The following is a 71,492-nucleotide window of genomic DNA, read 5'->3' on the forward strand; positions in this document are numbered from 1 at the left end:
TGCAGCTGATGCTAACAGCCGAGCTCCAAGGGACTTGTGTGCACTGCCATTAGTGCTTCCAAAAGGCCCCATGAATGGGTTCTGCAGCTAGACAGGCAGGAAGGGAGAAGGTCCCTCCAGACGCTCACACACTCCTGGGAAGACTTGCTTCTCACTCTCAGCACTGCTACAAGAGCCTGGCCTGAGCAGTAACGTGCAGAACAAGTCTGTTATCCTGGTGCAGATGGGGGCTAGGGGCCTGCCTCCCTCCCTCTACAGTCTATTCAGCCAGTGCTGGGCTTCCTCTACTTCCGTTCTGCCCTTCAGGGGCCATCTCTTCCTGGAGGGAGAGGTGCATTTGGTCGCGAGTTTCTTTTTCCATACTAATGGCTTATTGGCCACTCAACAGGGAAGAGCTCACTCTGTTCAGAGGGGAATTTGCTCCCTGGCATCACTCGCAACCCCTCAGCAGAAGCGTACATTCCCCCATGGGCCGCCAGCATGCCCTGTTAGTTTTCACTCCTCTGTCACCTGCAAATGGGCATCAACAGCAGCTCTTTCTACCCCTTTATTTTTAAAATCACTTGTGTTTTCCCAGACAGGCCGAGCCAGCAGGACCATGAGGAGCTATCCCTGCTGGCAGGATCATGTTTTTACTGGCTGATTAAAGCCACAATTTCCAGCTACTTGGAACTTTAAATAAGCAAGAACCTTAGAGATCTCTCACGCTCATTGGTCAAATCATCCCAGCAGAATAAGCAGCAGCTTTCCGACCGGTTTGCTCAGCCACACAAATAATTTTCTTTTGGTGAATCAGTGCTTAGCCTTGTGTGGGGGATCAGGAAGCATCTGTAAAGTGACCATATTCGGGTGTGGTGTCCGAGATTTCTATCCACCTAAGAGAGAATGGACAGCGTCAGAGCTCTGCCTGCACAAAGCAAGGGCTTTAAAATCTCAAGGGAACAGAGAGGAAATGGCCCTGCCAGAAAAACTCCCTGGGGCCAGTGGTTAATGCACTTCTCCTGTAAACCCACCCTGGCCTCCCAGCACTGACAAGGTCAAAAGCAACCTCACTCTCTTGCTTTAACTAGCGGGGCAATTGAAGGCAGACAAGCTGTTGAGGGTGCCCAAGCTCTTCCCTACAGCAGCTGCTGGAGGAAGGGGTGAAAGAGCAATATTGCGCCAAAGCTCCCAGCTCCCCGCCTCGCACCGCCACCGGCGCTCTGTGGATTGGTGCTGAGCTCTGGGGCAGCACAGGGCTCAGGAAGATATAAAGCAAGAAAAATAAACTATCATGTTTTAATGGAATGACAGCTAGTGGCTAGAGCCAGCGCAGTGCAGGCAGGCACCACATGAGCATTGCATATGTAGCTGTGACAATGTGCCTCAATCCGGAGCTGGCACAGCCCCTGCCGTTCCACTCCCAGGCCCCACATTCAGCTCTTGAAATGCAACTCCGTTCTGAGCCGCTTCCGCCCCCACCATCCACACTCACATGGAGTGCAGGGTGTGTGTTAGGGGGGGGCTGCAATGTGGACACATAGTGAGTAGGAAGAATCCCACTGAAATCAATTTACTTGTGAATCAAGAGAGAACTTGGCAGAGGTTTCCCCAGTTGAGAAACTTAGACATCTGCCTCCGGTGGCACCAAACTTCTTCCAATTAGCAGCATTTAGAACAAGCCTTGTAAAGGCCTATCACAAGCCAGTGTCCTGCAAGGGACCCCACCAGCAACTACAGAGCCACATACAAAGGTTTTTAGACTGACGTATAAGACCAGGATCTGAGTTACCCAATAAGAGCAGCTGGAACGAGCAGAATGATTGCCCCAAAGAGAAAGGGGAATCCCTTCATGAAGTGCAGGCTTGCAGGGTAGAGAGAGTTGAACACTCCTGTGGCCACAAGTGAGCAGAGACCTTCCACGCAGGCAACAGAGGCAAAAAGAGCACCTGGAAGGACACCAAGGTCAGAGCTTAGCAATGAGGCTCCTCTTTTGGCCCCCTTAGACTGAACACACCTGACCATCTTCGTGCATTTCAATCTGGATCTTAGTAAAATATTTTCACTCAGATCAGGAGGTGGCCCTTTTTCTCTGCAGTGCAGGTGCCAAGGGCTGGGAGCAGAGACAGGCATGATGGGCCAAGTTCAGCCCGAGTGTAAGTAGGATAACTCCACTGCCCTCCATGAGTTGCACTCACCACAGGGCTGAATTTGGACGCTGCATCAGACGGACTGGAAATCCCACGAGGCAGAAACTAGCTAAATGTAAGTGCCCAGCACATTTTATCATTCAATAAATATTAAACGCAGCAGAGATACTGCAGGTTTCGTTTTATAACCTTGGAATCCAATTTACACTAGCTTCACTCTAAGAGGGGCCCACGTTAGCCGCTTGGAGGAACCAGGACTTTCATTTAATCACTGAGAAGCCATTTCTGGGCTGCAAGTGACTGCACTAAGCCCCTCCTCCCCTCTCCTGACTCTGCAGTGGCATTTCCAGCCAGGTCCATGTACAGGAGGCAAAGAGGCCCGGCTCTCCCCAGCATTATGGAGAAGGGTAACCCTACATCCTGTGGTCACATCCTTTAGTAGTGCTGAGTTCTTCCAATTGTTGCCAGTCACACAGGCCAAAGCCATACCGGGGGTTACTAGTGTTTCCAGAGTTTATTTTTCAACCCAGTCTAACTCCTGTTCCCGTGAAAGGTTTTGAGACCAGGGGGAGGTCATCAGTGACCCAGCCCCAAACTTTAATGTGATGCTTTTCACTTTGACTACATCTTCCTCTACACATTCTAGTCCCAAGTAGGTTCACCGTATTGCCTAGAAAAACTGCCCACAATGACTGTCCTGCGCAGGGCCTGAGGATGTGTGCATGTGCCAGGGGGGGAGGGGTCAGAAGAATGCAGAGATTCCCTGACCTGGTCCTTTTGGTGCCTCCTGCCGGGAGAGGCTGAGGCACACTCCTTGGGTTGTTTGGTTTTTAATGTGTCGCGCAGACATCACTAGGTTGGATGTTTCAGGGCCTGCTGTGGGTTATCCTGGTTGATCACTTACCCTGATCCTTCTCATCCACCAGTTTGGACAGCTTTGCCCGGATCACTGGAGTGGCTGCCATTGAAAGAAACAGGATGCCATAACCTGTGAGTGAGAAATAAGACACACCCAGGAGGTTTTCTGATCTGTGGAATAACATTGGTAGCTTAAAACAAAACCAACCCCACAAATAACGCACCTGTGGCTGCCAGGGAGACTGCCATCCTCCTGCCCATTAGCCCATGCGCACCCTTCAGCCCGCCTCCTTCTATGGCCCCTTTGAGGGTAGCTTAAGATACCTTGTTTGTGTGGCTTTTGGTTGGTCTACAACTGTCTGTAGTGACCCCCTCTAGCTGCAGCACCACCACCTGGTGGTGACAGTAAATACAAGGTGTGACAAGCTGGTGATCTCAGCAATTTTGGTATGTGGATACTTTGGGGACGTCTACTCTGCCTTTCTGTTTTTCCAAGAGGCTGCCATCCTCTCCTCACTCCTCTGGCAATTTTTAAGCTATCTGGATTTAGGGATTCAGCATCACCTGTGAACATCAGTGGTGTTGTAGAAGCAAGTGAAATCACAACCAGGCCCGAGATGTTGGAGAGCAATCCTAACTCCGCTACCCAGGTGTCTTCAAGGCACAGCTGCAGTGCCCGCAGCCCTGCCAGGCTGCTCAGGTAAGTCAGGTAACTAGCCGCTGAGCCATAGCCAATCAGATCAGAGCCCCAGCAGAGAGGGGAGCTGAGTTCGTATAGGACAAAGACGTCCCTGGCTCCAAAGTGGATGGTGACAATGAGAAAGAACGTCAGAGAGTAGAGAGCGAGCTTCTGGTACCCTGGGGCTGCATACAGCTTGTACACAGACATATAGTGACTGAGGGTGAACAGCTTGGCTGGTTTCCTCTCCTTCACCGATTCCTGGAGACAAAGAGCAGCATAGAAGGCAGTGGCAAGACTGACAGCAAACACGAGCCAGAAGGGATTGATGTAGCCCTGAGCTTTGCGCCACTGCCCTCCGATGATGCTGGCCAGCATGCCTGCCACGCCCAGGCACGCCTCCAGGATGGCGACGCGGAACGTACGGGAATGCTGGTCACTGATGTCAGCCACGTAGGCAAAGCAGCTGGCCAGGATCAGGTTGTAGTCCCCCATGAGGCCGCACAGGATGCGCCCAAGCAGGAAGTAGCCAACATGTAGCCTCAGGTACATGACAAGAAGATAGATGGCAGCCTGCAAGGCCATGCCCACGGCGGGCAGGATGAGTGCTGGACGCCGACCCACGCTGTCACTCCATGGTCCAAAGAGAGTCACCGAGAAGAGACCCACAAAGAAGCCTGCCAGGTTGATGTAGAGGTTCCAATGGGAGGCCAGGGTCTCCACTTCCTGAGACAGAAGGACAGACACAGGTAGGTGAGGCCCCGGATGGCACAATATCTGTCCATCAAGGTCTATGTTGGCACCCATCGCCTTGGGGTCTGACCCCGGCCTGCAGACACCTCCTCTTGCGAAAATATGGCCCAGCTCCTTCCAGCTGTGCCTGGCTGGGCACAGAGGGTGGGGGGCAGCCACGTCAAACCAGCACCCCTAGTTCCAGCACCTCTGGGGCCCGCCCGCTCCCGGGCACCCACCCCCCGCCCCGCCTCGCCTCGCCTCGCCCACCTGCTGCCGGGGGTCCCCCGCGCCGCTCGCGTTGCCGCAGCCGGGCGAGCCGCTGGCCGCGGATCCGTTGTAGCCGAGCTCGGCCCCGAGCCGGTCCCACAGGTACTGGGTGCAGAGCGGGGCCTGCAGGCCCAGCGCCACAGTGCCCAGGAAGAGAACCGGCTCCACCGTGGGGGCGGCCCGGGGGCAGCGCGGCCGCCCCCCGCCAGCGGGGCCCGGGCTGTCGGCCATAGCGGGGGCCGGCGGAGCGCCGCGCGCCGCCCGCAGAGGCAGGAGGCGGAGGGGAGGCAGGCCCCGCCCGGAGGGGACGGCAGAGGGCCGGGGCCAGGGCTGCCAGACGCCTCCCCGCCAGGGCCCCCACGTCCGGCGGCCGGGGCCGCCTCCGCTGGCAGCATCCATGGGGAGAGCGCGGGGCTGCCCCGCGGGCTGGGGACAGAGAGCCCCAGGCGATGCGCTTAGCCCTTCCCCGCACTGAACCCCCGTGCCCAGGCTCAACCCCTCTTGCCCTTGCCCGTCTCCATTTAACCCCGGCCCCTCGGCTCTGCCCTTCCGCTCCGTGTCCACGGGATCCGGGAGCACAGCTTCCACTTGAGTTAATTCCCTTCGTCTCCTTCTCCTCTCCCCACCCTTCTGGGAGCGAGGGCAGTTCAATGAATGGGAGCCAGGGGTCATTTCCTCCAGTTTTTCCCCTTTACTGCTCTTCACCTGCTCAAACCTCCCTCAGCTTTGGAAAAGTTACAAAGTAGCCAAAGGGGAAAAAAGGGAAAGTGAAACTAACACCCCCCTAAACCGTAGACATTCATTCTATTGAATTCACTGACAGGAGAAGGGGGGGGGGAATAGATGTCAGCATTTCTGGTTTTGACAAAGGAACACACAAGTTTTGCTGAAAAGAAAAGCTTTGCAAAAGTCTTGAGTTTCGAAAAAGGCTGTTTTTAAAATGGGGGGGGGGGAATTGTAAAGAATAAATTGCACTCAGCTCCTATTATCTGATATGACTGAGCTCTTCCAGTCAAGGCACGATTCCAGTTCCATAGGGGTAGAGTCTGCAGAGCAGGGGTGAAAATTCAAAAGCACCTAAGAGAGAAACACCCAGGTCCAGACCCATAAAGGTATTCCAGTAGAAGTTAGGGCCTAAATATCATTGGGGATCTGGGCCCCTCCGATTTTGGAATCTGAGGGGGAAGGGGAATGTTTAAGGCCATCAAATCAAGGAACTGTTCCTGGTAGGAAAGGTAAGCACACGTACAAGTGTTCTGAGGATCAGGGCCTAATTTACATGACATTACACATGTTGGAATTGGCACGGTGTCTTTTTGGGCAACAAATACTTAAACTTATGCCATGAAACTTCCTCTGTATTTTCTCCTTCCTATTAGTTCATAAGCTAGTTTTGAAGAACACAGGTTCAAAATCAAAAACAAAAGCCTGTTATAGATTTTCTTACAAATTGAGGGCCTAAACTAGTGATCAACACAAGAAATCCAAGTGACTTCAGTGTGTTTCTGACCATTTGCGGGATTGGGCCCTGTCTGGTGATGAACTAATTAATCTTGAATGAGTTCATGAATCAACAAGAAGTGAATTTGCATGTTTTAGGGATGAAAAAGTTAAGTTTTTATCTTGGCCAGGTTTATGATTAAATGATTAATCTTCAACAAGCTGATGATGAAATGTTTTACAATGAATGTGTTTGTTACAGGCTAGCTGTCAGGTTAATGACCATGACAATAAAAAAAATCTGTTTCAGCAATTTTACCACAAATGATATAACTGTGTTTGCTTATGAAGACTTGCTGTACTTCATGTACTTCTTGGTGGCAAAAATAATTTATGTTGCAAAGCTAAGGAGATGGAACTTTAAGCATTCACATTTTTCTATTTCTTATAAACAGAATCACTGAACTTACTGTTGTGTTACTACTTACTTATAACATAGCATTCAACGACAAAGAGTCCTGTGGCACCTTATAGACTAACAGACGTATTGGAGCATAAGCTTTCGTGGGTGAATACCCACTTCGTCATACGCATGCTGACGTCAGACGCATTCATATCCTGTATGAACTGTTGCCAGTCATGCGTCAGACACATTGTCAGACACTGATTCTCAAACAATGGAAGTGAATATTATACAATTTTTTCTACAATCTTGCTGAAATCTTGGATTCATGTGTATTATCTTGTAGTTGTGTGTCCCACTGTATCCCAGACAGTGTCCATGAGTGGTGATTACAAGATATGCAGTCATTAAGGCAGGGCTTCTGCAGCTGTGTTACACTTCAAGTGCAAGTTCATGAATCAATGACTGATTTCCAGAGCTTGTTTCTCTCCTTGGCCTGCTGCGCATTGTATAGTCCACCTTTACTTTACTGTAGTTACAAGTTAAGATTCATTGCTAAGGAATGTTATACAAAGCTGTAATCACGTGTCCGTTATTGAGCTCAGTAAAGCAACCAGGCATATACCCTGGAAGGAAATTTACATTAGTGCAGACAATATCTATTTGCAGGTACTTTATAAAACAGATAAATTGACATGGATATTTATGTCACTATATAGACACAAGAGGAACAATGAAATCAATGCAAAGAGCCTTTACCTGTGTTACATCTGCTTATTGTGTATTCCACCAAGAATTCCTGTTGCGTGCTCTGACATTACAAGAGATTACTCTAGCATCATTTTAAGGTGTGAAATGTTCCTTTGGGTCCCTCTTAACCTCATCACCCAAGAAAACAAAAGTTAACACAGAGTTTTCTGCACAATAAGTACAACAATGGCACTTACCCTTTTCAGAATCTGAGTTGCAGGAGTCCCTCTGAAGGCAGTGAGGTTCTTGTGTTTGATTTTCCCCAGTGTCTTTGCACATTGGATTTTGGGTTTCATGACATTATTTGTAGCTGTTTTGCTGGTGCCAGAACTGTACTAATGCTTCAGGCCTTACTTTAGGAAAGTCTGTGCTTATGTCTATCCCTATTCAGGACAGTACTGAAGCATGTTCAGTGGGACTTAAGCACATACTTAAATTTTGGCATGTGCTTCAGTGCTGTCCCGAATAGGGGTGCTTTCTGGAATCAGGAACTCAAATTGGTCCTCCATTTCAGATGTTGCTTTTGTGGCATGGACCTCAATATCCAGTATCTTGAGCTGGCTTTTTAAGGAGGACACATCTGCTTTTGGCCACATTTCTGTGTCACTGTGTTTCATCAATTATATTGTGAACAAATAGAAAAGCTTTCCTCTGTTAGCATCATTTTCAGAGACAGTCAACATTTCAACTTGATAGACCCCAAAATGCCATTCAAGAGCAAGTGTCCACAGTGAGGTGGAAAGAATCTGAGACTGAAGTCTTTTAAGATCCCAGACACGCCAGCCTTGTGATTTACACAGAGCACTGACCACGTTTATATTCTGTATGAACTGTTGCCAGTCATGTGGCCTTTCTGAAGCATTCTTGCAGTGGTGGCAAAGACATTTGCAGAAGATTGCACACTGAATCCGGCACCTGGAAACTGTGGGGTTTAAATGAACGGCTTCACAAGAACTCCAAGTTTCCCTGAATCTGTTTTGCGTAAGGACTTGTCTACATTAAATAATATTATTGTGTTTCCTTTGAATGTGATTGTGAAGAGTCAACTTAGTGACAAGTTGCTGGCCATGATTCGTCGTGGTGTGTGCTGATGAGCCTCTCCTGGCCAGCACCGTGCCAGATAACTCAAGTCTTGACAACCTTCTTCAGACATGATTGAACGTTATAACGTAGACATGTTAGTCTCAGTAATATTGTTCCTAAAGGGCTCCCTGAGGGCATCATCTTCTTCCACTGTTGGTGATACCATAGTAGGGACCAGCCTGCTATCAACAGTTCCATCCATTTCTTAGGCCTGGTCTACACTAGGAGGTTATGTCGAATTTAGCAGCGTTAAATCGAATTAACCCTGCACCCGTCCACACAACGAAGCTATTTAGTTCGACATAGAGGTCTCTTAAATTCGATTTCTGTACTCCTCCCCGACAAGGGGAGTAGCGCTAAATTCGACATGGCCATGTCGAATTAGGGTAGGTGTGGATGGAATTCGATGCTAATAGCTCCGGGAGCTATCCCACAGTGCACCACTCTGTTGACGCTCTGGACAGCAGTCCGAGCTCGGATGCTCTGACCAGCCACACAGGAAAAGCCCCGGGAAAATTTGAATTCCTTTTCCTGTCTAGCCAGTTTGAATCTCATTTCCTGTTTGGACATTGTGGTGAGCTCATCAGCACTGGCAACGATGCAGAGCTCTCCAGCAGAAGTGACCATGCAATCTCAGAATAGAAAGAGGGCCCCAGCATGGACTGATCGGGAAGTCTTGGATCTGATCGCTGTGTGGGGCGATGAGTCCGTGCTTTCGGAGCTGCGATCGAAAAGACGGAATGCAAAGAGCTACGAGAAGATCTCAAAAGCCATGACAGAGAGAGGATACAGCCGGGATGCAACGCAGTGCCGCGTGAAAATCAAGGAGCTGAGACAAGGGTACCAGAAGACCAAAGAGTCAAACGGACGCTCCAGATCCCAGTCCCAGACATGCCGTTTCTACGAGGCACTGCATTCCATCCTAGGTGCGGCCGCCACCGCTACCCCACCACTGACCGTGGACTCTGAGGATGGGATATTGTCAACGGCCGCTTCCTCGGAGATGTTAGCAGACGGGGAAGATGAGGAAGGAGATGAGGGAGGAGGACGAGGCAGTCGACAGCGCTTACAACGCTGATTTCCCCGACAGCCAGGATCTCTTCATCACCCTCACAGAGATCCCTTACCAACCCTCCCCAGGCGTTAACCCGGAACCTGAATCAGGGGAAGGATCAGTCGGTAAGTGTTTTAAACATGTAAACATTTATTTTGAACAGAACAGGAATATTAACAATGGGTTTTTCATGATTAGTTTGCCCTAGGCGCTTAACATTTTAGTCCTTGCCAGTGCAGCTACTGGAAAATAAGGTCTATATGTCCGGGGATAGAGCTGAAATCCTCATGGGACATCTCCACGAAGCTCTCCTGGAGGTAATTGGAAAGCCTTTGCATGAGGTTCCTGGGGAGAGCGGCCTTATTGTGTCCTCCGTGGTAGGAAACTTTTCCGCGCCAGGCTATCATCAAGTACTCTGGGATCATTGCCTTGCAGAGCATGGCGGCATACGGCCCTGGTTTTTGCTGGCTTTCACGCAGCATGCGGTCTTTTTCTGTTTCAGAAATCCTCAGCAGTGATGTCGCTCATGGTGACCTGCTTTGCATTAGGGGAATGTTAGTATTGGGACTGCTTGCCTGTTCCTTTACATAACTGTAACCGGCGGTTTACAGCCACGCGGTGGAGACAGGAGAGGGGCAGCATACAGGGATCTTTCCCGGGGACAGCCGCGAGGGGGTGCGACAGGGGCAGAGTTCATGCTTGCCGGATTGCCGGCAGCAGGAACTGGCCAACGCTAGGAGCATTGCTTTGAACATGAAAGGAGGGCACTGCTATAATTTAAGTTTTAGCAGCCAAAAGTCTACAGCTTACCATGTCAGCCTGCTACCCGAATTCCGCTGTCCTGCCCCGCTTGTCTGATCTCCACTGCAAGACCCCAGGCACTGAATGCGAAGGCCGAAAATTCGACCTTGTCCTGAGTGCACATATGATAGGTGCTGTGCATGGTCTTGTTCACAGAGAAAGACTATGTTCATTGTTCACAAAAATTTATCGTTGTGAGGAATTCACTCCCTTTTTCCCATCCCACAGCTGCGACTGTCTCCCGACCTACCCCGGCATCCCCCTCCCAGAGGCTGGCGCAGATTAGGCGGAGAAAGAAAAGGACATGGGACGACATGTTCTCAGAACTTATGGGCTGCTCCCGAGCCGAGGTGGCCCAGCAGACCCAGTGGAGGGAGAACATGTTGCAATACCAGCGATCACACAGCGAACGGGAGGAGAGGTGGCGGCAGGAAGACCAGCAGGCGACTCAAACGCTGATTGGACTAATGAGGGAGCAAACGGACACGCTCCGGCGCCTTGTGGATGTTCTGCAGGACCGGAGGCAGGAGGACAGAGCCCCGCTGCAGTCTATCTCTAACCGCCCTCCCCCGCCACAAAGTCCCATACCCCCCTCACCCAAAGTCCCAAGAAGGAGGGGCGGCGGGGGCCGTGAAAACTGTCACTCCACCCCTGCAGACTGCTCAAGTACCAGACGGCTCTCATTCCCAAAGTTTTGATAAGTCCTTTCCTTCACTCCAAAAGCACCTCCTCCAAGCCCCCGTCCCAGTGTCATCCCCTAACTGTGTAGTTGCTAATAAAAAATTCGTTTCTGTTAATTACTGTTTCCGTCATGTTCTTTTAGAGGAGAGTGTGTTTGAAGGGGGGAAAGGGGGTTGGTAATTGGAGAGGACAGTCACCTTTACCAGGGTACAGACACGGGGGCAGGTTCAGCAGAAGGTCACACACACATTGCAGTCACTAGGCACCCTGGTCAGTCTGGGAGGTGGTTTTCATGTTCTGTGTGTGTGTGGGGGGGCTATGTGACTTTGTGGCGGGGGAGGGCGGTTAGAGATCTTATGCAGCGGTCCTTAGCCTGGATCACAGAGCCATGCAGCAGGGGATCTGTAACCGTCCTCCCCTGCCACAAAGTCACATAGCCCCCACACACAGAGTCCCGAAAAGTAATAAAGAAAACGGTGTTCATTAACAAAGTTCCATTTATTTTATTTTTAAACGTGTGTTGGACGGGGGTGAACGGGGTATGTAACTGGAGAGGATAGTCAACATTAACTGGGTAAAGAAACGGGGGCAGGTTCAGCTTCTCTTTAAACAAACTTAATAGTCACCGGTTACCCTGCTCACTGAGGAACCTAGCTTTCAAAGCCTCCCGGATGCACAGCGCGTCCCGCTGGGCTCTTCTAATCGCACGGCTGTCTGGCTGGGCATAATCAGCAGCCAGGCTATTTGCCTCAACCTCCCACCCTGCCATAAATGTCTCCCCCTTGCTCTCACACAGATTGTGGAGCACACAGCAAGCTGCAATAACAATGGGGATATTGGTTTCGCTGAGATCAGAGCGAGTCATTAAGCTTCTCCATCTCCCCTTGAGACGTCCAAAAGCACACTCCACCACCATTCTGCACTTGCTCAGACGGTAGTTGAAGAGTTCTTTTTCAGTGTCCAGGGTGCCTGTATAGGGCTTCATGAGCCAGGGCATTAGGGGGTAGGCTGGGTCCCCGAGGATCACTATAGGCATCTCCACATCCCCAACAATTATTTTGTGGTCCGGGAAGTAAATACCTTCCTGCAGCCGTCTAAACAGACCAGAGTTCCTGAAAACACGAGCGTCATGAACCTTGCCCGGCCATCCAACGTTGATGTTTGTAAAACGTCCCCTATGGTCCACCAGTGCTTGCAGCACCATTGAAAAGTAGCCCTTTCAGTTAATGTACTGGCTGGCCTGGTGGTCCGGTCCCAGGATAGTGATGTGAGTTCCATCTATAGCCCCACCGCAGTTTGGGAATCCCATCGCGGCGAAGCCCTCTATGATCACCTGCACGTTTCCAAGGGTCACTACCTTTGACAGCAGTAGCTCAACGATTGCGTTGGCTACTTGCATCACAGCAACCCCCACGGTAGATTTGCCCACGCCAAAGTGGTTCGCGACTGACCGGTAGCTGTCTGGCGTTGCAAGCTTCCAGAGGGCTATGGCCACTCGCTTCTGGACAGTCAGGGCTGCTCGCATCCGGGTGTTCTTGCGCTTCAGGGCAGGGGACAGCAACTCACAAAGTTCCAGGAAAGTTCCCTTCCGCATCCGAAAGTTTAGCAGCCACTGTGATTCATCCCAGACCTGCAGCACTATGCGGTCCCACCAGTCCGTGCTTGTTTCCCTTGATGTTCCACAGCATCAACATGACCCATTGCCACCATGATGTTCACGGCGCGGGGTCCCGTGCTTTCTGAGAGGTCTGTGCCCCTCTCAGACTTAATGTCCTCACCGCGCTGCCGTAGCCTCCTCGCCCGATTTCTCAGCATCTGCCTCTGGAAAAGGTGGATGATAAGGTGCGAGGGGTTGACAACGGCCATAACTGCAGCGATGGTCGCAGCGGGCTCCATGCTCGCAGTGCTGTGGCGTCCGCGCTGTCACTCACCAGAAAAGTGCGTGAACTGATTTCCCGCTGGCGCTTTCCGGGAGGGAGGGCGGGAGTGACGGTTGGATGACGACAGTTACCCAAAACCACCCTCGACACATTTTTTGCCCCAGCAGGCATTGGGGGCTCGACCCAGAATTCCAATGGGCAGCGGGGACTGCGGGAACTGTGGGATAGCTGCCCACAGTGCACTGCTTCCAATGTCGACGCTTGCCCCGTTAGTGTGGACTCACAAAGTCGAATTACTGTCCTTAGTGTGGATACACACGTTCGACTTTGTAATATCGGTTCCACAAATTCGATTTAAGTAAAATCGAACTACTCTCGTAGTGTAGACATACCCTTAGTGAGATCAATGTGAAGTCTGTCTACACAAGGCCTTAGTCCGCACTAGCTGGGCTGTTAATTCTAGTGCATGCTAGCGCGTTGTGCCCTAACTGGCCTGTGTGGTCCCTGCTGAAGTTCCCTAGTGCACATTAATATACTCCCGATTCAAACAGTGCTGTGTTAATGTGCATCAATAAACGTAGTGCACGCCAGCAGGATCCACCTGGGTCAGTGAGTGTGCGACATGCTAGTGCACATTGGAATGTACGTCCCAGCCAGTGCAGACTAAGGCATTGTGTAGAAAAGCTCCTAGTGCATCTCCTTTTTTGTGAATTTGGCCCCAATCCTGAACGTCTAATTCCAGGCCAACCCCTCAGGGGGAGGTTATGCATGAGTGAGGAGTTCAGAACTGGGTTCTTGTGAGGTGACATCACCTGACCAGAGTAGGGGCAGCATACTCCGCTGGTGTAAGCTGGTGCCACTCTAAAAGTAAGTGGAACTGTGCCAGTTTACACCAGCAGCAAATTGGGCTCATTTTGTGGTTTAATTACTGTAGAAACTTTACAGCTTAATTACCTGATGCAATAATTACACCATAAAAGGAGTCCAATTCTCTTCCTAGGGTCTGAGGTCAGAAGGCTGGGATCTCTGCAGTCTCCCTCTGTAGCCCCATGCCTTGTTTACAGCACACAGAACTGCTATGTGGGGGATCTGGGCTCCCTGCAGACCTCTGCACTCCCACTCATCAACTGCAGGGCATTGTGGCCGTGCCAAGAATGGCCCTGATGGAGATGGTGGGCCTGTAGGACCTAGTGCTCCTGCTCCCAGAGCACTAGGGCTGGAATTCCATCCCTGATAGGGTGAGGGCTTCTGGTCATTTGAATTTTGCCCTGGTAGTTTTTGCTGTCACAAAAAAGCCTGGATGGAATCCCAGCTGCCTTAGTGTTTGAGGGAGAGGCCATACTTTCCTGAACTCCAGCTGGACTATTACATACATGGATATGCTCCCTAATCATTTGAAGTATTTTATTAAAACAAAATTCTGAGCTGACTGTGGAAGGATTCTCACCTTCTATAGGATTCTCCCATTCAGGAACTAACATTTTATTATGAAAGATAGGAACGTTAGTGGTCTTTGTCAATTCAGATTGGCTGCTAGCAGAAAAGTGAGCACATATGTTTTGCAGTAGGATATTTGAATGTGCTCATGACCACCCTTCCCTTTGTAGTGACGTGAGACTGATTGGGCCACAAGGGGTTAATTCTCTGCTGAATTTATCAAGCATCAGAAAGATTTCCCTTAGAAAGTTCCTGGTCTGTCCTTCCTTCTCTGCCCCCTCCCTCCTTTGTTCTCTTTTCTCTTTCACTCTGATCACGGTTCTAAAAACAACTCCCTACCTGCCAAGGTCAATGTTTAATGTTTCAGAGCCTTTATATAGTTCCCATGAACAGACCTGTGCATCTTTCAGCACTGGGCTAGTTCAGCACCATGACTACTGTGTGGAAAGTGATTGTGGCCCACAGGAATTACCTGATTGCTTTGCTAGTACCTCTTCTGCTTCTTCCTCTCCCGCTGGTCGTTCCTACCAAGGTAAGAACTCTTAACTGCACTAAGAGACTCAGAGTTATTTGGAAAGCAGTGCTTCTTTTACATTACAAAACCAAGCGGGAACCACAGGTCCGTTCCCTGATTAACTTCCATTGTGTCTGAGCTGGACAGTTACCTTTCTAGCTAAGTCCCCTTAGACCACTAATGGGGCACCTGGAATACTACAGCAAGGAGAGCCTCACTGGACAGACTTGTAGGTCTATCATGAAAATGTGTCACTGAATTACCGTAAAAATGTAACTTGCTTCAGATGATGGCCCTGATTCAGCAAAGCATTTTTGCACATGCTTAAAGTCCATAACTATGTGCCTAACCTTAAGCACATGCTTAAATGCCTCCTGAGTTGAGGCTTATATGCTCAACTTTTAACTTCCCTCCTGATTTTCTCAAAAAAATCCTTTTCTGCTACTTTTCTAGTGTTGTCTTGAGACAGAGGAAACAATGTCAGGATTATTTGTTTTATAAGTCAACAGGACAAGGCATTTCTGAGCTATGGGACAAAAATAAGGTGTGTTTCACTTTTTTAAAAGTTTTGAAATTTTTTTCCTTTTGGAAAAAAGTTTTTAAAGAATGATTTGGTTTAGAATCTTCAAAAGTCTTGGGGGACACTTAGCGTTTATGATTACTTCTGACAAAGGTAAATTCAAATGTTGGAATTAGTCACTATAGACTTTTAAATTCTGATCATGCCAAGATATTCCATTGGACTTTAAAAACTCTGCCAAAAGTCTGTTAGAGTTTAGAAGTTCTGCTAGCAGAGTGCAGCCCCCACACAGTATGTACACACTGTCAAACGAGCTGCACTGGTTCAGAGACTACAAACTCTGCTGGCAGGATTTGATTTGGATACTCCTTTGTCTTGTGTTTCAGTCACACCTATGTGGTGCAGGGATGGTATTATCCCCATTTTACAGATAGCGAGCTGAGGCACACAGATTAAGGTTAAAAATTCCACTAATTTTGGGTGCCCAATTTGAGACACCAAGGACCTGATATTTTTGAGAGTACTTAGCATTATATTGACTTTACATGTTTAAAGCACAGCTCCTATTGACTTCCGTTGCAACTGTGAGTTTTCAGCATTGCTGCAAATGAGACCCCAGGCTATCAAGTTGGGCCCCCAGAAAATGAGAAACATACAGTTACTGACCCTCTGTGAAAAGTTTGGTTTCAGTGATTTGCCCAGCATCACACTGGGATTCTGTGGCAGAGGCAGAGATAGAATCCAGTTCTCAAGGGTGGCATTTAACTGCCTAACCATGAAATAATCCTTTGTCTCATTCACTACACGCCTTCGAACTTCTGCAACAAAAGAGGCAGGGTCCTAGAAACATACTCCTCCACTACACAGCCCTGATTCACCTCCAGAGCACAATCTGTCCTACACACTAAATGAGTTAGGGATCCTGTGGAAAAATCGCATGTGATCATGTAATTAGACTTCATCATAATGCATACACATCAGGGGGCTGAATTAAGGTTGCATATGATAACTTCCTAACTGTTGAGTGCTTCACTTTGTAAACTTAACATTTATTCAGATTTTTGAGTAATTTCCTGGGTTTTTAAAAAAGCAAATTGAAAAAAACCCCATAAATTCCATCATGTGGCATCATATTGGCACCCACATGAGTTATCAGCAGGGTTGGAACCTTTAGATCCATGGCACAGATCTCTGCAACTGAAGCAAACAAAGTAACTGACAGCAACAGCAGCAGTAGGTTGTCATCCTCTCTGCGGACCAGCACAGAGGGAGATGAGACATACACGTTGCCAGTGGGTTTCACGGATTTGCTGGCAGCAGAGGAATGATGAGACTCAGGAATCTTGGTTCCATTCGGATTTTCAAGGGACAGCACAAGGCACAGCCCTGAGACAAATGCCAAGTTTCAGCTTCCTGCTCCAAAGCGGGGGGAGCTGGGGCGGGGGGGAAGGGGAAGCGCTAGAGCTGTTCAAAAATGGTCTCAAGAATTTTTAACATGGACAAAAAATGTATTTTCCCCGAGCCTTGTTCTCAGAAATGGCTGACTCATGTTGGCTGAATTTTTACATAAAACTTCAACCTGAGGCAGACAGCTGGCATGTAAAATTTCAGCCCAAATGGTTAAAGTTTGGCAAAGTTATGAGCAACTGAAAACAGGGTCTTATAATGGGATGTGGTGCACAATCTTAATAGTAGCAGGTGCCAGCAGTCCTGCCTATAATCATATATTTAAATACTTTCTTTAAAAAGCTAAAGAAATTCATAGACAAAACACTGTGTATACAGTTTGGCTCTAATTTAATACCGTTGCATGGAAATAACATTATTAGATGTTGCAATGATAAAAATAAAGTAAATGCTTGGAAGTGTAGAAACTCAAAGGTCCGGATATGGAAGCACCCTTAACTCTAACTCTGTCAACACCATTCCTCTCCCTGTCCATCAGCACTCTCTTTCCTCAGCCACCAACCTCCTCCATATTTCCAATATGGACCATAAGCTATCAACTCCATCTGGTAAAATACAATAATGATATAAAGAACCAGAGCTCTTCAGTTATCTGAACATTGGCGTTATGAGATTCTAACCACAGCTCACCAGAAATCCCAGCAACCACTATACTGTAGATACAGCTTTCCACCAGCACCTCCAGCACATATGGGGCACTGCTCCCAAACACAGACACAGAAATAGTTCCGCTGCCTGTTAACAGCAAGAAACACCAACCTTACACTTCAGATACTGCCACATACAGTCTAGAAACAACAGTGGATACTGCGCACACCCCCAACCCCCAACGAAGGCAGTGGGAGCTGCAAGCGCTCAGCCTCCGTTAGGGTCAAAGGCCAAGAGGCAGGGCCCTGTGTATTCCACAATTTTGTGACCAGGGAATTCACCCCTGGCTGCAGAATCTCAGCTTATGGGAGAGACTTTCAGTGCACAAATGGGTATTAAGTGCTTGATTCCCATTGACTTTCAATGGCAGTTGGGTGCCTACCTTCTTTTTGTGCCTTTGAAAATGTCCTCTGATGTTTATTGCCCTTATGGTGGCAGAGATAACCTTAAAATGTGAACAGATTGCAAACTGATGCAATGTTGCCTGCCTGAGTCTGCAGACATCCTGAAACAATATATCTGAGCAGTGTAACCTGTCCCATTCATCTCAGTCAAGGCCAGGGGGACTCTAATTCCATGGGTATAAAACTCTAAATTTTGATGCAGGCAGGCATCTGGCATTTTGTTTTCTGTTTCCCTACCCCACTGAGACCTGTCCTCCAGCATTCCCCAAAGGGACATGTTCCCTGCACCGTTGCATAGAATCAGGAAGCAGGGCGTCAAGGAGCCAGACCTGAAGTTCAGATTGCAGTGAGGTGGGGGCAGCCAGAAACATAGACTGGCCAGCCTGGAGAAAGGTGCAACAGAAGAGACCCAGTAAGCTGCTGCAGCTGGCTACAAGCTCCCCTCCTTTCCTGGCACACATGATGGGAAGAAGTTCCTTAGCCAGACCACCTAGGCATCATGAAGGGAACCAAAGCCCAGGGAGTGGAGCTGGGCTGGAAAGCAGAGTGACAAACCTGTCCTTGAAAAATAATTTCTGCCAAAAACAATCATTCACAATTTTTACACAAAGAGTATTTTCAACAATGAGCCATAGTTATGTGTGAGTAGGGGAGGTTGTGATGAGGGAAATGGGAATGAAAGGTATTTCATGGCAATAGACTAGATTAACATTGCTTCAGAATTTGGTCCCCTAATGCCACAGAGTACAAGGGGCCCTGCCTATAGCCAAGCATTTCAAAAGTGATGATAGATTCATAGAGTTTAATGCCAGAAGGAACCATTAGATCATCTAATGACCTCCTGTATATCACAGGCCATTAAATTTAATCTAGTTACCGCTGTACTGAGATCAATGACTTGTGTTTGACTAAAACATATCTTACAGAAATGTATCTAGTCTTGATTTGAAGGTATCAAGAGAGGGAGAATCTACCGTTTACTTGAGTAGCTTGTTCCAATGGTTAATCACCCTCAACTGTTAAAAATGTGTGCCTTATTTCTAATTGGAATTTGTCTGGCTTCAGCTTCCAGCCACTGGTACTTGTTCTGCCTTTCTCTGCTAGATTGAAGAGCCCTTTAGTATCTGGTAGTTTCTCCCCATGAAAGTATTTATGAACTGTAATCCAGACACCTCTCAATCTTTGTTTTGATCAACTAAACAGCTTGATCTCTTTAAGTCTCTTCCCGTGTAAGGCATTTTCTCCAGCCCTCAAATAATTTTTGTGGCTCTTTTCTGCACCCTCTCCGATTAAAGTTTTTGGATGTCCAACCTGAGACACCTCAATGGAGCCTGATTTTCTGAAGACAGGCACTCAGCTCTCTCTGAAAATCATGCCCCTTTAACATCTCACCCAAAATCACTTGTCACGTTCGCAAATTTTGGTCAAAGAGCCAGTCTGCATCTTTTACTCTCCAAAATATGGACTCAGTGGAATATCCCAATACATGTAATCCTCTGACATGATTCAGGTGCCTCTGCAGAGAACAGGTGGTCAGGATACAGGGTCAGAGTTCAGGACGTGAGGAACCTTAACTTTCAACTATTTATATATAATTGTAGTATTTTAATAATGCTTTATTTTTCTTATTAGTATTACAGTAATAGCTATTTACAACCTCAACTAACTGAATCATGGTTTTGTCAGCAAGTATTCTGTAGGTCTGATTTCTCAGTCATTTGCATGCCAAGATTTTTGATTGTTATTATTTGCATTGCAGTAGCCCCCAGAGGCCCAGTTGGGGTCTGGGCCCCGTTGTGTTAGGCACTGTATAAATACAGACAAAGCAGTGCTCCCTGCAGTCTGGGGGATCCCTGCTCTGGGACAGTATAAGACACAAAGATGTAAAAGTATAATGGAAAGAAGACACATAATACATGACTACGTAAACGTTTTTCTAACAGTGTAAAGAGAAGTAGCAAAAAAAAGTAGTTACTGAAATTAAATGGGACTTAACTCAGATAACTGCTTATGTGGCTGGGGAGTGGGATCCAGAACTTTTCACTACTAAGTCACGGCTTCAAACCCAGCCAAAGTTGGTAGTGCCTGGTAGTTACCATTTTATCAGGTCTCTTGTGGAAAGATTTGGTGGATCTCAATTCAGTGTCACAAAGGGCACCAACTGCCATCTATCTGGTGTTCAGCAGAGGCCAAGGACTGACTAGGCCATGGAGAGAGACAGAATATTTCTGACGCTCCAAGTCTAAACATGGCCTTTACAGGTTAAGATTGGGCACACTGCTGGGCCATATGGAAGAAGCTTGCACTCTTACGTTGGCCCAGCAGTGCATCTTCAGTGTACAGGGCTGTCAAGCTGACACCTTACACTAAAAGGAAAAAAAAAAAAAAAAAAAAAAACAAGGGGAAGGGGCAGGACACATAATGCCACACTGAGATGTCTGATCCCTCACAATTAACCAGCATACCTTCTCTAGTAATTAACTTGCTCCATTGGGAGATATGGATGGGGCCCTGAGATAAACTGTTGCGTGAACAAGGGTAAAACAAACAGAATTATAAAGGCTTTGTCTAAAGCCAAAGGAAGGAGAAATTGACAAAGATAAAAAGACAAATAATCAACACCTCACAGAAACCCAGCCACCGAGTGGAGCCTGATGCCTGGAGCTTCACTAGTCCATCTAATCTGATAACCAGCTTTGACTTCGAAGGAGGGTGTAAACTTTCACCTCTCTCTGTCTGTCTCTCACACACATCTCAAAGGATTATATCCTGAATGCCAGCCTGGTGGTCACGGGGTCCCCTGGAGCATGAAAAGGATTTGGAGCAGTAGCAGGATGTGCAAGATCTAGAGAGGAGGGTGTGTGAATGGAGAAAGAAGTATCTCTGTCCCTGGGGATAACTGATGACCCTACTGGTTGCCAATAGCACTGATATCCCTTTTCCAGGCCTCCAGACAGTTTATATTTTTCATTTTTATAAATTCCAATGGAGTAGGATGTGGGGGACTGTTCTGAGGAGAGAGTCTAAACCAAGGCCCATAATCACTGAATTCTTCACTGTCTCTGGGTCGGAGCCGTACAATGTGAAATATTATTAGCCCCCCCCCCATACGCCCCCTTTCCTGTCGCTGTGTTCCTGACCAGCTTTATTGGAGGTGACCCTGTGCAGGTGGAATGTGCCAGCATCCCAGGACTTGCCAGGGATTCTCACGGACAGCTTTGCCAAGAGAACCCAGTGGCTTCTCACGGGAACACTAAATGGGAGAGATGGATTAATCAACATTGGGAAACTCCAATTAATGTTCGGCTTGATGGAATATTTAACTAGGGAACTGCACAGTGGTTGCCACTGAATATGGGGGGCCAAAATCCATCCTTTCCTCTCCTCAGAAATCCATCTCTCCCCCCCCATTCCTACTGCTGAAACCCTTATCCAGGACCTGGTAATCTCTACCTAAAGTACTGCAACTTTCTACTCTCCGGCCTACTCATTCTCACCTTTCATCCTTCCATGTCACAAGCTCTCCATCTCTTTCCATGCCATAGTCATGCTTGCGTCTTGCTTTCCTGGGTCTTCATGGGTCTGTCCGTGCCTGCTTCTCAGCTCTGGTCTAGTGCTATTCATCCACTTGGTCCCTGTGCTCAGACCAGTCCGTCCCACTCCCTTTAGAGCATTCGCCAGAAGATCGCTGTGCTGTCTCCCACACTGCCAGATAGGTTTGAAATTATCTCCTTGATTCCAGATTCCACAGAACTCTTTCCCCCTTCAAATCCCTCTGCAAACTTCCTGCTAGTCACGCTTTCCAGCATTGACCCACACTTCTGTGCCAGTCGCAGAATGAGGGAGATGTAAGCCACCTCCCCTCAGTCCCCAGCACAAGGCCTGAGTCACCATTGTGTTACCACCTGAGGAACTACACCGAAATAAATGTAGGCATGTTGTCATAAAAACTGGAGTAACGCACTGGTAAATCAGACCCCTCGTCTGGAGAGGGCACCCTGCAGCCCATGGTCTCTTCCTCTCTGTGTTATCCCACCCCCAGGAAAGAACCCCCATGCAACGTGCTATTTCAGATCACCCCGAAGTCTTGTCATGAAGTCAATATGTTTAATTCAGAAGCTGGAATTGTTCAGAGCACAAGTAAGCCAAAATCCCCTGGAGAAAGGGTAGGGTACAAACATTGGGATTGTTTCACCGTGGGGAAGGAAGAAGCTTTTGGATAATTTTGTGGATTGCAAAGGGCATTTTACAACAATACAAAATAAAAAAAAGCAATCCCAGTGATTAGGAACGGAAGTTGAACTGTGATTATAGTTTGTCAAGTAGCCTGTGCAAAGGCTGTGGCTAGTTGTGAAAAATCAAATGAAAAGTAAATATATAATGATTTACAATGATAGAAATCAAGGCTGCGGAAACCAATCAAAGTTCATCTGGGCCACTGCATGAAACACGCCGGGAGAAAAGTGAACTGGACCAATGACTAACTGAGTTGTTCAATCATTCAAAGACAGAAGTAAATCAGGGAGAAGTTGCTACCATCAGCAAAATCAAGGAGTCTGTTAAGAACTGCCGGCCTCTTATCTGGGCAGGGTTCAAAGCCATAGAAAAAGAAATCAGTCAGTGTATAAGTTTTGCCTTTCCCTATAAAGGCTCTTCCACAAGGTCACTGTATATGCTGCCCCCTTATTTCTATCCCAGATCTCTGACAAGGTCACTGAATGCTTTGCCCTTTTCTCCATGACAGGAGGCAGATAACTGAGATCTGTTCCCCTTCTCTACCTGTGGCACAGTTGGGAGAAAGAGGCTAGAAGCAGGCCTCTGACTGAATGCCTAGTAAGAGCGTATGAATAAGCTTGTGGGCTAGTGTCTCAGTCAGCTGTGCAGTGTGCTCTGATTGTGTGCGTTCTCTTTCAGGAAGCCCAATGTGGTTATGTTATCATCCTGATGGCGCTGTTCTGGTGTATGGAAGTCCTGCCATTGGGTGTTACTGCCCTCTTTCCTGTCGTGCTATTCCCGCTCATGAACATAATGGATTCGACTAAAGTAAGAGATCTGGCTCTTACCTATATGTGTGTCCATCAATCTCTCTGTCTCGGTGTGTCTGGGTGTCTCTCATCTGGTCAGTCCACAGGGACAGGATGGTTCCAACATGCAGTGTTGAGGAGGAGGAAACTGCATGACTGGCACCCAGAGAGAAGGCTCACAGAACAAAGAATATCTCTGACCACCTGGAATGAATGCTGGGTCCAGCTCCGGAAGTGAAACCAAAGGAAAATTATTAGTAGTATTGGATGCATGTAGCCTGCATAACCGTGTCTCTGACCCTCCTTCAGCAAACGTTCTCTCTCTGACTGTTTTCTGTTTCAGGTCTGTATGGAGTATCTGAAGGACACCAACATGCTCTTCATTGGGGGGCTGATGGTGGCCATTGCTGTTGAACACTGGAACCTACACAAGCGCATCGCCCTGCGGGTCTTGTTAATCGTTGGGGTCAGACCAGCCCTGTGAGTGAGAACCTCAGAAGTGTGTGTGAGGGGGAAGAAGGGGGGTCAGTGAGAAAATCAGATTCCACCCAGGGAAGGAGTTTGGAAATCTTTTCGTTCCTGATTCAGGAAAGCACCAAAGTACATGCCAACGTCCATCATTTAAGAGCTTTCTTGATCCAGGTCCTTCGTTTGCATTTGGTTCTCATCTCATTTCAGCCCAAGGGGTATGTGGGGCTTGGGAGTCTCCTGGGTGAAGAGTGATACGAGTAATGAACTCCTGTATTCTCCGATATGTACTGCAGCCAGCTCTCTTTCCTTCCCCTTTCTATATCTTGGCTGGAAGGACTGACTTAATAGGAAATATTTAACATTATGCAGCTAAATGACAGTGAGAAAGGGAACATCATAACCAGAACCATAGAAAAGCACTGTGTTAATGATTACAATCCTGGAGTGGGGACTGGAGTCTCTGTATTTAAAGAGATTAGAAAACCAGGGGCAATTTGGTTTTGAAATGATAATTGTAAGGCAAAATTACAGAGGTCTATAAAATATACAGAGAAAGCTATATGATCCTATCTACTTTGTCCCATACCACAAGAACAAGGGAACATTTGAGGACATTATAAGACAATAGGATAAAAATAAATAAAACCCAAAACACCTTTGTGCACCATTTGTAATCAGCTTGTGTATCTCATTGCTGTAAAATAACGTAGTAAGATCCAAAGGAGGACTAGACTTTTATATGAATCAGAACGGAATCTGCAGTGATAAGAGGTGGGATAAATTACAAAGATTATTGATCCTCAAGCTTAAGGATGTTAACTGATCACTATCTGGGCTCAAAAATAAATTATCTCCCAGGCGACAGGGTTATACAATTAGCTGTTCCCCCAGGTCACTATCACCCCAATTTCAGATCTGCTCAGCTGGGCAAACTTCATCTCATCTTGTGTTAAGGGCCCTCTGCTCATGCATGGCCTTGGTACCATTCTGTAATGATGATCGGCGTAGGATGTACTGTACATCACAAGCCAAAGCTCTGTGCTGCTCTTCTCCCCTAGTGCTAATGGCAGGCACTGTACTTCGTTTCCTAGCAAAGAGAGCTCTCTGTCTAAGGAGATCCACCCCTGGAAATGCTCACCCTGGCCGTGCCCTGTACCCCAGTCCAGGACACATTAGCTAGTCAACAACTAATTAAAGCATTTCCCCAGAGGAACAGGAGCTGACAGGACAGTCTTTATATCACAATAAAACCTATACAGAATTCCAGCCACAGCATGGAATGGTCTTCAGTGTAGTCACTAATGGATCCTGTCAAACACACTGTTGCAATATGTATCTTTTTCTCCTGGAAACCTCTCCTCTCTTTTCGCTCCCTCTTCTTCCCTGACTTTCATCCTCCCTCCTCGCCTGAGAAGAATCCTGGGCTAGTGGTGAATTTACATGCAAACAAAATCCAGGCCATTAAGTGATTGAGAGAATTGAAGATAATTTTGTCCTCCTTTGTGTCTGTGGTGTGGGAGAGAAATGGAGTAATGGAGCACTTTGAGGAAAGACTTTGCGCCCTTGACTTCTGAAGTGAGCTTCACATCAATCCTCTTCATTGCAGGCTAATTATGGGCTTCATGTCTGTGACTGCATTCCTGTCCATGTGGATTAGCAATACTGCCACCACTGCCATGATGATACCAATAGCCCAAGCTGTACTGCAGCAGCTGCACAAGTCAGAGCAGGAGACCAGTCCAGTGGGGCATGTGGCTGAGAGCATCAACAAAGCCTTCGAGCTCCAGGAGGTGCCAGATAAAGCAGATGCCTCTCAAGAGACCCAAAAACAAGGTGCGTAGCTGTAGGTGTTTTCTCCTTTAGGAGTAATGGTGGATATGCAGGTGCCTTCTCCATCTCCACATTAGGTGCTTCTGGCCTCAACATTCATCTCTGCTTCTAAATTTTAACTTCATAAGGGAGGAAGATGTCTGTGGCATCCAGACTATATCAGAGAAGATTTCTGATATGAGAGAACTCTTTAATCTAGAAAAAAAAAGGTATAACAAGACCCAGTTGATGGAAGCTGAAGTCAGAAAAATTCAAACTGGAAATAAGGTGCAAATGTAAAGTGAGGGTAATTAATCACTGGAGTAACTTTCATAGGGAGGTATCAAATTCTCCATCACTTGGATTCCCTAAATCAAGTTGGTCATCTTTCTAAAAATATACTGCACCTCAATCACAAATTATTGGGCTTGATACATGGATGGCAGTGTGCAGTTCTCTGGCCTGTTTCATTAAGGAGGTCAGGTTGGAAGATCACAATGGTCTCCTACTGGCCTTAAAATCTCTGAATTTGTGAACAGGCAGCTCCCTTTCTTTATCAGCCTTCCTCTTCTTTCCTGACGCCTTGATTCTACTCAAGTGTCCTTGAATTTGAATCACAAGCTTTTCTTAATCAGGTCCTGATGTGGGATGAGCTGCCTGTTCTCCAGTTGCCTGTGTTCCTGAATGTGTTTTCTTCTCCCACTCCCTTCCCCAAGTTCAGACATTGCTGATTCCAGTTACTAGTGTAGCCACGTGGTGTTACCAAACATCCACATTTTGTGTATTATTCCAATGTTCTCAAAAAAACCTTTTCCTGGGATTTTGTATCAATGCAAACATTAAATGGGACTGAGGCTCAGGGAACTGCCAAAGTCTGCCCTGAAATGACCATGTCTCGATGCCATTCCTCACCTTGGGATAGCCTGTTGTTCCTAAACTGGGAATACTGTGTTGTGCAGGCACAACAACCTTCCCCATTCCTGTCTAGCCCAGCTTGTGCAACTCTTCTCCTGTTCCTGCCTCTGCACCCAGATAACGGACATGTGCTCACAGTGGAGGAAGAGGAGAAACTGAAAGATGTGAAGCAGCTGGAAGAGGAGAAGCACCTGACATTTTGCAAGGGAATGAGCCTCTCTGTTTGTTATGCGGCCAGTATTGGAGGGATCGCAACCTTGACTGGTACTACCCCCAACCTGGTGATGAAGGGACAGATGGATGAGTGAGTACAGAGGGGTTTGGGACTGCACCCCCAGAATTGCTGTCTGTTAGTAGTAACCTTGGGCTGGGGCTAAGCTGCAGCCAAAGCAGAGAAGGAAAAAGTAAATTTGACACCGTTCTGAGGAAGGGAGAACCCGGACAAGCTCATTTTTGGTCTGGCCCCACAGCCCCCTCTCCTCTCTGGGCCACAGATTATGAGGCAGAAATGAGTGCAGTTGTTGTAGTGACATCTGTTTATACTTCCAGGCTCTTTCCTGGCAATAACAATGTGGTGAACTTCGCTTCCTGGTTCATGTTTGCTTTCCCTACCATGATACTGTTGCTGGCTCTTTCCTGGATTTGGCTCCAGATAATGTTCTTGGGATTTGAGTAAGTATTTTATGCTCATTGAAACAAATATAAATTGATGCTTCTGCCATTGATCCTGTCACAGTTTCAGAGTAACTACACCTGTATTCCCTGCTCTGTGATCTGCTCCAGGAGTTCCCAGTCACGTTTCAGGTCTCCAGCCATCTCCTGTTTCTGGGTAGGAATCCTTGTCCAACTCCCTTCTGACCAGGGGTTTTAAGGCTGCACACTCCCTGATCTATACTGTGATATCCTTAGCAAGCCAGTCTGCCTAAAGGTCAGCGCCTGGGCTTTGCTTTCTCTTCAAGTCTATGACCAGTTACAAGTTACCGCTCAGCTCCTTCTAAGCAAGCATAGTTATTCTGAATGTAAAAGCATTACAGAGAATGCATATAAATAAAGTAAAAGAAACTACTTGCATGGTAAAAAGCTTACCAGAGGTCACTCCCAACTTCAACATAGGGGTCATTGCCTCAAACCCCATAGCAGGATTTTCCCTGTGTTTACATGTTCAGAACAGTCTTTAGATCCAGAACCAGCACCCAGACTGAGCAGATCAGCTGTTTCTTTATACAGCTGGGGCCTTTGATCTCCAATCTCCAGGAACTGGTAATCACCCAGCAGTCACCCTCTCCTTTGGACATAGCTTCAAAAGGAGGGTTTTGCATAATCAGAGAATTTGTATTATCCACTCCCCAAGGATTCCCCAGGAAATCCACTTACCACTTACCCATACAGGTAAGAACTGCAGAGAAATAGTCAAACAAAAAAGAGTCCCATTCAATTCCATCACATGAAGGCAAACAACTAAATAGTGACACATTTTAAGTGCTTGTATACAAATGCTAGTAATCTAAATACTAAGATGGATGAACTTGAGGGCCTGGTATTAAATGAGGATATTGATATAACAGGCATCACAGAAACTTGGTGGAACGATGACAATCAATGGGAGACGGTAATACCAAGGTACAAAATATGCTCACACTCATGGGGGAGTGGCCCTACATGTGAAAGAAAATATAGAGTCAAATATAGTAAAAATCTTAAATGGACCAAACTGTACCATAGAATCTCTATGGAGAGAAATTCCCTGCTTGAATAATAAGCATATAGCATAATGCCACTATATAAATCCTTGGTACGCCCACACCTTGGTACACCTGGTTGCCCCACTTCGAAAAAGATATATTAGAATTGAAAAAGGTACAAAGAAGAGCAACAAAAACGAATCAGGATATGGAATAGATTCTGTATGAGGAGAGAGTAAAAAGATTGGGACTGTTCAGCTTAGAAAAACAACAACTAAGGGGGGGATACGACAGAGGCCTATAAAATCACAACTGGTATGGAGGAAGTGAATAGGGAAGAGTTATTTACTCCTTCTCATAACACAAGAATCAGGGGCCACTGAATGAAATTAATAAGCAGCAGGTGTAAAACAAACACAAGGAAGTATTCCTTCACACAAAGCACAGTCACCCTCTGGAACTTGTTCCCAGGAGATGTTGTGAAGGCCAAAAGTATAACTGGGTTAAAAAAAGAACTAGATAAGTTAATGGAGGCTAGGCCCATCAATCCCTTTTCGCCAGGCTGGGCAGGGACACAACCCATGCTCTGGGTGTCCCTAAAGCTTTGACTGCCAGAAGCTGCAACTGGATGACAGGGGAGGGATCACTTGATAACTGCCCAGTTCTGCTCATTCCTTCTGAGACATCTAGCACCAGCCACAGTCAGAAGACAGAATACTGGGCTAGATGGACCATCTCTGACCCGTATACCATTCTTATGAAGTCAGGGCACCTAACCCCTCCTATCCATTGTGCTGCTGTGGCTACATTTCTGTTTTTAGTGCACTAGTCTGATCAGAGCTAGCCTGGGAATGTCTTCCCAAACTGGAAATTACACCTCCATCCCAAAGTGTAGCAATACCTTTTGTCTCTCCCATCTTAACCCCCTTCTCCCAACACCTTTGAGCCCACTTGCCTCTCCAGCTACTGCCCTTTTTCCCTGTCATCTCTAAGCTCATTGAATGCACTGTTTACAATCACTATCTTGAGTTCCTCTCCTCCAATTCCATCCTAGACCCTCTCCAATCTGGCTTCTGCCTCTTCCACTCCACCGAAACCACTCTTGGCAAAGTCTCTCATGACCTGTTCCCAGCCTGCCTGTCATTCAGGCGCATGACCTTGGCATCATCTTCAATAACTAGATCTTCACATCCAGACTATGTCTAAATCTTGCTGATTCTTTCTGCGTGACATCTCTAAGATGCAACTGTTCCTATCCATCCACGCAGCTAATACTCTTAGCATCTCGCATCTCCATTACCGGAACAACCTGCTCTCTCATCTTGACAAATGCAGTCTTGCCCTGCTCCTATCCATTCAGAATGCTGCTGCAAAGATCACTTTCCTAGCTGGTTGCTATAAGCACGTCATCCCTCTTCTTGAATCCTTCCACTGGCTCCCCTCTTCTCTGTCGCATCGTACAAAAGCTGCTTGTTTTCACTTCACAGACCCCACCTATCATCTTTTATTCACTACTGAAATGTCAACTCCTGCCTCCAGTGGGCCTGTGATGTCAGCCTCCATTGCCCACTTGTTAAATGTTCAAACAAGGCCCTTGGTGCTTTCTCCCAGGCTGCTCCTCACACTGGTGAGGATCTGTCCATATTCATCCTCAAAGCTTCCTCATTCTCCATCTTCAAATCCCTCCTCAAAACTCTCCTTTGCCTCAATGCCTGCAAAAAACTTGACACCAGTTAACCTGATGGTGCACTGAGACCACAGCTGCCCATTTTCTCATTGTTTCCTTGTTCCCGCCATCTCTCTCTCTCTCTGTCCATCTAGTGTCTTTTGTCTCACATTTAGCCTGTACGCTCTTTGGCACAGGGACTGGCTTTTTATTCTGTGCCTGTGCAGCACCTAGCACAATGGGGTCCTGGTCCCTGACGAGGGCTCCCAGGCGCTATGGTCATACAAATCAATAATAGTGGTTTGGGCACTCCGAGAAATGCAGACTTTGGATGCCAATTCAGTATGTTCTTTTAAATGCTGCAGATACCCAGGGAATTGCTATGACATCTGCTTCTCTGTTTTATTCTAGCTTTCGGAAGAATTTTGGTTGCGGAGCTAATGCGTCTATCAAGGCAAAGCAGAAAATGGCTTACAGGATTATCAAGGATGAGCACAAGAAGCTGGGCCCCATGAGATTTTCAGAGATAGCTGTCACAGTCCTCTTCTTATTATTGGTGGTGCTTTGGTTTACCAGAGACCCTGGGTTCATGCCAGGCTGGGCAACTAATGTCTTCAACAAGAATGGCAAAAGGTATCATTGCTTTTCCTGTCCCCCCAAACAGCAGCCAAACACTGAACAGTAGAGATCCAGTATGGGCATGCAGGAGAGTATCCTACCTTCTCACCTGCTCAAACCACATTGGCTCTCTGTTCCCATCTGGATAAATCCTGCATAGTCTGTGGCCTAGCCTTTCGGCAGTACCATGCCAAATCCAGATGTAAAATCTTGCCCCAGATTGTGCTGCCCTAGCTCCTTCAATACCCCCACCAAACGTACTAGACTCATTTCTGGATCAATCTCTTGCAGTTATGTGACTGATGCGACAGTTGTCATCTTCATTTCACTTCTGATGTTCCTAATCCCTTCAGAGATCCCCACCTATCTATGTCATAATAGGGCTCAGCAAGCGCCACAACAAGGTAAGAACTAGCTCAGTACATCAGAAAATCACAATAGGACACAGGAAGTTTCCCTGCATCTTGGATTTACAAGGGGAATTTCAAACACTCAACAATTCCAAGGAGCCAAAGGACAGTGCTGGGGAAGTATCTTCAGAGCTGTTTGTGGTTTCCTGCAGGACTGAAATTATATGCTTTTCACTGTGCATTTCGCTGATCACAGAATGATTCCGTTTCTGGTGCATCCCATGAAGTGGGTTCTCGCCCACGAACGCTTATGCCCAAATCAATGTGTTAGTCTCTAAGGTGCCACAAGGACGCCTCGTTCTTTTTGCCCAGCAAAGGGCATTATATGCATGAATCATCACTGCTGAAGCTGGAGAGTCAAGGAGGAGACATAAGATTTCCTGGGGGGATATTTAGCAGCTCTGAGGATAAGTTCCCACACATCTAGTCCGTTCTTCCACCTTCTGGGGGTGAGGGCGAGTTCCCTATGACTTACTAGTGTTTTCTCTAGTCTAGTTTAAAAAGTTTGAAGTGATGAAGCTTCCGTCACTTCCTTTAGGAGACAATCCCATAGTCTAGTAGACCCCATCCCGTGTTGCTCCAGCTCTCCACTCCCAGGAGGAAATGCAAGAAGTGGGGAGTCTCACAGGCATCAGACACTAGTCGTGTTGCCGTGTTTTAGCACAAACTCTCAGCTACACTAGGCGCATGGAGCTGAGGGAAGGGCTATATTGTGGGCACTGTTGCTGTTTGTCAGGGGAGCAAGGTGCACCAGAGCAACTAAAGGAACAGCTGGACCAATGCCACAAAGCTGCTGCAGCTTACACTTCCCCCTGGTCCTTGGGAGTGGAGTGCAGAGATGCTCCCCTGGATGTGCTCTCCATCCCTGTGGCTCACAGCTTGGTTCTGGATTTTAGATAGCACAAGGCAGATTCCAGTGCTCCCTGCTCTCTTGGACTGGAAGACGGTTAATCAGAAGATGCCCTGGAACATTGTGATTTTGCTGGGAGGTGGCTTTGCCCTGGCCAAAGGCAGTGAGGTAACTTCATCTGTCTGCTTACCGGAAACATTTATCTAACTGGACAAGGTTTTATTTTGCCCTTTATTTTTGTTTGCACCCTGTGGAACACCAGAGGGCACTCTAGTAGCACCAAATGCCCATTCTCTCAGCTGGAGACCAGCATTAAGAACACGTCTTGTGCTCGCTCCTGAGTTTCTACTGCTGCTGTGCACAGGTGACACAGCCACTACCCAGGGAGGCAGAACAACTAACTGTGATTCTGAGCAGGGGACTCATGCGGGAAGGGCCAAACACATCAAATAATGCAAGTCAATGATGATTTATTGGCATGACAAGCTGCCCAAGTGTTGCCCAAGTGTGAGGAGGCACAGGCAGGCAAGATCTGCCGTGATGGGATTCCAAACGATTTCAGGTTCTTTACTGTTCAGTGCTGGATCTGTGCAATGCAGCATTGCCACCTAGTAGCCAGCTGGGCTAAAGGCCGCCTGATGCAGACACCTCCCATTAAACAGAAATTGTGCAGCAGGTGTGACTTGCATCCCCATATACATTTGTTAGCAAGCGTGGCTGTGAAATGGAATAGAAAAGAACAGAAGGAAGATGGTAGAACGTAGTGCAGAGTCAGAAGACTTTTCCACTGTGATTCGGAGAACATGAGTAGCAATATATGCAACTGATGGGCCAACCATGGACAACTTGTTCCTCTCTCACCTCAGATTTGGAAACCAAATGTTGGAAATTGATGTAGAACAGTGAGATACTGAATTGAATTGAATGTAAGAAAGCACCATGTCTAACAAATAGTCATTTGTTTTGTGGTAACAACGAGAAGCCCCAGTCAGGGATTAGGATCCTATTTTGCTAGGCATTGCACACACCGATAACAAAAAGATGTTCATATAACACAAGAAACAATGGGTGGCTACACCAAACAGATGGTGCGGTGAAGCACATGGAAACAGCGAGAGGATTATGATTAGTGTAGTAAAGCAATGGTCGCAGTACACCAACAGCCTGGTTATTGTTGAGTTTTGTAGGCATTGCAGCAGGGGTGAAGTTTAAGGAGAGGTTTGGAGGAGGATAATGTAGTACTGTGCAGATGTTAATGGGGAACTACCCTCATACATCAGAAGTGGCATAGGAGAAACTGTTTATGGAACAATCTGATGAATAGGAAATAAAGACTTGCACCACTGGTGGTCCAGAAGAGGTGGTTGATGGCTCCATGCTGTGTAAGAGATAATAAATAAAGCAGGGATAGGCCACGAAGGAAGTTACAGGCGAAGACAAGTTGTTTGTGTTTGATGTGGTGGGAAAGAGGGAGCCAGTGGAAGGCTGCAAAGAGTGAGAGGATGTGGTCAGAGTGACAAGGCAGGAAGATCATCTTAGTGGAAGTGCTTTTAATGGATTTGGAGGAGCTGGAGGGGCAAGGTGGCATTTGTCAAGACCAGAAAGGAGGAGGTCATAGTAGTCAAGATGTGAGATGAGACTGTGTGAAAATTTTAGCTGTGTGGACAGAGGAAAGGCTGGATCACAGAGACGTTATTCAGGAAGAATCAGCAAGATATAGACATGGTCAGGGTGTGTGAGTTTACAGAGAGAGCTAAGTCAAAACTGATGTCCAGCTTACAGGCCTGAGTAACAGGGCGGATGCTGGTATTGTCTACAGTCACTGAGAAAGGAAGGAGGAGGGGTCAGAAGGAGTAAGAACTCAGTTTTGACTATGTTGCATTGAAGTTGGCAGCTGGACACCAACAAGGGCCTGTCAGAAAGAGGGGCTGAGATTGTTATTTGGACAGGAGACAGGTCCAAGGAGTGATCACGTACAACTAATGCCCTCACAGTGTAATGGGAAATAACCCCTTTATACCAATAAGGGACAATACAGTATTCTTTCCCTCTCAGTGGCGTTAGGATGAAAAAAGTGTGCGTGTCTTATTCATTCCCTTGAGTTCTGTTGCCTGTGAATAAAGACTAGCTGCTTTTCTCCAGAGAGCAGTCTTTGAGTGAGACAGTGGGATTGGCAGGGGAAATATGTTTACTGAGTGTAGCCCGTTATGGCACTTGCCCAAGGACATGTCCACTGTGCTGACCGACCTCTCTCCATCCCTCTCTTTCAGGAATCTGGTTTGTCTGTATGGTTAGGTAGCAAACTGACCCCTTTGCAGAATATCCCATCTCCCGCTATTGCTTTGCTGTTATGTCTCCTGATTGCCACTTTCACCGAATGCACCAGTAATGTGGCTACCACCACCCTCTTCCTTCCTATACTGGCTTCCATGGTAAGTGCCACCTTTTCAGATTGCTTCTGCAGGAAAAGTAAAAGAACCTTCAATCATGTTCCAAGTAAAAACCTACTCAGTTACTCAAAAACTCTAACAGAGCCAACCACGGGCTCATGCCCTTGATCACATGATAAGGTTTAGGATATAGATTTATTACATATATTCTAAAATAATGTGTGCAGGTGAAAATAACAGGACTGATAGGCCAGGCAACTGCAGTCCTTTTATTCACAGCGAAGGCAATGGCAGTGTTAACTTTCCCATACCACCACATCAGTGTGCCTCATCGTGACCTTCAGGGTCACCTCTAGGGGTGACAGCATAGATCAGTCTCCATAATCCATTCAAACCTTTGCAGCTCCACTGAGAGTGGCTATAAGGAGACCATTAGTGCCAGCTGTGGGGGTAGTTTTAGGATGTGAAAATCTGGCCCCAGCAGGAACTGGAGTAAGAATCACCAGACTTATTTTGCATAAGACACTGAACAGTATGACCTGTAATTCTTTACTGAAGAGAGCCAAATTCCCCCTTACCCAACCACTGCCCCTCAGAGCTTGGGGGCTCTTCTTTCAAGTGGTACATTTACTTAGCTCTTGACGTAGGACTTTGATGACTTTTTCCCTTTGTTTACGGAGTCTGGACTGGACAGTGATAATTGTGATTAACAATTTATATTACAGTAGTAGCGGGATCAGGGCCCCAGTGTGCTGGTCGCTAGGAGCTCCTGCTTCCTGAGCACCGCGGGAGTGACTGGAAGCTTCTGAAGCAGGACGGAAAGTGTCCCGGAGTGTCTGGGAAAGGGAAGGGTGGGGCATGTGTCACGGCTAAACACAGCCAGATTCTTCTGGCCCAGACTCCCTATGAACTTTGCTGGTATTAAAACTGTCTCCGTTCTTCTCACCTCCTGCACAGGCTCAAGCCATCTGCCTCAATCCGCTCTACGTCATGCTGCCATGCACACTCTCCGCATCATTGGCATTCATGCTCCCAGTGGCTACTCCTCCCAATGCCATTGCCTTCTCCTATGGACAGCTCAAGGTTATTGACATGGTGAGCAGCAGGGCACCCCTCCGATTTTCACTTACACTGTTTTTTACCTTTCTCCTTTTTTGTCTTAGTTTTTCCTTGACAAGGTATTACAGAGCGGATTGTCCCCTGCTAAAATCAAATGGAATAAAGAGCCTAGACCTGTGCATTAACACAGGTCACTGGGCCCATGAAGTACACTCCGAGCCATATGAACAAGAGCTGCTGTTGAGCTCTTAGAAAACAGTCAGAGACACTGCATGGAAAGAGTTTCGTAGGGTGCTCCAACAGCACCCGGGAATTGATGGGAAATGGACGTGTGTAGCTGTGCAGATAAACTAAATACAAACTGTGGTAATGGCAGAAGGGTTCCTATCATACTGCTCTTCTGCACAATCTTCTGCATAGCTTAGGCAAAGCCTCAGAGGTTTGTCTCTGCCAGTTATTCAGTGCATTCCACCATGGCTGGACTTGCCTTTCTCATGATAGCACAGAAAGAGGAAGGCATCTTTAAAATTGACATATAAGGGCAGCAGCATTGCCCTCCCAAAGTGAACATCAAATCTAGATGCCAAATCAAGAAAGTGCTGCGTAAGTGTGTGGCTGGGATTCCAGGTCTTCTGAAAAGACTTAGCCCTATCCAAATAAATACTCGAAGTCTTCTTAACAGCTAGGATATGGAGCCCAGTTTACTCTGATGTGAATGAGGTTTTGGAAAGAAAACCCAGACCATTAATCTGGTTAAGTGATTTAGCATCAGCTACAGGCAAAAACAGTGATATTGAAATTAAACCTCTTGGGTTTAATTTATGACAGACGAAAGGCCCAGAGCTGCATAAAGGGGCTCTAAGATTCCCAGAGCAAGCTGGGGGAGAATTGCCCCCAGTGCAGGAACTGAGGAGCACAGCCACAGACTGTACTGTGAGGATTCCTCACAAGACCTGCTATGGGGCCATGCTGGTAGGGCTGGGAGAGGTGGGCTGGAGGAGAGGCCGCAGCTCCACAGCACTATGCAGGGGCCACTCCAGCCTTCAGAGCAGCTCACAATTGGGAAGGCACAAAGGTGGCATAAAGTCATCTCAGGCCTCCCTCCCCCTAGGCTGAGAACTGCGTGGTATGCCTCGAAGAGGCTCCACTCAGAATCCGATCCCTTGATTCCTGTTTGTTTTGCTCTGCGCACTGCTACAGGAATCAAGGGATCCCAAATTTACAACCCCTTCCCCACCTGGGCCTCTATATCCCCAGCACAAAGCCGAGCCATTCCACCCAGGCCGTCTTCCTCAGATGGACATGGCTGCCCAGCCTGGGTGCCAGAATAAGGATCTGCAGATCAAGCCATCCATACAAACTCCTTACTCCTGATCAGCAGAGCGGAAAGAAAAAACAGACTTAGTTCAACTATTGACACTGTTTCTTTACAATTCTAGGCTAAAGCTGGGAGTGTTCTCAACATCTTGGGTGTCCTGACAATCATGCTTGCCATAAACACCTGGGGCTACTCCTTGTTCGATTTGAATCAATTTCCAGTATGGGCAAACAACACGTCAGCAGCTTCCTGTTACTAATACAGGTGGACAATGAAACCAGTAGCGGTGTCTGATGGAGCAGTATTGTTCACTCTGACCAGCAGCACCATCTACTCAAGCTCTGGTGATGTACTGGACCAGACACAACATCTAGAAACAAAGTCACCCAGATGTTAACAGCAACACAATTATCTGACTCTTCTGCTGTATGCAAAAGATATAGCCTTGCGCTGTGCAACCCTTGCTGGGGTCCCAGGCTACCTCTCTCTCGAGAACCAGTGGGAAATTTTCCCCAGTATCAGGCATATCCATCGGCTCTCAGATTTTGCCTGCAAATTCAGTGTTTGTTTTGAGTGTGCAAGAAGAGGAAAAGAAGTGTGACAGAGAAGTGTATGTAAGAGGTTGGAGGGAGACATTTGCACCTGATGTTGTGTACGCAACTGTGTGTGTTTGAAACCTCTGTTTGTAGGTACAGACCTCTCTGTGTATGTGTGCTTGTGCATGGGCATGGTGAACATAAAATGGTAAGTGTGATCTGCAAGCACTCCGGCAATGTATGTATTGTAACAGTTATGGACAAATCAAAACACTATCTAGCCCATTCTATTTCTCTGTAATTTATTTATTTTAAATTCACTCTGTAGTTGAAGTTCATAAGAGCTTCTGAAAGTAAGAGGCTGTTTTCACTAGAATATCAATCCTATGACTATTTATGGAGGCTCAAAAACTGTGCAGGGGTAGTCTATTTTTTTGTCAAGGTCCAAATTTGTTGGTCAAGGTATAGTCAAGGTTCAAACTCCAGAGAAAATAACAAAAAAAAAAAAAAAAAACCCCAACAACAATAATGATAATAATAAGTACATAAAAAGATTTTGGGGTCCATTCAAAAGTGTCTGGCAGTCCGGATTTGGCCCACGGTCCGCCTATTGACTACCCCTGCTGTAACAACATGACACGAACTCTAGCATTCTCCTGAGAATGGGAAAATACTTGTTTCCTAAAGTATTGGTTGAATTAAAGAATGTGTATGCAAATCCTACATTCTCGCTAGTTTTTCTGTAAGAAACTAATCTTTCTGCTGCCATCTTGCACGTGTCAGCTCCCCAAACCCTTGCCCCCCTCCCCACGGCAGAACCAGCATAACCAACATTTCTTTTATCACCAAGGAAACAATTATGGAATATCCCTTGGTTTTCAGCTTTCAGGTCAAATTGCAATAGTGCCTACATGACGTGGGAACGTAAGCATGCACTGACTTTCAGTGAGACTTACCACATTCCGAAGGGGAAGATTTTCAAAGATGCGTAGGTGCCTAACAATGCACATAGGCACCTGGTGGGATTTTCAAAAGCACCTAAACAGGTTAGATGCCTAACAGCCATTGAAACGGAAATCAATGAGAGTTTAGCATCTAACCTACTTAGGTGCCTTTGAAAATTCCATCAGGTGCCTATGTGCATCTCTAAGCACCAAAATACCTTTGAAAGCCTGGCCCAAAGTCATATAGGCACTTCTGAAAATGTTACCTTTCATCTCTCTATTTACCATGTCCACTAGAGAGAAGATGGACAGTACTATTTATCTCTGGAAGGAGGGGAGTATATGATAATCACCACGGCCATTAGTAGGGAAATGCAGAATGTTATCTGCAAATTTTTGAGAGAGAAACCATTGTCTCATACAGAAGCCATACCTAATGCAGGAAAGAGCACAGAGAAATGGAAAACCAGGATTCATTTTGACAGGCCACTTCCTTGCCTGTCTTTGGGAAAATCAGGCTACAGGTTCACAGAACACTCCTGATGTATTTGCATAAAATCTGCCTTGTTCAGGAATTCCTGCACCACACACTCCAGAGCACACCCTTCCCCCCACTCCCACCCCTCCAGGTTTGATTCTAATCACCCAGCTGGTAAAACAAGTATCAGTCTACAGGTACACAATGTGCCAGCTGGAGAGCAGGTGCCACTAAAACCGTAGGCTAGAAAAGGTTTATCCTGTTCTGCTAATGACCTGCCATTTCATTTGTGTGCAGTGTTAGAAGTCAGATGACCTGACCCATCTGGCAGAATTCAGATTTATACAAATATTTGATGCCACCTACCAAGATCCCGGCAGTCTGCACAAGGAGGGTTTATGATTTGCTCGTGCATTTACTTCTGTAGTCCTGTGTGAGATGACTACAATAGCCAATGCCTTATTCAGAGAAGGAATCTTCTCCTCATCCTTCAAATATGCAGTAATTCTACCCATACTGAAGAAACCCACTCTGTATACATTGATTCTAGCCATGCACCATCCTGTATCAAACCTTCCATTCCTGAGCAAGTCCATGGAGAAGCTAGCCAAAGGCTAACTGCAAGCTCATCTAATTGAAGCCTGGATTCAAGCCAGGACATGAGTTGGAAACAGCTTCAGTGGCACTGATGGATGGTTTCCTGTTACCTATGGATGGAGGGCAGACATCTATTCTCTCCCCTCTGCAATATTCAGCCAATACACTCTCAACCAATTGTCTCACCTAAGAGAAGCAGCAGCGCTCCAGGGGTACGTGATAAAATGCCTTAAGTCTTTCCTGGAGAGGGACACAAAGAGTACTGATGAGAAACGGCACCTCTGTCACTGGACTACTCACTTGTGGAGTCCCGCAAGGATTCTCCCTCCAATTGTATTCAGCACATACATGCAGCTTCTAGATGAAACAGTAACCCAACATGGGCCTAAGTGTGTCAGCAATATGTAGATGACTCAAATGACACACATCTCTACTTATCCTTCACGATGTACAACTCTACTATTACCACCAAGATGGCTCAGTGCTTGGAGAAGATCAGCTCATAGATGAAGAACAGCTGGTTGAAGCTGAATCCAAGTAAAATGGAGGTGGTGCTGGTGGGCAGAGGAAAGCACTTGGTGGCGTTTGCTGCCACAGTACCGCCTCCTTTGGTTAAGATACACACCCATAATTGGTGTGCTCCTGGCTTCCTCACTGATGCTAAGCATCTTCCACATGTAGTAACGCTTTCTGCTATCTCTTGTTGGCTAGAACATTCTGTCCTATTCTGGCGGACGATGACTTGGATTTAGTTATACATGGCTTGGTCACCTCTTCTCTGGACTACAGCAATCATACCTTGGCACAAAGCCATCAATCCTGAGGAAACTCCAACTAGAATAGAACACATCTCCACAGCAACATAGGCTGCTGTGAACACATCAAGCCTGGCCGACGGTCTTTATGTTGGCTTTCCATAGAATACTGAGTCAAGTTCAAGGTCTCCATCCCTACTTGCAAGGTGCTCAATGGTGTGGGACCAGCATATTTAAAAGATTGCTTAAAGCTCCAGAATTAGGGCTATGGGCGACATCTCCACTCCTCGGTCACAATGGGACTTGGTACCACAAAGGTAAAGCTGGTGTGTGCAGCAGACAGAGCTTTCTCATGGGCTGGTTCAAGACTGCGAAGCAAACTTCTACAATAGGTATGTGGCTAGGAACCCTGAGGGGCCATATTTTGAGATGAAATTGGTGACTGAAGGCCTTCTGCCAGACAGCATGGTGGTGAAAGACAGGGGATCCACCCAGGAAAAATTGAGAATCCAAGTTATCTTATTATCTGGAGGTGGCTTTGATGTTGGTGCCTATTTATTTCTCCACCCTATGAATTTTATCCTGAGACATGACTCCAACTCCTCTGAATGTTTCTTCTCTCCAACTTATTATCATCATGATTAGAAGACTAAAGGTATGTATATACTGCAACAACAAAAACCCACATCAGCGAGTCTCAGAGTCTGGGTCATCTGATTCACGGAGCTCGCACTACGGGGCTAAAAATAGCACTGTAAATGTTCTAGCTTGGGCTGGAGCCTGGTTCTCTGAAACCTGGCAATGGGGGAGGGTCTTAGAGCCCAGGCTCCCGCCTGAGCAGCAGTGTCTACACTGCTAATTCTGGCCCCATAGCACGGACCCGAGTCAGCTAACCTGGGCGCTGAGACTCACTTTTTTCTCAATATAGATGTATCCCTTGATGAAGAGGTGAGTTCTGTGTGTGCATCTAAAAGTGGCAGGTTTCACTGTCAGTCTGAGTATTAATGGAGGGAGTTCCCTCCCGGGGGCCAGGTGCCACGACAGTTCAGGTTCCTGCTCCTGTCAGTCTCACTCCTTGTGTTGACAGCTCCTAAGGGCTTTGAAAATTATGACCAGGATCTTGAATTTGATTGGGTATGGAACCAATGTAATAGCTAGAAGACAGGGATGAAGGGTTTGCATTTTCCTTTCCCATAGAATAGTCAGGCAGCTGTTTTCTGTGACAATGGAGCTTTTTCAGAGCGCTCTTGTACCATGCTAAACCATTCACCTTCCCTCCCTGTGTTTAGACCTATCCAATATTATCCATTTAATCTTAGTATTTGCACTACACGCATCACCATGGAATCTGAGTGCCTACCAGAATGAAAAAGCCAAACAGATGGTTTATCACAGACCTGTATTCCCTCTTCACTTCCAGGAACAGGAGGGTGTGTGGGTTTGTTTGTTTTGTATTTTTCTTCTCAGTTCTTACAAATGGTTTTCATATCCCTCTAAACTGCTGTTTAGCTAAGCTATAAATATTTAATTCTTATAGTATGTCCCAATAACTCTGTCCTTCCAGACTCTTAAATCCTCCATATGATTCTCTGACTTCTTTCCTTCGTGTCTACATCTTTAAGGTGCTGAGTTGTTCAAAAGTAAATGCAGTATTAAGACAGTTCTTGAGGTCATTAGAGGCAGAAGAAAGATGCAGCATGGGGTGCCCAGGGGCAAGTGGGGTAATGTTGTGTATTCCCAGTGTCATCAGCACATGAGTACCCATGATCAGAATCCCCTAGGAAATGGCTCCAGCAGATGCTGCAGGATCAGGGACACAGAGGGGGTCAGAAATCCCAAAAGGGACCATCCATCTTCTGAAAGGAGAGATGTGACAGGCCCTAGCCTACTGAAACTGGGGCACTGCTAATGAAACACTCACAGTGATACTACAAAGTGAGGGGGAGCGCTGTCAAAGGGCAAAGTTCAGACCTGTATTTGTCCCAGAGAGATCTAAGAACTGATTCCAACCTGAACTAATGGGTGTGTTGGCAGCAAGTACATGCAGGGCACTTTTATTGCCCGGGGTGTGGCTAAGGTTAGAGCAGATTGAGGTACAGCTGAGTACAATATACCTGTGCAAAAAACCTATAACACATCACCAACCCCCGTCCCAGTGTTCTGTCCCAAGCACGTGGCAAGTGTTTCTAAGTCACACGGTTACTGTGGTCACTCTCAAGGGGCAGCTCCCCTTCGTGTCTCCATTGCTATTGTCCTCAAGGGGTGGCTCTGACTTCCCTACCCTGTGATCAAATTTCACAATCTTTCCTGAAACTGTCAGCTCAGCACCTGCTGCCGAGCGTGTGATTCACAAAGCTGCTCTATGTCTCAGAGCTGACACTGAATTTGCTTTGCATAAGAGAGGTAAGTGCTATATTTGTTAATGAGGGGACGGTTGTCTGCATGTCTGTCTGGCTAAAAAGCAAGGGCACTGCAAAACCACAAAACACAGGTTTCCCACAGCACATGCCAATGAGTAAGTGGGTGGCTCGCAGTTAGCTCCTCCATATCCCCTTAGAGTTATAATGTTGAGCCTTGCCATGCCCAGACACACACCAACCCATGGAGCTACAGGCACACACACGTATACACACACAAGAATCTGAAGGATTTACTCTGACACACACATAGCCATTGTACAGGAAAACACCAGGGAATATGATGGGCACTGTGCCAAATAATAAAACAATACAAATAACTTCCATTTATAGAGTGCATTTCGTCATAAAGGATCCAAAAGCACTTTTAAAGGGATATGCAAACGGTGCACAGGAAATTCTGTCACGTCAGGGATAGACTGCAATAGCTATCCTAGAATACAAAGCCATACTACAACAGAGTTTGGAACAGGGGAAGTGCAATCCTATAGCCTCCTGATCCTGCAGAAAGACATTACTGAGAACCTCAGCCAGTCAAAGATATGCTTTTTTATCACAGCCTCTGAGGATCCTGGAGTGCATTCAAAAGCCACAGTGGTGTGGTGTGTTCTATCGAAGCTATGTGAAGTGGAAACATAGCTGTGTCCTAAACTTCTCTCTCACAAATAGATATCCCTTGAGGGAGGGGCAGGGAATTCACTACAGTCCCCAGAGATGTATCCCAATGTTGATTCTCCCTCCCCCAGAGGGAGGGAAGTGAAGAGAACTTGGTTTGTGCAGGCAGGCAGGGAGCCTTCTCTCCACAGCTTGTGAGTTTTTAGCCTGGTTTAGCAGGGGTGCTGAAACCATTTTTATAGTAGGGGTGCTGCTGATGGAAACTGTATTTGGTGTCTGTTATTACTACTTCAAGCTAGGGGGCGCTGCCATACCCCCAGCACCCCTGTGCTTCAGGCTGTATACTGCATTATTGTGAGTCACTGCAATATTATATGTTGTATTATTGTCCCATTCCTACAGGACAAGAACACCCCCCCCACACACACACACCCCCCCACCACCACAATAGGTCCCTTTCCTAGCAGAGCGTATGGAGAGGGATTCCCCCTCTCCTCCCTGGAGATGGTCCCGCCAGGGCACAGATGAGACACATAGGCAGTGGTGGGAAGCTTGCATTCTCTTGGCTTGCTTTACCTGTTCTGGGGATAAAGAGCTTCAGGTTCTGTGGCTGTCAGTTTGGCTGCAGAGTATTCTCGTTCAATGTTTTTTGAAGCAGAAAGTGATTTTAAATGTTTGTACTGAGGAATAACAGAGCTTGGAGATGGGGGAGGGAGAGGAAGAGAATCAGTAATGCAGGGAATTGGGAAATCTGAAACTTCAACTCATCAAGGAATTTCAGAAACCTGGAATCCTTTCCAACATGGAACCAATAAAATGACTTGCACTGTGATTCATTCAACTTTATGACTTGAGTTAATAATGACCAAGGTGCCAAAGCCTGGAAATAAAGTGGTTGGCATGCACTAATCACCAGGTGTCCAAAAGAAGAACCACCTAATGAACCTTAATCACTACTGCCAATGCTGGGCATTTTCTCTTATTAAACACGTTTATTGTTAATTTATCCATTAATCATATTACAAGACTTTGGAAATGTAAAGTTCAGCTCAAGGGTGGGCAAACATTTTGGCCCAAGGGCCACATCTGGGTATGGAAATTGTATGGCGGGCCATGAATGCTCACGAAATTGGGGGTAGGGGTGTAGGAGGGGGTGAGGGCTCTGGCTGGGGAAGCGGGCTCTGAGGTGGGGCCAGAAATGTGTTCAGGATTTGGGAGGGGGCTCCAGGCTGGGGCAGGGGGTTGGAGTGCAGGGGTGGTGGTGAGGGCTCTGGGATGGGGATGGGGTGCAGGAAGGTGCTTCAGACTGGGACCGAGGGGTTCGGAGGGCAGAAGGGGGATGAGAGCTGGGTTAGGGGGTTGGGACGTCAAAGGGGGTCAGGGGTGCAGGCTCCAGGTAGCACTTACCTCAAGCAGCTCCCAGAAACAGCAGCATGTCCCCCCCTCTGGCTCCTACGTGGAGGCACGGCCAGGCAGCTCTGTGCGCTGCCCTGTCCACAGGTGCCACCCCTGCATCTCCCATTGGCTGTGGTTCCTGGCCAATGGGAGCTGCAGGGGCGACGCTTGGGGTGGGGGCAGTGTGCGGAGGCCCCTGGGTTCCCCTATGCTTAGGAGCCAGAGGTGGGACATGCCGCTGCTTCCGGAAGCCGCACAGATCCATGGTATGTGCAGAGCAGGGCAAGCCCCCAACCCCGCTCCCCAGCTGGAGCAGGACAAGCCCTGGACCCCACTCCCTGGCAGGAGCTCGAGGGCCAGATTTAAATATCCGAAGGGCCGGATGCGGCCCCCCCGGGCCGTAGTTTGCTCACCCTGGTTCAGCTGCTAATCAGAGACCCTGGACGGATTCGTGTGCAATGTGCCATCTAGTGGCTGGAGATAGTTCTCCTAATGCACATTCCTGAGTGGAGCTATTTGTCATCTAGAGATTTTGGTGCCAATTTTCACCTGAAAACATCCTCGAAGAGCCAGTAGGAAAACACATGAGATGAAGAAAAGTTTAACTGATAATATTTGTCAGAGGAGCTGCATTGCAGAACTTCTGCTGAAATAAAAATATAATAATCATTCAACTGAATAAGAACTGAGTCAGAGCCGGAATGAGAAACTGAATGGACTCAAAACTGAAGAGAAAGAACAAAGGCAAAGAACAGCTCATCCAAGGGTTCCGTCAATCCTGTGATGAAGAACACCTGGGTTTGTTATTGTCAGTTTTTCAGGGCAGGGACATGTCTTTGAATGTGTGTACAGCACCTAGCACAGTGGGGCCTGAATCTTGATGGCTACTTGTAGGTGCTACTGTAATATAAATAACTATGAATAATAATATTAACATCTTGCTCCTCTTCTCCCCTATGCTCTGCTGCCCATGTCAGACCTGTACTGCAGTGTTACAGGATTTCCTTCTAGCTCCATCACCCCACAATGCTCTGTGTCTGAGCTCAGACTTGCAGTGTAGTGTTTTCCCTCACTCAATGCCCAGTCTAAACCAAGCAGAGACCCCAAATGTCCATCCCCAAATCAACCAAGCGGCTTTCACCAATGATCACGTGCCCAAAACTGGTTAGACAACCTTCCCTTCCCAATTCTGATCTAGAACAGCTAGACTGGTTTGGTTCATACCAATATCAACATGCAGCCAAAATTTCATGACTCTCAGACTTTACGTGGTGTTTTGCTTCTTCAATAAAGCAAAGTAGTTAGAAATGTCTCTATAATTAGGCTCCATATTAAGATGGATCCTCACAGAGGATGTCAAAGGAACAAGCTGTGTGCAAACACAAAAGGAATACACCTCCAGTGCAGACTGCTGTCAGGGCAGCAGCTCTCCTGTTGTCTATCAAGTGGGCCCTGGGCAGACAGTAATGGTTGTGCTGCTGTCACTGTTGGGATTCTAAAGAGAAAGCCAAGTTTCCCCCTGTGCCGCAGGATTGTCCTGATGAGACTTGCCAGAAAATTCAAAAGGATTTGCTTTATTTGTAAGACGTCTGTCCCCTGAAGCAAGTTTGGATTTTCTTCCTTGTTCTATCTCTGGCAATATCATTCCTGCCACATGAAATATACAATCATAAATCATTTGCCTGTATTGCAGATACCACAGTTGTACAAAGCAGGCTTCCTTGCACCTGTGCTCTTCCTATCACTTCTTTCTGCGGAGCTGATCAAAGGGCTTTGTGATACCAAGAGCAACCACTGCTACTGAAAAGGCAGCACAACCCCAAGAGATACCACCTCTTCCCCTTGACATGGTCTGTGTAATTTCTTTCAAATCTTTATCATCCCAGTCAGATTAAAATTGTAACATCTCTGATACTTGTTCATATGACTTTCAGGGGCTGGATGGCTCAAGGGATCCTGCAGGCTGAGAGACTGGGGTGGAAAGCTTTTCTCCTCTCGTTGGCAGTGAAAGTCGTTACTTATCTGATGGCCATTCAGTGTTGTGTGTGAAGTGAATAGGAAATCTCAATCCAAGTCTTGGTAGACAGGTATCCATACTAAAAATACCCACCACAACTAGAACTAATTGTCTGGTGGACAGTCTCCATAGAGAGGCCAGATACTGAATGGATCATGGAAACTAAACTCCTCTCTCTTGCTTAGAAGTGGTCCTTCCATGTCAGGGATGAGGCACACTGGAGGGAAGTATGGAAAAAATTGCTTTGCCAGAGCACATGCTGTACCTGTTCGGGGAACAGAGAGAGAACTTCGGCCTTCAAAGCTGTTAATCCAGTACTTTTAATCAGAGCTAAATTCAAGTGTCTAACTGCCCTTTTGCTTTCAGTACATCCGGAAACATGCCAATGTGGCACCATCAGGCCAAAACCATCTGCAGTGGAAGTAGCAGGTTTGTAGACAGCATGTAGCATGATCAATATAGAAGGTGGGTTCTGTGATATATTCAGAAAAGACTGCGGTATACAGCAGCCAAAGGGGCAAGTTCTGTATGCCACCCCATCCCTGGAAATAGCAGTCCTTTCCCTGCATTCACATGGGGTATGTGGAAGTACAGGAGTTCATGGTCATGCTTCTATATTTTGGCAGAAATCCTCTGAAGGAAAGCATGCAGATTATTACCTAGCAGTGAAATCTCTGGTCCTGTTTACTCTGTAAGCACACACCTGTATCTCATAAATATGAGCTCGCTAATGGGGGCCGGAGCAGGGACTAACATCTTTAGTTTCCTCCACACCAGGTGCTTTCAAGTATGTAATATCTTTCCAGCCACTATTTTGGATTGGTGCCACTTTTGGCCCACTGTACCTGCTGAACAGCCCCTGCAGGGAATGACTCCAGAACATGCCTATGCTCCCTGCTCCAGCAAGATCGGTTCTTGGAGCCCTGACGGGTGCATACATAAGTCAGTCAAATCCTGACACCTCTCAGCCCAGCTGCAGCTCCTTCAAGACACAAGACGACATGGCACTAAATCTTGTGCTCAGAATTTTGCCCATTTTTCTTCCTCTTCCCATCCCTCCAAGATGTAGCATTTAATTTCCTGGTGCTGTCAGTGTGTTTGCAATTTCTACAGAACATAAAATGTGGCATCAAGAAAGTGCACTGCCATCTCACACTGCAGCCACATCATGAAGCATACAGAGAAGAGTAGAGGGCATCCTACGTAAAATAAGCTTGGTGTCTTTGTGTCCCAAATACTTAGCCTCATGGGATACTAACCAGGCCTATAAAATCCAGAAAGGTGATGAGCCTGACTGTCCATAACATTCCTTAAAGGGTGGTTTCTCCTGCATGTGATTCTGGACAAATATGTTACAGGCAAAGAGGAATCCACATAAAAAGGTCAAATTTCCCACAGAAACAAAACTATATTTCCCATGTGTTTCTTCTTAAATGGATGGCAAGTTGCTTTAAAGAACATTCTGATGATAGAAAAATGTTGTAAGTGTCTCTTGTGACAAAGACAATTTTAATAAGTGCCAAAGCAGGCCCAGGTGATATGAGTTGCAGGAGACAGGGCACACTGGTGTTTACAGACAGGGCTGTGCTGATTTCCTGACTCTATTTCTTTTGAAGTCCCAACTTCTCTTTGGTAATAGCACCAGATAACGTGAGGCAACGTTTACTGGAGCAGAGCATGTAGTGAGAAGCCGTCTGAGCAGATACGTTCTACCACATAGGCTGTGATTCAACCAGGGCACAGCCCACTTCACCAGCTGTCCTGGGACAGGCTTTTTAAAATAGTTTTATTGAAGGGAAAGACTAGAACATACAAAGAAATATAGTTGCGTCTTCATCATGCTTCAGTGCAAGCAGGAAGTTAAGTCTTGTGATACATTTTATTTTAAGCTTTTGTTCATGACTAAATGGCATTTTGCGACTGTTTAGAGAACAAGCACTAGAAGAATAAAACTGGAGGTGACAGATTGTAGTGATGGGATGGAACTGAATTGTATTGCACAGAATGGATGGAATGGGGTTGCTTTAGTTTAGACTATATGAAGTGGGTGTAATTATATTATCATTATTTGGTGAGATCCGACATTGTGCTCAGCACTGTCCAAGATATAGATGAAAGCCAAGTCTCTGCTTTCTGAAGTTTACATCTTCGTTGGGAGATGACTGTATGAGACAGCATGAGAGTGAACTGATTACACACAAATCGTAGGAAAATACTTCTATTTATTGGATTTTATTTAGATTTTAATTTGTCATGTAAGAAATATTTGCATGTGCAGCAGCTGTAAAAGAACTAAGTATGGCACCACCTGCCAGGCTAATAACAATAATTACAAATGTAATAATTTGTTCATTGGAAAGGTAACAAATTGTCAGATCCTTTGAAAATCACATTGGCCCAAGGCAATTCACCACAGACACATTCACCAGTGATGAGAAAATAATGGCAATGAAAGGACAAGAGCAGTTTTCAGGACCTGAAACGCTCATGACAGATCAGAAAACATTAAAACTCAGGACATTCCATGTGACGTGTCCCCACCTGTACAATGATCTGGAGAGAAGCCTGCTTGAGAGAGAATCTCTCATCTGATAAATCCTAATTTTCCTTCTCCTTAGGTCTGCATGTTTGCACCATTTTACATTCTCCACACAGTGTAAGCTGCAGATTCCTTGATGCCTGATTGGCAGTTAGATAGCTGGAGCTGGAGCACAGAACTCTGAAAACATTTAGAGGTGGGAAGACCCAGCAGATTTAGGCTGACGTTTTCAATGTGCAGATCTTATCATCTGGATTTCAGCCACATGTTTCACACCAAAGTTGGCAGAAAGGGTGAATCAGCCTTATTCCCATGAAACCCTAGCAGGTTGCACTCTGAATGGACTGCAGTGTTTGGAGGAATATGTAAGCACAGAAACACCCGCTTAAGAAGCTGAAACAAACTTTATTGGAATAAAAGTGAAACATTCACTTGCAATAACTTCTTCTGGTGCCTCCTTAACTCCCCTCTACAACACTCATCCCAACCCTGATCTGCACTAAACCCCCTTTGGGCTGGGTTCTTCTGACCACCCTGCATCTCACTCACTCAATTTTAGTTCCCAAGTCAGCTCTTCTGCCCCACCTAGGTTTCGCACCAGAGGCACGCGGCTGGTCTGCTAGACAGGAGCTCAAGGAACAGCTCCCCCCAGTTGCCCAGTCTGGAACTTTACCATCCATCTTAACTCTGAACAAAACACACAATTTCACATTGTTTTAAACATGCTCCTAGGAAAGGCCTCTCACTGTACATAAACAAACGTCAGTACTGAAAATATGGCCTCATTCTTTCATGGCCCTGCAGGGACTTAGCCCCGCCCTTCGCTGCATCCCTAACGCTTCATTTCCAGTGTCTGAAATTGAAAAGCAAATCCAGGAATTTGTGAGTGCAAAATACTTGCCTCAGTCCCATCCCTTTTCCTCCCTCCTCAGGAAGAGCTGCAGACACTCAAACCCATGGGCATAGGAAGATGTCTGCTGCTGAATCCTGAGCTGGTTCTCTCTCCCAGGCAGCAGAAGAGAGAAGAAAATCAAGTCAGAAGTGCTACATAAGCAGTTCTTCCTGAGGCCACGGGTGAGCTCACAGTCCCAGTAAGTCATCTAGGAGGGGCCCATGCGAGGCAGGCGCCTGCTTTTGTTCTTTGCTTTGTATTGGCAAGGGAGTGATATTGCTGTGGTTCGGCACTCCACATATTGACGTGATTCACTCCTTGTTTCACTGAACCATTTTCTAGTTTCTAGAATCCTAGAATTCTAGATACCTGCTGGGATTTTCCCAGCTACTGTCTGCCCAAGTTTAAGGTGTTATGTTCTCCTCTGCAGAAGGGGAAGACAAAAGGTGGGAATTCAAGCAAGAGGTGAAAATTCTGAGATGAGATGATGGAGACCCCCTGACAGATTTCTGATTTCTGGCTGTATCAAAATCCAGCCTCAGACATCAGAATGAGCCAACTTCTCCCCTCAGATATGCACATGCAATTCCTATGTACTTCAACATGAGCTTGTGCACACGTATCTGAGGGGAAAATCTGGCCTGATGTCTCCAAAGTTTCATGCACATGATCTTAGATGGGTCAGCTCAAGATACTGACTGAGGGTATGTCTACACTACGAAATTAGGTCGAATTTATAGAAGCCGGTTTTATAGAAATCGGTTGTATACAGCCGATTGTGTGTGTCTCCACATAAAATGCTCTAAGTGCTCTAGTCGACGGACCGCGTCCACAGTACCGAGGCTAGCGTCAACTTCCGGAGCATTGCACTATGGGTAGCTATCCCACAGTTCCCGCAGTCTCCGCCGCCCATTGGAATTCTGGGTTGAGATCCCAATGCCCGAATGATGCAAAACAGTGTCGCGGGGGGTTCTGGGTACATGTCGTCAGGCCCCTCCCCCTCCGTCAGAGCAACGGCAGACAATAGATTCGCGCCTTTTTACCTGGGTTACCTGTGCAGACAACATACCACGGCAAGCATGGAGCCCGCTCAGCTCAGCTCACCGTCACCATATGTCATCTGGGTGCCGGCAGACGTGGGACTGCATTGCTACACAGCAGCAGCAGCTAACTGCCTTTTGGCGGTAGACGGTGCAGCATGACTGGTAGCCGTGGGGCTGGCAGCCGTAGGGCTGCATTGCACCAGCCCCTTGCCTTTTGGTAGAAGATGGTATATTACGATTGGTATCTGTCGTCATCGTACTGCAGTGGCTGTCAATCATGGGCACCTGGGCAGACATGCTCAGTCCTATTGAACTGTCTTGACAATGATGGCTATCAGTCGTAGTATGCTATTTTCTGCCAAGCGCCCAGTATTTTCTGCTAAGCACCCAGAAGAGGCCGAGGGCGATCTGGGTGCTGGCAGACGTGGGGCTGGCAGATGTGGGGCTGCATTGCTACACAGCAGCAGCCCCTTGCCTTTTGGTAGAAGATGGTATATTACGACTGGTATCCATCGTCATCATACTGCAGTGGCTATCAGTCATGCTGCACCGTCGGCTGCCAGCTTAAGATGTAAAAAATAGATTTGTTCTGTATTCATTAGCTTCCCCCTCCCTCCGTGAAATCAACGGCCTGCTAAACCCAGGGTTTTGAGTTCAATCTTTGGGGGGGGCCATTCTGTGTGACAGTTGTTTGTGTTTCTCCCTGATGCACAGCCACCTTTGTTTATTTTAATTCCCTGTACCTGTACGCCATGTCGTCACTCGCCCCTCCCTCACTCCCTCCCTCCTTCCCCTGGTCCGTCAGATACTAGTTTCGCGCCTTTTTTCAGACCAGGTGCCATAGCTAGCACTGGGATCATGGAGCCCGCTCAGATCACCGCGGCAATTATGAGCACTATGAACACCACGCGCATTGTCCTGGAGTATATGCAGAGCCAGGACATGCCAAAGCAAAACCAGGACCAGCCGAGGAGGCGATTGCAGCGCGGGGACGAGAGTGATGAGGAAATTGACATGGACATAGACCTCTCACAAGGCACAGGCCCCAGCAATGTGGAAATCATGGTGTTACTGGGGCAGGTTCATGCCGTGGAACGCCGATTCTGGGCCCGGGAAACAAGCACAGACTGGTGGGACCGCATCGTGATGCAGGTGTGGGACGATTCCCAGTGGCTGCGAAACTTTCGCATGCGTAAGGGCACTTTCATGGAACTTTGTGACTTGCTTTCCCCTGCCCTGAAGTGCCAGAATACCAGGATGAGAGCAGCCCTCACAGTTGAGAAGCGAGTGGCGATAGCCCTGTGGAAGCTTGCAACGCCAGACAGCTACCGGTCAGTCGGGAATCAATTTGGAGTGGGCAAATCTACTGTGGGGGCTGCTGTGATCCAAGTTGCCAGGGCAATGAAAGACCTGGTGATATCAAGGGTAGTGACTCTGGGAAACGTGCAGGCCATAGTGGATGGCTTTGCTGTAATGGGATTCCCAAACTGTGGTGGGGCCATAGACGGAACCCATATCCCTATCTTGGCACCGGAGCACCAAGCCACCGAGTACATAAACCGCAAGGGGTACTTTTCAATGCTGCTGCAAGCCCTGGTGGATCACAAGGGACGTTTCACCAACATCAACGTGGGATGGCCGGGAAAGGTACATGATGCTCGCGTCTTCAGGCACTCTGCTCTGTTTTGAAAGCTGGAGGAAGGGACTTTCTTCCCGGACCAGAAAATAACCGTTGGGGAGGTTGAAATGCCTATCGTGATCCTTGGGGACCCAGCCTACCCCTTAATGCCATGGCTCATGAAGCCGTACACAGGCAGCCTGGACAGGAGTCAGGACCTGTTCAACTACAGGCTGAGCAAGTGCCGAATGGTGGTGGAATGTGCATTTGGACGTTTAAAAGCGCGCTGGCGCAGCTTACTGACTCACTCAGACCTTAGCGAAAAGAATATCCCCATTGTTATTGCTGCTTGCTGTGAGCTCCACAATATCTGTGAGAGTAAGGGGGAGACATTTATGGCGGGGTGGGAGGTTGAGGCAAATCGCCTGGCCGCTGATTACGCGCAGCCAGACACCAGGGCGGTTAGAGGAGCGCAGCAGGGCGCGGTGCGCATCAGAGAAGCTTTGAAAACGAGTTTTGTGACTGGCCAGGCTACGGTGTGAAACTTCTGTTTGTTTCTCCTTGATGAACCCTCCGCCCCCCCCCCCCACCCGGTTCACTCTACTTCCCTGTAAGCCAACCACCCCACCCTCCCCTCCCCCCTTCGAGCACCGCTTGCAGAGGCAATAAAGTCATTGTTACTTCACATTCATGCATTCTTTATTAATTCATCACACAACTAGGGGGATAATTGCAAAGGTAGCCCGGGATGGGTGGGGGAGGAGGGAAGGAAAAGGACACACTGCAGTTTAAAACTTTAACTCTTATTGAAGGCCAGCCTTCTGATGCTAGGGCAATCATCTGGGGTGGAGTGACTGCGTGGCCGGAGGCCCCCCCACCGTGTTCTTGGGCGTCTGGGTGAGGAGGCTATGGAACTTGGGGAGGAGGGCTGTTGGTTACACAGGGGCTGTAGCGGCGGTCTCTGCTCCTGCTGCCTTTCCTGCATCTCAACCATACGCTGGAGCATATCAGTTTGATGCTCCAGCAGCCGGAGCATCGACTCTTGCCTTCTGTCTGCAAGCTGACGCCACCTATCTTCAGCCCGCAACTTGCTCTGTTCATCCCGCGATTCAGCATGCCACCTCTCCTCTCGTTCATATTGTGCTTTTCTGTAATCAGTCATTGACTGCCTCCACGCATTCTGCTGTGCTCTGTCAGCGTGGGAGGACATCTGGAGCTCTGTGAACATGTCATCCCGCGTCCTCCGTTTTCTCTTTCTAATCTTCACTAGCCTCTGTGAAGGAGAAACATTTGCAGCTGGTGGAGGAGAAGGGAGAGGTGGTTAAAAAAGACACATTTTAGAGAACAATGGGTACACTCTTTCACGTTAAATTTTGCTGTTCACATTACACAGCACATGTGCTTTCGTTACAAGGTCGCATTTTTCCTCTTATATTGAGGGCCTGCCGGTTTGGTGTGAGAGATCACTCACGCAGTGCCAGGCCACAGATTTCGGCGTGCAGGCAGCCATGGTAAGACACAGTCTTTTGGCTTTTTTAACCTTCTTAACATGTGGGAATGGTTTCAAACAGTAGCGCTCTCATTTCCCATACCAAGCACCCGTTGGGTTGGCCATTTAAAATGGGTTTACAATGTAAAAGGAGGGGCTGCGGTTTCAGGGTTAACATGCAGCACAAACCCAACTAACTCCCCTCCCCCCCACACCCAATTCTCTGGGATGATCACTTCACCCCTCCCCCCCACCGCGTGGCTAACAGCGGGGAATATTTCTGTTCAGCAGAGCAGGAACGGGCACCTCTGAATATCCCCTTAATAAAATCGCCCCATTTCAACCAGGTGACCGTGAATGATATCACTCTCCTGAGGATAACAAAGAGCGATAAGGAATGGATGTTGTCTGCATGCCAGCAAACACCGGGACCATACGCTGCCATGCTTTGTTATGCAATGATTCCAGACTACGTGCTACTGGCCTGGCGTGGTAAAGTGTCCTACCATGGCGGACGGGATAAGGCAGCCCTCCCCAGAAACCTTTTGCAAAGGCTTTGGGAGTACATCCAGGAGAGCTTTCTGGAGATGTCCCTGGAGGATTTCCGCTCCATCCCCATACACGTTAACAGACTTTTCCAGTAGCTGTACTGGCCGCGATTGCCAGGGCAAATTAATCATTAATCATTAAACACGCTTGCTTTTAAACCATGTGTAATATTTACAAAGGTACACTCACCAGAGGTCCCCTGTGTGCCCTCAGGGGATGGGAGCACGCCTTGGGTGAGTTCGGGGGTTACTGGTTCCAGGTCCAGGGTGATAAACATATCCTGGCTGTTGGGGAAACCGGTTTCTCCGCTTCCTTGCTGCTGTGAGCTATCTACATTATCTCCATCCTCATCTTCCTCGTACCCCGAACCCGCTTCCCTGTGTGTTTCTCCAGTGAGGGAGTCATAGCACACAGTTGGGGTAGTGGTGGCTGCACCCCCTAGAATGGCATGCAGCTCCGCGTAGAAGCGGCATGTTTGCGGCTCTGCCCCGGACCTTCCGTTTGCTTCTCTGGCTTTGTGGTAGGCTTGCCTTAGCTCCTTAATTTTCACGCGGCACTGCTGTGCGTCCCTGTTATGGCCTCTGTCCTTCATGGCCTTGGAGACCTTTTCTAATATTTTGCCATTTCGTTTACTGCTTCGGAGTTCAGCTAGCACTGATTCATCTCCCCATATGGCGAGCAGATCCCGTACCTCCCGTTCTGTCCATGCTGGAGCTCTTTTGCGATCCTGGGACTCCATCACGGTTACCTGTGCTAATGAGCTCTGCGTGGTCACCTGTGCTCTCCACGCTGAGCAAACAGGAAATGAAATTCAAACGTTCGCGGGGCTTTTCCTGTCTACCTGGCCAGTGCATCTGAGTTGAGAGTGCTGTCCAGAGCGGTCACAATGAAGCACTGTGGGATAGCTCCCGGAGGCCAATAACGTCGAATTCCGTCCACACTACCCCAATTCCGACCCCCTAAGGCCGATTTTATCGCTAATCCCCTCGTCGGAGGTGGAGTAAAGAAACCGGTTTAAAGGGCCCTTTAAGTCGAAAGAAAGGGCTTCGTCGTGTGAATGTGTCCAGGCTTAATTCGACTTAACGCTGCTAAAGTCGACCTAAACTCGTAGTGTAGACCAGGCCTGATTGTCAATTACTTACACTCCACAGTCTCCCTGCCAAGTCTGCAATAGCCACAGATTTCCCCAAATCCAAGCCAGCTGTAAAAATGATGTGGTTGGTGTGCACCCCAACGATCCGTCCCAGGTCCTGTTTGCCATTGAAAGGTCATCCAGTAAGTGGCTAAGTAAATCCCAGCAGAGCATTCCTTATGAATGAGCCAGGTCATCGAGTTCAGCTCCTGTTTCCTATTTCAAAGGCAGCGCACTAGCTGGCTAGCTCCTAAGATATAAATCTCTCTCGATCACCTGAAAAATTTGCCACTTTTACCTGTTGACACTACAAATACAACCGTGATTTTGTAACCAGATCATGACATTTTCATGTTTCAAGAAACATATTTGAGTTGTGTTCACGCAAGAGCTTTTTCCCCCCAACACAACCAGGGTTTAATTATGTTTGTGTATCCATGCCTACCACACCAGCCTGTGTCTTTGTCAGTGCATCCTGGGAAAATCTGGGCAGCTATGCCATAATGCGTCAGGAGGTATAGAGTGCCAAGAGGACATGCACACACTGGCACCAGCAGCACATGGAGCAGTGCACTCTGCAATATCCTACTACACAGAGAGACAGAAAGAAGGTGGACCAGCCATACTATTTATCGGGAATGGTTCGGGATCTCAATTTACCCTGAAAAAACAACAACAGTAAATAAATCTGTGCTGAGCCAGTTACAGAAAGACAATCATGTGGTAGCCTAAAAGCCTCTGGCAAGGGAGAAACCTGTTAGCTGCATAGTTAGCTAAATATTAACCATATTGCATGTGGGGAAAAACATGTTTAGAGCCACTAACTGGTTACAAACTTGGTTAAAAAGTGTAGTGTAGACAAGGAATGCCATAAGTAATGTTACTTCTAACAGCAGTATTCCTTTATACTCCCCTATACTTAGTTGTTACAGGAAATACTTGAATTCTGCAAATACAGAGGTAAAGTTACTTAGTTATCCTGTGGCCAGGGCCGGATTAATGCAGGGGCTTTAGGGGCTGCAGCCCAAGGCCTCGGGCTAAGGGGGGCCACGCAGGCCTGTGGGCCAGATGCGGCCCGCTGCTTCTTTTAATCTGGCCCATGGTCCATGCCATGGGCCCGACACCGGTCCCCGAGCCTCGGTGCCCCCTGCCCCACCAACCCCCGGTGCCTGGAGCTGCGAGCGCCGGCTTGCCAATGTACCTCTGCGGCCCCTGGGTGAGTGGCATTCAGGGAATCTCTGTGCGCTGCCCCCGCTGCCAGCACTGGCTCCGCAGCTCCCATTGGCCGGGTACCACGGCCAATGGGAGCTGCGGGGGCGGCGCCTGCAGCAACAGGCAGCATGCACCATGCAGAGCAGCCTGGGGCTGGACATGCCAGACACCTCTGGGAGCAGAGCAGCACAGAGCCAAGGCAGGCAGGGATCCTGCCTTAGCCCTGCTGCACTGCTGACCAGGAGCTGCCTGAGGTAAGCGCCTCCCGGCTGGAGCCTACACCCCGTACACCCTCCTGTACCCCAAACCTGTACCCCAGCCCGGAGCCCCCTCCAAGACCCTGCACCCCCACCTGCACCTCAACCCCCTCTCCCAGCCCGGAGCCCCCTTCTGCACCCAAACTCCCACCCTGAGCTCGAACCCCAAACCTCCTGCTGCACTCCAACCTCCTGCCCCACCCCGGGCCCCACCCGAGAGCCCAACCCCCAGCTGGAGCTGCATCCCCTCCTGCACCCCAACCCCCTGGCCCAGCCCTGAGCCCCCTCCCCACTCCAAACCCCCAGGGGCCCCACAAAATCTAATAGTCCTGGGCTCACAGGAGAGTTTATCCGGCCCTGCCGGTGGCAGTATGGCCTAGTGGCTAGAGCACTGGACTGGGACTCAAGAGACCTAAGTTCTGTTCTCAGCTTTGTCACTGATCTGCTGGGGGACCTTGCGCAGGTCATGTCCCCGCTCTGTGCCTCAGTTTCCCCATCTGTATAATGGTAATAATGATCCTGACCTCCTTTGCAAAGTGCTTGGAGAGCTACTGATGAAAGAGCTCTCTGAGAGTTAGATATGATTAGCAGTAGTATTATTGAAAGGCAATTGGCAGGTTTGTACACTTTCCAAAAAGGATCTAGGAGGCCCTGTGAGCTAAGTACTGCATTCCTATGCTTGGGTCCCACATCGGAGACTTGAAGCAGGCTTTCTGCATCTTTGAAAAGGATTTGAATGCAAGTGTGAAATGTGTTTACATATCTTACAGCCTGAGAAGTAACACTTTACATTACCTGCAATGTTATTTGAGCTGCACACAGAGCAGTTGTCACTCACAGGCAAATCCTGGTGCCAGCTCAGTCACAACACAGGAAAGGATGCTTCAGCAAAGAGAAGAGAATATGAAAATTGTCCAAGAGCTAAAAGGTGCACAGACTACTTACTGTAATCCTGGCTCATTCAACACACTGAGAAAGCACCTCAAAATTTAAGACAATGGAAAATAAAGAGGGAAGATATCAAGATTTAGAAGCATCAATCTGAATCAGAGCATGAGTGATCATTTCATTGTTTATGTCCTAGTATCACATGATCAAATCTGCATAACACACTCAAAATCATTAATGTGACTCAACAAGATTTGGAGGAGTCACCTGGTGTAAAGGTCTCACCTCTAGTTACAAATGTTCTTAAAATGCCCACAATCCCTCAGGTCCTTTAAAAGAAAATGATCGTAACTAATGTCTCACAAAGAATCAGAACACAACAGTATGCTCATCAGAATGTCTCTGGGTCTCAGCTCTAGAAGGAGCTGTGTAAAAAGAGGCCAGAGGGGTGGAAGGAGGGAGAGAGAGGGTAAGTTCCCCGTTCTTTCCCCTCCAATACCAATACCTAAGTTCCCAACTTCGTTGCCAGGTCACATGAGTCAGACCAAACTCTTCGCCTTTCATTAACCTGTTATGTCTCTTGATTTTGGCCCTAATCTCCCATATTCATGATTTTCTCAAAGAATCTTTTTATTTACCCACCTGCTGTGCTCTGGATGCTGATATGTGGCAGACTCTTGCCTTTTCTGGGCTATATCATCCCAGCTCCTTCATCCCCTGCTCTGAGTCTGCCATGCTATGCATGTAGCAAGACAGCTAAGAATGGAGGAGCCACAAGACAGAGCAAACAAAAGACAGCCCAGCCTGCCTAGCTACCACTTATCCAGCAGCTTCAGGTTAGGAAAGTTCTTCTCTGTTGTTGACACTGTAATGGAGAAGGGAGGGGAAATTATGAGAAGCTCCCTTAAAATTGCAATCAGGTGGGGAAGGGAGAAGTTGCCAAGATATTTCCAGCTCTGCACTAATCACAGTGGTGTGAGAAGACAGAGAGCTGATGACACCTCATAAGACTTCACAACATGATTTTAAAGTCTCCTTCTGAACACATCTTTGACCTTAACAGTTACCAACTTCAAGATTAGAAAATATTCCTCCTTGAGTAAAGCTAGAAGGGCCAACAGCCTCTGGAGCAATCCTGGTCCCGGCCATGGCATGTGCTACTGAACCACTGCAATGGCTCTAGCAGACCCAAGGTCACAGTGTGAGGAAAAACTAACCTATGCCAACCATGACAAATTCTCTCAGCCACACATCCCAGGCTACACACAAGCAGTAGGCAGACTGCATGTCAGAAAAAAATATTGTTAAATGACATGGTGACATTAACATGTGTCTGGTTCACCTGGCAGAGTTTCATCTAGAGCAGAAGGGCACAGGTTCAAGTCCAATATCAGGCCTTGGGCTCATCCCTAACACTAAAACAACAGAGACAAGATAGGTGAGATAATATATTTTATTGGACTAACTCCTGTTAGTCAGAGAGACACGCTTGTGAGCTTACAGAGAATTCTTCTTCAGCTGTGTAAGCGCGGCGCTTGTCTCTCTCACCAACAGAAGTTGGTCCAATTAAAGATATTACCTCCCCCACCTTGCCTCTCTAATATCCTGGGACCGACACAGCTACAACAACACTGCATACTAAAACAACAGAGCAATATTTGTTGGGAGGGGCTGTTGAACTGCTGGAGGTGCTGTTCTTTAGAAGAGATATTAAATCAGCAGTCAGGAAGTGATAGTTCATATTGAACAGTTTTGAGTAGTTTCGTACATTGTTTAATCTTACATTGACATGGCTGGATATTGCAATCAACAGATAGAAAGTTCTACAGATCTCAACAGCAGAACCCTGTTATTTGAGTGCCAGATTTGAAACCTACATTCCAAGTCAGCCCCCTTCAAGATTCCCACAGAATATTGCGACTCTCACATTTTCCTGAGGTTGTGAAAAACCAGAGGGCAAAAGAGAGAAACTTTTTGTCAGAGAGAAGGGTTTAGAATTGTAGCAAGGTTACAACTTGGAGGTTTCAAACTGCCAAATAAATGTACTTGAAATTGTTTCTGAGGGACCAAAACGGGCTGCAATGTATGTAGGTTAATCCAAGGTGTGTATTCCCTAGGGATATCTCAGAAGATAAAGAGCAAGCCCTGACTACTATTTAAAGGCAGGACAGCAGACGGTTAAGTTACACCCAGGTGTGTCTTCCCTGAGGTGATCCCAGGGGAGGGATCCCAGGCCGCTTTTCCTATTGAAAGGTTGCAGACTAGCTGGTTGGGTTATGTCTATAGTAATTTTGTAACCATATTGTCTAAACGTTATGATACAAAAATGATTAAAACAAAATCTACAAAGCTGCTCATAATGAGTAGCATAAACACTGTGGCCACCACTGCAAACCAAAGTATAACACACCACATCAAACACTATTCCCAGTCACATCATAACCTGCAGATGATTGAACCTGGCCTCTGGTGGGCCACAAAGGGGACAAGTTCCAAAGGGGGGATCCTCCGCTGAGAGAATTCCAGGGACTAACAATAATGGCCAATCTTAAATGCCATGGCAGGATTCCAGTCAGGTGACAAGTGGTCTTGGGGCCTAAGACCATTCAAGGCTTTAAAGTTTGTCATAAACACCTTGAATTGCACCCAGAGAGCTAGTGCAAAGCTCTGCGCCCAGGTTTTAAATTCTCATTGCAGCATGCCCCACTCAGAAGAGCACTAGACGAAGACTCTGGGACAGGGGACAAATTGGAACAAATAAAAGATCTTGATACTCCTCCAAATTCCGCCCACTTGAGATGCCCAGATGAGAAGCCACTGAGTAGATAGTGCATGCTGTCTGGGCTTCTTGGGATTGGCTCCTTCTTCAAAAAAAGTGTTGTTACTGTCCTAAGTGCTACCCGCCTCATAGAACCACACTGAGACACCGCTGTCAGTAGATTGTGCAGATTTTCTTCACTTCCCTCTTTTCTTTTCCAAAACACCCTGACCAACAGGGACATGTAACAGTGTTGACATTTTAATAATCCTCACCAGGCCCCTGAGTTAACGCCTCACTAAAACAAAAATGGGAAGTTCATATTTCTCAAAGCTATTTTTTCAGAGTCAGCGAAAACGTCACTACATTAGTTCTATTTGGTTCACAATATAAAGGTTTTCTTTGCAAACATGAAGGCTAAAATTTTCTTTTTTCAAAATGGAAACTTAGATTCTGGAGCACAAGCTGGCAGCTTGGAAGAAGTGCCAGGGCACTGAATAACTGCTTACCACCCCAATTCAGACCCTGTCCTGGAGGAGTCCAAAGGGATAGCTCAAAATACAATTCATTACAGTAATCTAGTCTGGATGTAACAAAAGCTGTAGATGATTGTTATTAGGTCAGCATTAGAAAGGAAAGGTCACCACAGTTTGGCCATAGATTAAAAAAAAAAGTACTGAGGCTACCTGGGAATCCAGGAACAGTAATGGATCCAGTAAGAGCATCTTGGTGAAAGTGGGCATATGCCTTCAAACAATATTGCAGACACTGTCTCAGCCCATTCCTCTAATTCCTCCCCCTCCCCCTGAGCAATCACTATTTCTCCCTTATCTAGGTTAACTCACAACCAGTTCACTTTCCTCCAAATCCCCATCTTAATCAGAACTGGGAAATAACGAGACTGTAGGAGCTGGGTTCAATGAAACAGCTGTGTTGTGCAGCCCAAAACAGATCACAATCCCTCCTAACAGATTTACATACATAACCTTGAGGGATGCTAAATGTGAGAGCCATTGGATAGGGCAAGCAATTACCAGTACTATCTTCAGACAGGAAGGAGCAAATCCACTGAGATCCACACTCACAACCTCCACAAGATCCTGTAGATCAGTGGGTCTCAATCTTTCCAGACGACTGTACCCCTTTCAGGAGTCTCAAGCCTGAGCTGCGCCGTCCTGGGCTGAGGCCTGAGCCCAACATCCAGGGCTGAAGTATGAAACTTAGCCTCATGGGGTCCCCTGTGGCATGGGGCCCCAGGCTATTGCCCTGCTTGCCACCCCTTAACACCAGCCCTGCACTTGCAACCCCCCCCAAACCCATCCCATGACCCCCAGGTTGAGAAACACTGGTCTAGATGAATTGATGTACCCCCTGGAAGACCTCTGCTGTAGATGAACTGACAAAACCCTGAGGTTAATAGTGTCAAAAGTTGCTGCTAGATCTAATAAAACCAGCATGGATAACTTTCCCTTGTCTACTGTGAGGAAATTATTAACTATAGATAGAAATACAGCTCCTATTCCATACCCCCTACTTTTTATGAGAATTAGCTAACTTAACAGATATTTTCTTTCTATGGTTCACATGACAGAGTCAAACTAGGGTGCAGTGTTTGTACCATCACTTTGCCTTCCACAGTAAAGAGTTTCTGCTTTATGAAAATATCAGGATCTTGTTCAGTATCTCACCGTAACAGTGGGACATAAATATGGGTTGTTTCTGCTGTTTTGTGGGATGATGATAATTATATTTAGCATTTATATAGGGCTTTTCATCTTCAAAGTGTGTTACAAACATTAATCAAATCTCACGTCACCCTGTGGGGTAGGTAAGTATCATTACAGTAGTGTGATCAGGTTTTTATAGGGGACTCTAGCGTGTGCATGAGCCAGGTAAGGGAAGTGTACACAAACATGTACTTCTATACCTGCACATATGTATATCCACACCCTCCTATACACCTCGCTACAAACAAATGCACACCCACAAACCCCTTTACACATGCACATGCTCACCCACACAAATCCACATACTTGCAGCTCACTCCTATTTTTATGCCTGTGGTGCTGAAGGTTTTTAGTAAGGAAAATTCCCTTGAGGACACTTGCCTTGTGCTGAGTTTCTTAGATTGAAATGGTCCAGTGTGTTGACATTATTCCACAGTGGAGCCACAGTACTTTCCCATGATTCATAGATTCATAGATTCTAGGACTGGAAGGGACCTCAAGAGGTCATCGAGTCCAGTCCCCTGCCCGCATGGCAGGACCAAATACTGTCTAGACCATCCCTGATAGACATTTATCTAACCTGCTCTTAAATATCTCCAGAGATGGAGATTCCACAACCTCCCTAGGCAATTTATTCCTGTGTTTAACCACCCTGACAGTTAGGAACTTTTTCCTAATGTCCAACCTAGACCTCCCTTGCTGCAGTTTAAGCTCATTGCTTCTTGTTCTATCCTTAGAGGCTAAGGTGAACAAGTTTTCTTCCTCCTCCTTATGACACCCTTTTAGATACCTGAAAACTGCTATCATGTCCCCTCTCAGTCTTCTCTTTTCCAAACTAAACAAACCCAATTCTTTCAGTCTTCCTTCATAGGTCATGTTCTCAAGACCTTTAATCATTCTTGTTGCTCTTCTCTGGACCCTCTCCAATTTCTCCACATCTTTCTTGAAATGCGGTGCCCAGAACTGGACGCAATACTCCAGCTGAGGCCTAACCAGAGCAGAGTAGAGCGGAAGAATGACTTCTCGTGTCTTGCTCACAACACACCTGTTAATACGTCCCAGAATCATGTTTGCTTTTTTTGCAACAGCATCACACTGTTGACTCATATTTAGCTTGTGGTCCACTATAACCCCTAGATCCCTTTCTGCCGTACTCCTTCCTAGACAGTCTCTTCCCATTCTGTATGTGTGAAACTGATTTTTTCTTCCTAAGTGGAGCACTTTGCATTTGTCTTTGTTAAACTTCATCCTGTTTAACTCAGACCATGAAACATCAGACCAAACAAAAGTATGGGAGACACTGTTTCTGACAACTGAATGCCTTTGCCAGTAGTAAGGTGACATCCAACTGAGGAAAACATGTTTTTAATCAACCTACTTAGGGTCAGAGGTTTGCAAAGCAAAGTAAGAGGTGGGCATTTCAAACCGAAAGAAAAGCAAAGAGGCAGAGGGGGGGTGAAATTGCTATCTCCAGACCGTCAGAGTTCAATACCTGTCCAACTTCTCTCAAGAATTACCAAGAGTCTGTGCAAAACGAGGGGAAAAACCTGCAGCTTAGTCATTTTTGTATTCTTATTAAATGTAGGATTGCCTCAGGTTAAGAGGAGCTGATATCATAATTATTGGCTTGCCTAGCCAGCTGCCTTCCCTCACCTGATGTAAGATCAGATCTTTCCAGCCTTTGGGAGTCTCGGCACTGCTGAGCCTCCACTCTCTCCTACAAGGCTGTTTGCATGACCTAATCCCATCCTGGAGCAGCAGCACGCTGTTTTGCTTCAGTAGAAAGGTAAGAGGAAACCTCTGTCAACTTCATACAGCTTTTTAGAATTCACCCGTGAAAGCCAAAGGGAAGGGGGCGCAGAACTCTCTTATCTTGGCTCTTCTATTTAATCTGAAGTCTCTGAACTCCAGGCTGAGTCGGGTGGAAGGTCAGCATTTATATCCCTTTCCCCTCCGGCTCAGTCTAGGCTCTTGTCAGCTGTGAATGGGGAGCATTAAGAGGGGGAAAGAGTCGAGTAGACACCAGGTAAGCTCAGAGTTCTATTTTTCTTTTACTGGGAACAAGGAGTGTTGGTGACTAATGTTTAAGGGAAATAGTGACATACAAACGAGCCCTTAGCTGTCCTTAGCATCTGTGCCAACTCCTGGGCTGCCAATTGCTTCATTGTTACAGGGAAAATCCAGGGGGATTTACCATTACTTGAAAAGTAATAATAAATATTAATATTCATAGGACAGAATATGGGAAGCATTCGCAAGAAAATAAAATGGGTAACTCTCATGCCTTGTAGTATTAGAATGGAATTTATTTAAATTACATCTCCAATGGTAAGTCAAAAACCAGGAAAGCAAAATGTTTTGAGGCTAATATTGTGACCCCTGTTTTGGTTTAAGTATCACTGGTTTTGCCTTTTGTATTTTGCAATTTTTGGGTGGTAGCTGTGAACTTCTTTTCAGATTTGCTGCTGCACTGAAAGGCATTTCAGGATGGACACCTTAGATTAATTGAGAAAAATTACTTATATGATGGCTGCAGGTTGAAAGTTGGTTCTGTTTCTCTAAAGCACATATTAAATCTGTAGCTGTCTAATCTATCCCTCAATTTCAGACTACCACAAAGAGAACCATTTGTGTTACAAAGGGGAGTAGTTATCAAACTTATCTGTAACAACCAGCCATCTCTGACCCTCCTAAGTGACAGATGTGACATCAGATTAAATCTTGTTCGAAACAGAATTTACTGTACAAACACTTTGGCTTGATTTATCCTAATCACACATTTTCTAATCCGAATATTGGTATAAACTGGGATGAACTGGGTCAAACTCCATTTTATTTTTAAATTTACTAAGAGTGTGAAAGAGAAAAAAGTATTGAAAGATCTGGAGTAGAAATGCTCTGGCAGCTCTTAGGGTGCAGGTTTGTGCACCTTGCTCTCAAGCATCTGGTGAACTGTACAAACAGGTGCATCCAGGTGCCATGTGAGTCAATAGCTACCTCACTTTCATTTACTTTACATCCAGATGACATGAGGTGGACATGGGCAGGATTAATTAACATGCTTCATGTGGTGCATTAATCTGAAGAAAGAGGTATTAGAACCTTGTAATATCAGTGTCTATACTGATCCATAGCTGATAATGTACAGCGTGAGATGGTGCTAGTTTGTACAATGAGCAGAAATCATTGTACATACACCTAGAATAACACCAGGTTGCTAGATAGATAACCAGATCCACATACTTTTTACTTAGCTAGCAGCCAGTTGAATGCACAGAAGAGTATATGCAGGTGCCCAGATACCATGGTGATGGGCACGGTATAAGAACCTGAACAGAACAGAATAAAACACTGAATTGTTATTGTAAAACACAGGGCTGAAGGAAGAAATCAGTGGACAAGAGACAACTAGATAAGGCAATGTCTCTCAGTTCCATTCATTACAGTTCCAGGTTTTCTCCAAGACAATATGGTTGCTGTTCAGATACACCCCAATATTTAGGAGGAGACAAACTGAGAGGAGGCCCCAGGAAGGGACATGTTATACTATTTTGAAACAGCTACAGTGTGAAAACAGAAACAGGAAAATATAATAGTTTAAGGCTCCTAGAAATCAAAGATTAACAAGAAACCTTGTGCTGTGAACCTGGGAGAGAGACTGGAGAAGAGGTCCACAATAGGACAACTTTCAAGAACAACTCCCATAACCCAGTTCTCTCAGGTTGTTACAAGGCAGAGAGACAGGGAGACAAGCAATGCTGTGGGGCTCGAAGTCACACAAGGCCCCCAGAAAATTATGAAACAGAACCCCTCACACGGTACACAAGGTACCTTAGAACCCATTCACTGGGAGAGCCTCTGAGAGTTGGGACATCTGTAACCATAGGTGACTACAGCCAGACTTTTCATATTAAGGGCTCCAGGTTCTGAACAGCACACGATTCTCACGTGGTATCTGGCTGAGCTCCGTAGGTAATGGGAGATAGGAAGGGTCCTGTTCAAGAGACGAGCACAGATGAAATAGTGCTTGACATTTAGCATTTGAGTGAGAGCCACAAAAATAGCAAAAGGAGGCAACTCCTCAGCAGGTAGGAATTGACTCGTTTGTGGCCATGTTCTGAGCTGTTAACCAGGGACCCTGAGCCTCATGGTTTGGGTTAAACACCCCTCCCTGATCTCTTGAACCTTGCAAAGAATTACCTTGAAATACAGAGAGATTAATTATGGAGATAATGCAGATTAAATTAGTGGTATGAATAAAGCCCTCCTGTGACACACCTACCTTTAGGCATACCCAGGGCCACATCTTCCAAGGTATTTCCATTATATAGTTAATGTGTATAAAGCAAACTGTTAGTTCTCACAAGCTAAGCAGGCTTGAAAAGTGTCAGAGTACTTAGAGGGGAGGCCACCAATAAACAACTCTAAGCACGTGGCTGCTGGAGGAAGTGATGCTGATGATTCAGTAGGTGGTACTCTTTCCTCTGAATCAGGCTTGAACCAATACCCCAGCATGGTGCTCAGGGGCACTGTGCTGCTTACATAGCAGATCAGATTTAAAACAAAGGTGTTGATCAGCTGTCATTATTAAAGATCCCATGACACTTTTCATAAGAATAGAAGAATTAACCATGGCGTCCTGGTCAATTTTAAAGTCAGGTCATCTAGCTTGTCTGCTTTCCCAAGCATGATGTGCTGCTCTTCAACTCCCCTCCTCACGAGTCTCCCCTTACCCACACCAACAAAGCTCCTTGTCTTTGGCTAAAGGGCCTTGTACAACTTAGCCCACCTGCCTCTTTGCTCTCACCTGTTTGCTCCCCTCTTGCACTGCCCAAGCTGCATGACTAAACATCCCAGTCACCTCTTTCACACTGTCAGTAGCTTCCTCCATGTTTCTCTCTAAGCCTAGAGCCCCCGATGTGACTCAGTCTACCAGGCCCTCTAGCTACTTGAAAACACAGTCTTCCCCAAGAAGCTTGTCTACACTAGTTTTCCCCTGAATTAGCATTTACAGAAATACAAATATTACTAAGAAATATAAAACCATTCTCTATCCTGTTTCCATTTAGAATGTAAGCCTTTGAGAGCAAGGACCGTGTCTACTTACCTGCCCAGAAAGCACCTAGCACACCTTTTGCTGTATATAAAGAATTGGAATAAAATAATATGAATGTAAATATGTTCCAGTTACCTACATTTCCTAAGCAGGACTGAATACTGCATTCCTCACTTCCTGTCTTAAAATGTTGTTGAATATTGCTGAGTGCTGTTAATGTGGTTGGGAAAGTGATCCCTGTATAGCCCTTGATGAGGTTTAATTAATGTATGTAAAACATTTTAAGTTGCTTGGATGAGACAAGGCTCTTGCAGTGCAAAGTGTTATTATCCTTCTGGCAGTGAAGTGCCCAAAAATGAACACAGCTTGCTAGGGTGAGGTCTCATCAGAGCCTTGTAATAAAGTTTAACATGCTCTCATTTTGATCCAGTTTCCCTCTGTACTGCTGCCGTACCAGCTTGTCACAGTCTCTCAAAGGAGCCCAGCTAGTGTCAGCTTACTACTTCCACACTTACCCCTTGCTTTCCTCCTGGAATGGGGTAAATATCCCTGCCCTGCAAACTCTAGCTGCTGGTTCAGCAGGTCTGCCAGGGCAGGTCCCTGCAACATTCCCCTCTCTGGGCAAATGGTAGGATGCCAGAAATATTAGACAGGAACCTGTTCTTCCAGGAATGTAAGTAATCCATTGAAAGAAATCATTTACTATTGTCCCAGCTGGGCTAATTAAACTGCTAGGCACTGACCTCCATCCATGAACAAGACTTCCAGAAAGGAACAGTGCAAACACCAGAGGAGAGAGGGAGCCTCAATCAAAATCTTTCTGTCCCATGTTGGGCTGACAACCCCGTACCATTCTCTGAGGTCAAATCACTACAAGAAGTTTTCCCTTATGGACAACAAGGTCCCCCAGACTCAGGACTCTCTACAACAAGTGCATACAACTAGGGGAAATAATTTATTTCTTAGAGTTAGGGAGAGTTAAGCCCTGTTAACTCTATCATAAAATTAAATCATTCTCAAAATAAGATTTACCTTGACAACTCTTGTTTTTCCACAAGATTAGAAAAACATACCTGAGAAAGTGTGCAAATCTCTCTGCTGTTCCCTGTGATTTAACTTCACTGGGTTTAAAATGCATAACCATGTTATTGCAAGTTAAGCTAATTTTATTACTGTAATAGTGTCCATGCTTTCCCATTGGGAAACAGGGCACATGTGCTCTTTAATGCATAAAATCATGGGACAGGGTCATGTCGTATCCCAGAATTCCTCACACTCTGACTTGGCATTTCCCAATTAGCTGTCTACTATAATTTAAGGCCATTAATCAATGGAATATATGCCCTAGTTCCCCCTTTAGGAATATAGGAGCAGTGGGCTAGGGTTCTTTGGAATGCTGAGCAGCTGGAGAACCCCTGAACTGGCAGAGGGGGGAGTCACTCTAAAGTCAATTACCCAGATACTTGAATTTTGTTTTGGTGATGTCCAAGAAATATTGTCTTCTGATCTCTTTCTGAGAGCCTTTCAAATTATTGCAACAGCAGCTTAAATACTAAGGCCAACATTGTCAAAAATACCCTGTCACGTTGGAAGCCCAATTTGGAACAGGTTGGGCCTAAGCTTCAGGGGTGTTGAGCACTAACATCTCTTATTTAAGTTAACTGGAGTCAAAGGAGCTCAGCACTTCTGAAAATCAGGTCCAAAAGTGTCTTAAAGTTGGGCACAGAAAAATTAAAGCACCCAAAATCAGCAGCTACTTTTGAAAATTTGGGTTAAAAGTTAAAATAGATGTAACCCTTTTATTTATTATTAGTAGTTCAGTAGTATCATAGCACCTAGGAGCTCAAGCTATGGACCAAGCCCCCATTGTGCTAGGCATTGTACAACCACAATCTCCGCCTCAAAGAGTTTACAATCTAACTATAAGATCAGAGACAACAGATGGGTACAGGTAGAAGGGGGAACACAAGGAAGCAAGGAGGCAGTATCGGTCAGCATGACAGGTAAAGGTCTCCACACATCTTGCTTTTCCCATAGAATTCTTTTTTGTTTTTCTTTAGTGGGGGGACAGAGGCAAAGTCTGAGTGGGACAAATTCGGAGATACCGATCACATGGAACACAGCATCCTTCATTATGAATTTGTAGGAATTATGGGATTCCAGGACAAGTGCTTGGGATCTTTCTGTGATTTTAACCTAGTAATAGCATGGCTAAGGTCATGTCTATGCTCTGGGCGCTAAAGTAGCATACATTGTAGCAGAGACGCTGCCTACATTGATGGAAGGTGTTTTTCCTTTGATGTAGGTAATCTACTTCCCCAAGTGGTGGTAGCTAGGTCAACAGACTATTCTTCAGTTGTCCTAGCTGCATCTACACCAGAGGGTTGCTCAGTTTAACTACAGCACTCAGGGGTTACGCTGGCCTTTTCTACACAGGAAGTGAAGTTAATGCACATAAATTGAAGCACAGGAAATCCTTGGCGTTAAGCTACAGCATACTAAGACCACTTTACTTCTGAATGAGACTGTCTACACCATGTTTAACGTGCTTTAGCTTATGTGCATTAACTTCACACTTTTAGTTAATTTGTTTAACTTTTCTGAGTGGCCCTGTGTAGACAAGCCCAGCACATGTCTACATGACACCATACAGCAGATAAGATATGCCAACAAGAATACAGCCCTTATTTTTTTGCTATCTACAGGCATGAGTCACACAATGCAGAGCAAAGCAAGAGATATGATACCAGAGGGACAAACAAAGAGTAGCAGAGTGTACAGGGGAAGGATTGTCCAGTGGCTAGGCCACTAAGCTGGGACTTGGGAGGCTTGGATTCAATTCCCTGCTCCACCAGCGACATCCTTTATGACCTTGGGCAAGTCCCTTAGCCTCTCTGTAAAATGGGGATAATAGTACCCCCTACCTCACAGGGAAGTTGTGTGGATACATACACTGAAGATTTTAAGGTGCTCAGATATGATGGTGAAGTACATTGGATAGATTCTATACCATGCCAAATTTCTGCTTGGTTATGCAGTGAGTGGGGCAGCATCGGGAAGCTGGTTACGGCTTCCTGAAGCTCTGCCCGTCTGCAGCACAGAAAATGCACCTTGCTTTAACCTCCACTAGCTACCAACAATTTTCAAGTACTCCTGTTATTTTAACAATTTTCAAGAGACAATGTGCAACTTTCTCCTTGGCCCCAATGCCTGCTCAGCCAGGGACTCCCCTATGCAAGGGAAATCCTCAGCAAGGAAAATCATGCCAGATTCCATCCCCTATGTGCCATGAGAGTGGGCTGAGACTCTGTAGCTGGAAGGCTTCACAGAAAAAGTGGGTTTTAAGAAGGTATTAGAAGTTCCAAGCACAGAAGTGGGGTGAAGTTCAGAGTGTGGGAAGTCAACAAAAGGAGCATTTAGGAGAGATGATTAAAAGTGTGAAGAGTGAAATAGGGTGTAGGCTGAAACAAGCACTGGAGCTGGAGTGGAGTGAGCTGCTTGAATTTAACATTGTAGTATTGGCAGTTGCAGCGTTCAGAAATCATGAGAGTTTGAAAAATGAATAAATGTGGGGTTCTTTTAATTTTCCTTCTGTTTTTTTTTTTTTATCACCTTGGGTTCAGGTTTCAAGCTTTCCTCCACAAGCATGGAGGCTAGAAGCATGCTTTATTTTTAAAATGAAAGCTGAGTTTCTCTCTTATTTACATGATTCCAGGAGCTGGGGCTTTTTTTGAAAAATGTGACATTGTGCGAGACTTAGGGTAAGATGGTGAGAGCTGCTCACACAGTGCTTAGGAAGAAAACAGGAAAGGCTTCAAGAAGGACTAGTAATTAGAGAGAAACAATGTGGGATATTCCAGGGCAGAGAGAGACAAGTTTCCATTTTCTTCAGGCTAATTAAGCAAATCAGAGTGGATGTGTTAATTGGAATAGGAAGTACGTGTGACATATTTAGGGTTCAAGCAGGCACCAATGTTTTCATAATACAAGTGGGCTTAGGTTTCTCTTGCAGGAGTTAATTCAGTTCTTTATATTTTTAAGCTTTATTCTCCCTCTAGTTTTCCATTTCCTTCCCCCTTCTTTCCCCCCATTTTTGCCAGCTCTGCCACACCACAAGTCAGAAAGAATGTACTGAGCAGTATGAGAGAGTCAGCCAGCTAGTCACTTAGCCAATCCCATCACATAGCCTGAAAGAATAGCTTGGATTTTTGGCCTGACAATAAAATGCATGTCCCTCATACCATAACCAGTGGGCACCATCCATTAAAGTTCTGAGTTCTGCTGAGAGAAACATTAAATCAAAGGGTATTTATCCCTGAATTAAAACAGGAAAGTCTAAAATAAAACCAGTTACTAAGCCCACTTGCTCATGGCAGGGCATTGTTCTGCAAATGAAAACGGAACACCTGAGTAATCCCTCTGCTCAGGATCCTACTTTGATTGACATCTTAATAAATAAGTACTTAGGCCAGGCTTCAGCTTTCATTTCCTTATTTCTGATGTAAAATCTTTTCTTTTTTTAAATGGTGCATCACACTGTGCTCCAAAGGGAAGATAAACTACTTTCGGTTTACCTCAGCAATACTCACCTCCCACCAGTCCTGCAGACAAATGGT

General features: G+C 46.6%; 2 protein-coding genes across 3 annotated transcripts; one reads left to right on the top strand and one right to left on the bottom strand.

The window, feature by feature from the left end:
* Window positions 1-532: 532 nt before the first annotated feature.
* Window positions 533-5,067, bottom strand: SLC46A1 (solute carrier family 46 member 1). 2 transcript variants are annotated; one of them, XM_065418338.1, is made up of 5 exons: window positions 4,669-5,067; window positions 3,531-4,392; window positions 3,034-3,120; window positions 1,772-1,928; window positions 533-875 (listed from the first exon to the last, which is right to left on the bottom strand). In XM_065418338.1, exons 1-5 carry the CDS (start codon window positions 5,065-5,067, stop codon window positions 818-820), a joined length of 1,563 nt encoding a protein of 520 aa, XP_065274410.1. In that variant the 3' UTR covers window positions 533-817. The 2 variants fall into 2 exon arrangements, with proteins under 2 accessions (XP_065274410.1, XP_065274411.1); XM_065418339.1 differs by having other exon boundaries at window positions 3,034-3,117; window positions 3,552-4,392; window positions 4,669-4,899.
* Window positions 5,068-14,627: 9,560 nt separating this feature from the next.
* On the top strand, window positions 14,628-36,221 carry SLC13A2 (solute carrier family 13 member 2). The gene is made up of 12 exons (XM_065418162.1): window positions 14,628-14,729; window positions 22,665-22,793; window positions 23,118-23,254; window positions 24,852-25,078; window positions 26,087-26,273; window positions 26,519-26,641; window positions 29,729-29,950; window positions 30,227-30,339; window positions 31,242-31,363; window positions 33,466-33,627; window positions 34,543-34,680; window positions 36,084-36,221. Exons 1-12 carry the CDS (start codon window positions 14,628-14,630, stop codon window positions 36,219-36,221), a joined length of 1,800 nt encoding a protein of 599 aa, XP_065274234.1.
* The last annotated feature ends 35,271 nt before the right edge of the window (window positions 36,222-71,492 follow it).

This window comes from Emys orbicularis, chromosome 17 (genome assembly GCF_028017835.1).
Source record: "Emys orbicularis isolate rEmyOrb1 chromosome 17, rEmyOrb1.hap1, whole genome shotgun sequence".
NCBI lineage: Eukaryota > Metazoa > Chordata > Testudines > Emydidae > Emys > Emys orbicularis.

Bases quoted from the DNA above. Each gene is read 5' to 3' on its own strand.
- SLC46A1 (XM_065418338.1), bottom strand. From the start codon at position 5,067: ATGGATGCTGCCAGCGGAGGCGGCCCCGGCCGCCGGACGTGGGGGCCC. The intron at 1,929-3,033 runs GTAAGTGATCAA...GTGTCCTTCCAG, and splicing joins GGTGGATGAGAAGGATCAGG to GTGCTCTTTTTGCCTCTGTT. The intron at 876-1,771 runs GTAACTCAGATC...ATTCTCTCTTAG, and splicing joins GTTCCAGCTGCTCTTATTGG to GTGGATAGAAATCTCGGACA.
- SLC13A2 (XM_065418162.1), top strand. From the start codon at position 14,628: ATGACTACTGTGTGGAAAGTGATTGTGGCCCACAGGAATTACCTGATT. The intron at 23,255-24,851 runs GTGAGTGAGAAC...TCTTCATTGCAG, and splicing joins GTTGGGGTCAGACCAGCCCT to GCTAATTATGGGCTTCATGT. The intron at 33,628-34,542 runs GTAAGTGCCACC...CCTCCTGCACAG, and splicing joins TTCCTATACTGGCTTCCATG to GCTCAAGCCATCTGCCTCAA.